Here is a 72089-nt window from a genome sequence, read left to right on the forward strand (position 1 = left end):
GTTATTAGTTTTTAATAAAACTGTTATGATATATGTTCATAAATTACTTTCATATTCATATATATATATATATATATATATATATATATATATATTCTTTAAAAATATATATTTTTAAATTTAAAAATGTTTTAACTAGCATTTGCACCAGATGTTGCAAAGGAAACACCGTAAGGCATAAATTGAGGAATAATCTTGACATGTAAATGATCATTTAAAATAAGAATTAATAAAGAAAATTGCATGCAAAAGTGGAAGATAAAGCTAAATTATTTACATTATGTGAAGTTTATAGATAATATAATGGTTGTAACAAAAATTGGCTCTTGATCTTCTAAGATGTGAAAAACATGATGGTTATATTTCCACATTTGAAATTGCATCACAACTTTATGAATGATTCTTTATACATAGATTGGACACTTGCATCTATATCCCATGAGTTCGTGTGAGCATTCTATATATGGTGAGTTCTAGGAAGAGTAGTCCATTAAAATTGACCAATATAGGCCAATCAATACTCATAATACATAATACTCATAAAAAAAACACATATCCCTCTATTATGTATACTTATTTACTATGTGGTTTTGAGTAACGTTGTTGAAAAATATAATCATTAAATTAAACGATATATTCATCTGTTATGTATATTTATTTACACTAAAAGGTGATTAACATTTACCATTATCTATTACTTCCATCTCTTTCTTTAAAAATGCAAGCAACATAATATCAAATCAATGCCATGTGATTGAAACTCAAAATCTTTCATTAGTGGCTAGCCATGGGATTGAAACTCAAAACCTTTCATTTGAATTCTCGTAATTTTTTGTTTGAGCTTTAACTAGAACAACAATTCAAAGTGTTTGACAATTTGAATATGATTATTCATTAATTTTTCAGTTGAAGATGAGTACATTTAGCATTGGCCAGATTTCATGAAGAACAAAATGATAATACAGGATATAATACAAATGTCACAAAAAGCAATGGCAGAATTTTCTGCATCATGAAGAACAAACAAAATGTTGATATAGGATATAATACAAATGTCACAAATGATACAGGATATAATACAAATGTCACAAAAACATCCACAACGATATGCTAATAATCTGCAATTTAGCGAGTTGCGTAATAAAATCTAAAAAATTAACAACTGCATTTATTCTTGCTTAAAAGATGAATTAAAATTGACTATGTTTGGTTAGAAGAGAAGTTAAATTATAACTTTATTTTAAATTATTATTATTAATTTTAAAAAGAAACACACACACACACACATATATAAAAAGTAACAAAATTCTTAATCATGAAAATTCATCACCATTTTACCATGGAGATTCTTAATGTAATGATAGGCTTTGTTACAGTAAGATTTAATCACTCTCCTCTTTGGTTTCCTCTTGTTGAACAAACAAATGGTATAAAAAACACCAACAAAACTACCCAAATTTTGTAAGCAAGAATAAATGGAAAGTTCAAAGTAGTCAAAGCAGTGCCAAGGCCAAGTCTCAAGGAAAATTATAATTATATATTTTATAACCAAAAATTGAACTCTTTCTCTTCAACTGCAAGGGCAAGAGTGGTAGAGGTAGGAGTACCACCACTAGCAGAAGGAAAATGTAGAGGCACCACCACCTCCTGCATCGCAACCATCAAAATTCATGTTTACTAAAATAAACTACCAACTAATGTACATCCATACATGCATCAAACTGTGCATTAAATTATACTGGGAATTGATGTAGAGATAGGCATACCAGAGCCCACACTCATAAGGACATCTTCAATGTTTCTCTTTTCTAAAATCTTGGGCAAAATACGAGGTCGGTAGGATTCTATTCGCCCCCCCATGTCTTCCCACATAATTACTAGATGTCACTGGATACCGAGGAGGTCAATTTAGATCTGGCCTTAGTGGAAGATGGCATTGTCTACCAGTTTATATAGGAGGTAGTCTAACATCATATTGTGGAGGATGTTGTGAATTTTCTGTCTCTTGCTCATTTCGACATGTTTCCTCAGTTGTTGTCGTTTCCTCTTTGTTCGAAAATCATGTGATGGATCATACCTCGGTAAGTTGCAACATAAAAATAAGTCATCAAAAAATCAATGTTTTCTTTCTATCTTATGGGGTGAAATATTTAGCTGTCCACTAAAATAAACTACCCACTAATGTACATCCATACATGCATGAAACTATGCATTCAATTATAGCGGGAATTGATGTAGAGCTAGGCATACCAGAGCCCACACTCATAAAGACATCTTCAATGTTTCTCTTTTCTAAAAGCTTGGGAAAAATACGAGGTCGGTAGGATTCTATTCGCCCCCCCATGTCTTCCCACAAAATTACTAGGTGTCACTGGATACCAAGGAGGCTGATTTAGATCTGGCCTTAGTGGAAGATGGCATTGTCTACCAGTTTATATAGGAGGTAGTCTAACATCTTATTGTTGAGGATGTTGTGAATTTTTTGTCTCTTGCTCATTTCAACATGTTTCCTCAGTTGTTGTCTTTTCCTCTTTGTTCGAAAATCATGTGATGGATCATACCTCAGTAAGTTGCAACATAAAAATAAGGCATCAAAAAATCAATATTTGCTTTCTATCTTATGGGGCGAAATATTTGGCCGTCCAAAACTAGAATTAAACTTGAATGGAAATTTAATTCTAACAGAACAACTATTAATGCATATATACTTAAATAAAACCAACCTACTAGATGCAAGGGACAAGATCTATCCAAAATTATTTAACATCAAGTAGATCCTTTGCACTTATTCTCTATGAATTATAAGACCAATCAGAACATTCCAACACCAAACAATGATATTTTAGGGGAAAAACATGAAAAAAACATATGATCGAAAGTTCCATGGATGCATCTTTCATAAACCGGAATAAATACAAAATAAAATATTCACACTGCACAAAGATTTCTTCATGCTTGAATTAAAACTTCTACATTGTGAAAAATGGAACAGATACCACCAAATATGGAATGAAGTTCAACAAAAGAAGTAATGCTGTATTTGTTGATGATTTAGGAAAAGAATGAGTAGGTAAATGGAAGTGACAATATATTTGACTAGGGTCTAAAGTGGGCATTTTTTCCAAAATATCCATAGCATACCCAATAGAGAACTTTGTAAACTTTTCCTTGTTATAATGTCATACCAGCTTAGCAACTCCCAATATGTGTCCTTCCATTGCTTCAAGAAGCTTTTCTTTTGTCGCCTGCAATGTATTTTCATTGCAGATATTAATTATGTTTAATATTTTATAGGCCTTTCAAGCCTTGGATATTATTATTTGCAGTTGTTCCTCATGAATGTATAAGCATGAATAGTCACATGAGAGCTGATAGTATAATTCATTATATTGAGACCAAGTTTTGAGTACCATATTAATGTATAAGAAGGAATAGTCACATGACAGCTTATAGTTTAATTCATTATATTGAGACCAAGTTTTGAGTACCAACCTTATTTACAATATTTATGAAATCATCCAGCAGATAAAGAGTAGTGAATTCATAGTGAATTCATATCGATGATCCCCCACAGGTGGATTGGGTTATTGTAACCCTCTTTAATCAATGAATACTTACTATCTTCACCAACGTCTTTAGGAGAGAGAAATTTAAAGTAAGACTTGGAAATCCAAATTATATTAAACATCATGAATGAATGAATGAGAGACTAACTTGGAATTTTTCAAAAAACCCATATACATCCCAAACAACTCTCAAAAAAGAGTAAAATTTCCAGTAAGACTTGGAAAACCAAATTATATTAAACATCATGAATGAATGGATGAGAGACTAACTTGTAATTTTTCCAAAAACCCACATACATCCCAAACAACTCTAAAAAAAAGAGTAACTATATTAAACATCATGAATGAATGAATGAGAGACTAATTTGGAATTTTTCAAAAAACCCATAGACATCCCAAACAACTCTAAAAAAAGAGTAAAATTTCCAATAAGACTTGGAAAGAAAAATTATATTAAACATCATGAATGAATGGATGAAAGAATAACTTGGAATTTTTCAAAAAATCCATATACATCCCAAACAACTCTAAAAAAAGAGTTTATATATTATATTGGAAAGAAAAATTATATTAAACATCATGACTGAATGGATGAAAGACTAACTTGGAATTTTTCAAAAAACCCATATACATCCCAAACAACTCTTAAAAAAGAGTATATATATTATATATACAAACCAAGTTAAGATCAATGACAATGTACATACACAATGGTTGAATGTAGCTAATTAACCCTATACATGCACAATGGCTAAAATAGCTAATTAACTCTCAAGAAAGATTTACAACTACACTAACTCACCAAGCAACCCATCACAAAAAGAGGGTGTAAAATCTTGTATGTACACAATCGCTAAAGGTATCTAACTAACTCTGATGTGAGATTTAAAATTAAATTAAATTCAACAAAAAGATTTACAACTAAACTAAATTCAACAAACAACCTCATATCCAGCGTTAAAGTAGATTTCATAGAAGAGAATAAAAAAAAAAAAACTTACAAAAATACGCTATCAGCTCTAGGTTTCATAGGAGAGAATAAAATAAAAACTTAAAAAAATAAGCTATCCGCTCTTGAAGATTTAACCAGAGGTCTTTGATCCATGAGTTCATCCACTGAAAAAATGGTGAGACTATTCATCCACTACATGGTTTTTATTCAACCAACTTTCCTTAAAACCAACTATAAATTAACGAAAATTCCAACCATTTGTCCATTCTACATAAATGGAGATAGGAATGAAACCAAATTAATAACGAACATTCTAACCATTTTTCCATTGGTCCATTCAGCATGAATGGAGCTTCGAATGAAACCCAATTCTCAACTCTCCTTCGGGCTTGGAAAAACACCTCTCGTTACATTGTTGTCCTATTGTTTTATGCATTAGGGTAATAAAAGATTGCAGTGAAGTAAGGTTAAGGGTTGCTTTTCATGGACTACATGTTTTTAGTTTTCATAATGAACTTGCTCCATAAGTTAATATTTCTTTTTTTTTTATTTCAAACTAATTCATAACTATTTTTGTTTTCACCCATTTCGTTAACCTTGGCAAAAAAAAAATCTTTTACATACTCCCCTAATGTGGGTATTGAAGCAACTAAATTGATAGAAAGTAAATTTATTTATGACCCTAATAATATGGTTATTGAAAGAACTAAATTGAGGGAAAATAAATTTATTTATGACCCCAATAACGTGGATATTGAAGGGACTAAATTGAGGGAAAATAAATTTATAAGTTAATATTCCTTTTTTTTAATTTCAAACTAGTTCATAACTGTTTTTGTTTTCACCCATTTCGTTAACCCTCGCAAAAAAAAATTATTTTACATACTCCCCTAATGTGGGTGTTGAAGCAACTAAAATGATAGAAAGTAAATTGATTTATGACCCTAATAATATGGTTATTGAAAAAACTAAATTGAGGGAAAATAAATTTATATATGACCCTAATAACGTGGGTATTGAAGGGACTAAATTGAGGGAAAATAAATTTATCTCTGCCCCCAATAACGTGGGTATTGAAGGGACTAAATTGAAGGCAAATTGATCTCTTCTCCCAATAATGTGGGTATTTAAGGGACTAAATTGAAGGTAAATTGATCTCTGCTCCCAATAATGTGAGTATTGAAGAGACTAAATTAAGAGAAAGAGAAAGGTAAATAAATATTAATAAATTTACTATTTTAAAGATTTTTTGGTTCTATATTAAATACTTCAATTTTATTTTACACATATATAAAAAACTAATAAAATTTATGTCACAACAAATGTATACTATTTATTATAAAACAAAAAAAACAAAAAAAAAATAAACATTACTAATTATTTCGAAGACTTCATAATTCTAACACTGAAATTCCAGAGCAATAGATATCAGAATTTTAAGTAAATAACTTTTTTTCTTTTAGCTACCTTCAAACAAGCTATGAAAATCTACATAAGGTCTCATGAACATAAATAATTTTCATTTTAATAAATAAATAAATATACCCTACATATCTTTGATTTGCAGGCATAAATGACATATTTGTGCAATTTTACAACCATTGTCTTCCTACTCACTAATATTCCTTTTGTAATTACCCTATTTTGGTTTCAAGCTTCTATGCAAGGCCTTTTTTAACATTCCTCTTAATTGTGTATAGTATTTTGATTTTTTTAATTGAAAAAATTGTTTTTTAACTGTAAACTTTGTGCTAGGCTACAAAATAAATGTGTTTTTCACTTCTTATACTAAAAACAAGAAATTATGTTTTATATTAAAGAATATTAGTAAATTCACTATTAAAAAAAATGTTTTGTATTAAATATTTCAATTTTATTTTACACATCTAAAAAATAAAATTGAATAAAATTTATATATGACAACAAATGTACACTATTTTTTATAAAAAAAAACTGGAAAAAATCATTATTAATTATTTAAAAAACATAAGAGTTCTCAGACTCAAATTCCAATAGATATCCGAACTTTAAGTAGATAACTTTTTTTTCCTCCACTATAAACTTTGTTTCGAGTTTTGAAGTTGATCTTTGAATTTAGAAAACTCCCTCTAGTTTCTGGATTAAGTATTTTTGAATTGGAACTTAGAAAAAGAAGATTTCTACCATCTGAATTTCGAAAAGTCATTCATGCGTTAAATAATAATTAGAATTTTGAGCTACTTTGGAATGAGCTTTGAAAATCTGCATAAATTCTAAGGAACATCAATTAAGGAAGTTTTAAATTACAAACTTCTTACTTCTGAATTTAGAACTTAGCGACACATTCTAATTTCAATCGAATTTTAGATTTATAATATAGAAACCACAGGAAATTCATCTCCTCCATAAACTTCGATTTTTCAACTCAAGTTGAAGTAAAAGTAGTCAAACTGCTGTAACTCTGCATGCTATCATTCAACTCTGGAAAATGCTTAAATTATACTAGAGACAACTAATAGAAAAGCATAGTAAATGCTTAAATTATACTCTAGACAACTAGTAGAACAACATAGTAAAGTGATTTCTGGTATTATTTTTCATTGTAAGACCCGCCTGTGGCACCCTGCAATATTTAGCTTCATTGTAAGACCCACCTGTGGCACCATGCAATATTTAGCTGTTGTATTTGAGTTTGTATGTTAGCATAAAGGTTATAAAGAACAATATTTAACTGTTGTATTCTAGCTTGTATGTGCCCATTATGTTTTTGAAGAACTAAATATTTATAGAAAAAATAATAACGAAGAGTTTTTGGACAGATTCTGCTGTGAAAAAAATGGCTAAAGTTATGTCTAAAATTCCAATAGAGAAAGACACGGAACAATTGAAAAGGAACAATTGAAAAGGCCACTCCATATTACTTTGATCTTATGCTCAAAACAACCAATAAACTCTATTGCGCTTAAAATGACAAACAAAAAGAAGGTGACAGATTAACCAAGGAGCGAATTCTAGTACATCACCCGCTTCATCAAAACCTTTTCAGATCACTGGATTCTCATACCAAGATGCTCATCAAGAAGGTGGGAAACTCTATAACTTCCAAACCAGTTTGCATGAATTGGTTGTTGGTGTAATTTTAGTTATGATTCATTGAACCACTTCCTTTCGTCTTTCCATCAAGCTGCGTAAATCAAGGAGGCGGGATGATTCATTCAACCACTTTTTTTGATCTCTCCTTCAGTGGTGCGAATCAAGGAAGCAATTACTAGGGGTAATCAATCTCTCCTTCAGCAGCGCAAATCAAGGAAGCAATTACTAGCAGTAAGTGGTGAGATCTATGGTCTAAAACCTTTCTATCGTCTAACAATCAATCTAATTGTGCGAAACCATCGAGAGTGGCAGCTGGGAAAGTCTTTCCCAAAAGGAAATGCCTTACGGTGTAAATATTTTTTATTAATTTAAAATGTGGGAACACATTCTCTTATACATGGATAGATATGTAGTTGTGTAGTAATTAAATTTAAATGATTATTTCATTCTTGTACATTTTAATTTTTTTTAGTTTAGTTTGAACTAATTTATTATTATAATAATTGAAAATGTTATAAACACAAACTCTTTTTGTGGTATTTATGATCTAATTTATCAATGTTGTCTCTAGCATGACTAACAACAATAATATGATCGAAATCGATAAACATGGTTGTATTTCCTTATCAAAGCCATCAACAAAGCTTTAATAATCCCTCCACAAGCATGAAAACAAGGTTTTGCACACCATTACAATTAAATACTTGAAACTCTGAAATCAAAATATAAAACCCTCTTCACACAAAGGAGCTATTCCTATCTCCATAGCTAATATCAACGTCCACTAAGGGAAACCTTCGAGGTCCTAGGAAAAAAAATTACCCATTACTTGATAACTATGATCTTGTTTAATGCTGACACGCAATTATGTTAGCTCTCTGTGTTGGGTGAGTTATGTTCTCATGTATATAGAGTCTCTCTAGCACTCGGTCCAACGCAAATCCCCTATAAGTTTACAAACCGTGCACTACAATACATGAATATATAATGAGTATGATGCTCCCTAGAGCTACCCCTCCTGAGCTTATCGAGGCTGCAGTAAGTGAATGTCAACTAGCCTATAATTGTGTGTAAATCCCTCAGTGGTAGTAATGGAAGATTGGATAAATCCTCCAATAGTATTCATTAAGGTGATTCAAGCCAAAATTCAAACATAGGAAAGGAATACTAAATCATCTATTCCTCATATGTGACGTGGAAACCCAAAATTCCTACCTTTATAGAAAATAACCAATTCTAGGAATCTAAAATAACATTTACATAGCACACCACGCATCCATTTAGCAAACTATGGCACACAAGGAATAAGTCCCACTCATTAGGGCATATGAAGAGTTCATTAATAAGAAATCATATAAAATCTACATGCACACAAAGTTACATGAGCATTTATCTAATAATTTAGAATCCTAGAAACTAAGATGGGGACTCTAACTCTCTACCCAACTTTAGACGAATTGCAGCCAAACTTTCTTGCAATTGTCACCTGTGACCTAGATTTCAACGCTTGAGGAAGGGTGCTTCAAAGAGGATTTTCACACTTCAATACCACCAGGAGTCTTGAGACCCCTTTATCCACCCAAAAAATACATAAATAAGTGCTTCGGTGCCTCCAACCTTTGAACATTTCTATGTTCCTTATGATATGTTAAAACAAGCTTTTCCTCTCCTCCTCTTTTGTGTGTTTTATCTAGAAGATTTCTCCTTTCCCCTATGATTTTTCCTGCTCTCTTTTGCAGGCTCTTCAATACCCCATGATGGTTCTCATTTGTCCTCTTTCCCACAGCTCCCTTTTCCTTTCTCTCATGTGTGGGGATTCTTCGTCCTCTCCCCTAATCCTCCCATTATTTATATTGCAATTGTATTTGGTTTGCATGGGAATACACCACTTACTGCACCTATTGATATCATTCATGGTAGTCCTCATTTCATGTGGTCATTAGGATATTGCTAAGCCAACCATAGAAACTTTTAGCGGGGAATCTTAGCCCAAGGGTGAAATTTAAGGGGTTTTATATTTTGGAGGGTATTTTTTTATATTACACCCATTTTCTATAGTTAGCCCAAAATTTATTTAAAAAATAAATATTTATTACATTTTAGCCATAAAAAAAAAAGGATAAATAAACAATATAAAACCCAATTCTCCTTGTTTGGGGGGTTGGATTTTCTTGCAATCAACCAATTTCCTAGATTGGATGTTGGATTTGGTTGCAATTTCCTTGATTTGATGGTTTTCAAATTGAGGGCAGGGTTGAATTGAGGGGATTTTGCTGTATAAATTATACAGTCTCCATTCATGAGTTTTACATAGTTCGTGACTTATTTTCAAGCAATAGACTTAGTCTCCATTCGTGCATGTCATGACTCGTTTACGACCAAGAGACTCAGTCTCCATTCGTGTAGGTCGTGACTCATTTTCGAGCAAGAGACTCAGTCTCCATTCATGCAGGTCGTGATTTATTTTAGAGCAAGAGACGCAATCTCCATTCGTTCAGGTCGTGACTCATTTTCGAGCAAAAGAATTTGGTTCATAGACAATATATCAGAGTAGAGTAGCACATTCATGAGTTTTACACAAGTCGTGACTCGTTTTCAAGCAATAGACTTTGCTTTATAGACAATATATCAGAGAAGAGCAACACCAAGGATAACCTACAAGAAATCCATTCAAGTTGTGTATTTAGTGAGTAGTAAGTTCCATAAAGTAATATCCAGATCTTAGAGTAGAGAGAGGGTAGTTTGTTTCATTCATATCACTAGATCTCTCGGTATATTGTGAAGGGATTAAGAAGGGACAACTGATAAGTCTTTGTATCTTGATGAGATTTTCAGAATATCTACTTTAACCTATTAACATTGTTGACACCTGGAAATAGATTCTGATATATCCTTCTTCATCAATAGAAAAACATAATGCTTTATGGCTACTGTGACAATACTCAAAGCAGAGAAGCACTGAGCAGAGAATCGGTATTTTGTACCTAGGAATATTCAAATTTTTCACCTCAATTCAGGTGGTGGAATATTACAAGTCAGACTGTGGAACAACACAAGTTGTTTTCAAGGAGAGATAAGGATGAATGCTATCTTCTTTGAGGCAAGGTGGTTACTACTACTGGAATTATATTTCCAAGCCCTTGTATTGGGTTAATTTTTTGTGGAAGGCCTTCATTTTGTTAAGTAATTACTATTTAGGTATGACATATTCTAGCGGAATTTTGGTGATGGCAGTTCTCAGTTTTTACCATAAATGATTCGAATTCCAACCACCTTCCACTATGAACCCCTCTCTTAATCACAAAGTGATCAACTCCCACCTTTGCATCGAATTGACTAATAAGGTTAGGAGATGAGCAGGAGTACCCCCGATCAGGGAAGTTGTAATTATTATTTTTAATTCAAGAAAAAATTTATATTTTTCAATAAATAACCCTGCAATTGTAAGCCTATATTATCAGGTGGGCGTATGTTTGTAGTAGAGAACATAAAAGCGTCCCTTGTTCTCTGTAATTTATTCACAAAAATCGATAGGATTTTTCATTTTGTGCTGCCTCACCCATGGTCCTAATCACTTGTTGGCCTTTGATGTTGATGCTAGAACTTGGGATTTCGTTGAGGTTACCATGGCCCCTGTGGTTTTTCCGCATATACTAGAGCATGAGGGGTCCTTGATTCTTTTTGGGATCAAGGAGCTTGGATTTTCGAAGCTTAGAAAGAACTCAGAAAATTAGGTTCCTAAAGATATTAATTCAGGAACTATGGCAGGCATCAATCAATCTATTTTCTGTAGCTGCTTTCTTTGCAAAGATAGAATGGTTCGTTTGGTGGATCACTTTCTTTGGCCAAATGTGAAGCATAATTCAAACCCAAGAAAACCATCCCTTTCCATGGGGAGTCACTTTCTTTGGAAGATCAGTATATGGGAGCTCGATGAGTCTGTCAAGCAATTGAAGAAAGTGTGTAGTATGCCTGACCATCTCTTTAGTAAATTTAGTCATGGTAATCTTTATCACTTTTTCACTGTTGGTCTTTGGGACAAGATTTTATTTTACAGAAACTACTCTTCAGTCATTTTCATGTATGAACTTTTGGATAATATATGATATGGATTTCCACACTGTCCTCTTTACAATCGCTTGTGTAAGCCAAGTTGGCTTTTCCTTACATTGGACCCTCACCTTGACATGATGGTATATTGCAAGTATCTTAGCTAACCTATTCACAATAATGGAATCTCGTAAATTTCATTCAAACTATGGGCTTTCTTACCTTCATTTGTGTCTCTGTGTAATTATGTGACAAAGGTAGGGAATGTTTCTCATTTAGATGGATTTTTGTTGACTGGCCCATGTAGAAGGACATTTCTCCATGGATAGGCTTGAATTTATATTTGATTTTGCAAACTTTCATATCTATAGAAATATCTACAAAAATAGTCAAATAGGAAAACTCAAATAGTTTTTCTAACAAGAATCAAATTTTTTTATTGATAAGCATTGCAGGTGGGATGGGGAAGCCATCAACACTTCCTATTTGTAACAAATGAATTAGTTGGTCCAATTTCATTAAGATTTTCTCCTATCTCTTTGATTCGAATCTCATACAATATTTCCTAGCTATGTAATTGACTAACTAATTCTACTGTTTGATTCACAAATGAACTAAGATACAATATGGAACATTTGGCTCCACAACCACTATAGGATACTAAACAACTAGCTTTGGAACATATGTTTCCACCCTTAATTTTGTAGGTTGTTCTAGACCCATGATGGTTACTTATGTTGTTGGTCCTTATGATATAGGTGTTTCTTACTTTGAATATGGTGCCAGACTGACATTTTCATATTTGTAGTCAAATACATCTTAGAATCACTCTTTCTGGGGTGAATTAAACCTTCTCTCCCATCAATTTCGTGGGGATTTCAGGCATGCCATGTTGCATTCCATATTATCCAAATGTTTTGGATGGTCCTGAATAAATCCATCTCTTCACAAAGCTCTTCGAAGGACAAAGAATATAAGGAAGGGTAAGAAAGGAAGATGAATTAGTTATTTCTGAACTATAACTTACTCTTTCAGGGAAACAAATATGGGGTCCTGGAAAGGCATAGATTTTCGAAGAAAGTAAGGTAAGTATTGAGAGGAAGAAATATAGTTTGTCATGCTCTACTCAAGAGAAAACTTCGGTAGGCTAATTTGTTTGAGGTTTCTTTGATATGTTACTTGATTTGAACCTCAAAGGATTGAGTCAACAACAACGAAAATTTAAACTAACCTATAGCCAGACGTTGAAAAGACCTTCCTACGAAATGGCAATCTTGTTCAAAATACATTGTAAAAGAAAACGGTCTAACCAAAATCCACGATAAAACAAAATCGTCTAACCAGAAAACGAAAACCGCATTCGAAAAGGTATTAAATGTATGTTCTTCATATTAAGGTATTCAGTGAGTGTATGTTCTTGATATTAAGATATTGAGTGTATGTTCTTGAGCACCATATCAGAAAAGGTATTGAATGTATGTTCATATTACCCAAGTCTATTAACCTAAAACCTATGGGAACCCACTCTTAACTGACCCCCTGCCCTAGTCACCTAAATGGCTCCACTTCTAGCTCATTTCTCTCTGGGGTATATCTAGAGATGTTCTACTTGAGCCTTGTGCACCGAATCAGGTGTATTTTACAATACTAGAGCTTGACTACATGCAAGGAAGGACATTGACTACAATGCACAAGGATAATATAGATACTACACAAAGAGAACAAGGAGAATATGGAGAAATTTTTGGATATAATAATAGTAATAATGACCTTGTAATAATATTGCAAATATTGATTATTTAAATATAAAAGGTGTCATCTAAACATTCATAAAATATAATGTTTAATGTAGCCAAGATGTTAAAAGTGATTAAAATTGATACACCCTATACTTATTATTTAAATAAAAAAGGTTTCATCCAATCATTCCAAAAATCTATTGTTTAATGTACTCAAGTTGTTAAAAGTGGTTAAAATTGATACATACAATTTAGTCATGGTGGTAGAAATGCAATGGGATTTCTCATTAAAACAAGCACCAAGAGCATCCATTTCCATATTGTCAACTTGTGTGACATGGTTATGTATGGTTAAAAAAATATTTTCCTTTCATATCTACAGAAATAGTCAAAGAGGAAAACTCAAATAGTCTTGCTCACAAGAATCACAAAATTTTATTAATAAGCATTCAAGATGGGATGGGGAAGCCATCAAAACTTGGAATTCTACAAACATTTCTAAAGAACAAGGAGGATGGAGCCTTAAAAATATCATATGGTTGGAAAAAATTTAGTCAAAAGTGGAATCTAGAAGCTTTACGCGAGTGTGAAGCTTGCACTGCTTGGCGTTGGGATTTTCATTTATTTGATGATGCGAAAATTTGGTATTTGGCTAGGGAGTGACCTTAAAATTAGAGGATTATATTTCAAATTAATAGTGTAAATATAGAAACTAAAATTATGAGGGAGAATTTCTTAAGACTCTAGTAATTTATTTTATTTATACAATAGAAAACATCGAACAATGTGAAGTAGCTAGGTAGGAGTTGCCTTGGAGTTTAGTTCTCTGGAGTTTGAGTTCCCCCAGAAACCTCTAGTCTACACAACAAATAATTTAGGAACAATTTTCACACAACCTTTGATAATGACCAGAACTTAGACTCTGAAAACCTAAGTATTGGTGTTATATTTACTATTCTTATGCATAGAATTTGGTGGTCTATAGCAAACCATTTCATCAATTAGGTTGGATTTTCTCATCTCTTTGTTGTATGATGTATCTTGTTGGAGGAAGACCTTTTCCATAGTTTGGTTGACATTACTCAATGCTTGTTTGTATATTGTTGTAGGAATATATATCTACATTGAATATCAATTTCACTGTGGAAGTAGTTGGAGTGCCACGACTCATAAATTTTTGAGGGAGGATGTGGTGAGGAGTCCATGATTGAATGTTGAGCCAGTTCAAACCTCATTCAAATCCATCAACTTAGATGAGCATATACTTATTGGTATGGTCAAGGATGTTCGAATGAAGTTGGGGGAATGGATCAGAAGGAAAAGTGTCGCCATTATTCTATTGGATGACTTTTAGGTGGTGTTTGGATAAGATTTCATGCAAACAAAGAAGACAGTTCCCTTATGCACTTAAATAGCATGTGGATGCAAATTTTAAATCCTAATGATGGCACATGGTAGCCTTATTTCAAATGTGAACACAGAGTATTGTTATGGTTTAAGAAATTTCATGTTCATGGTATACAACAGAGTGTAAGGGTTATGTTGTGCTATTATATATTCTAAAAATAAGTGTGATTGTTGTGCTGATGTATCATTTGTTTTTAATGAGTTAGTAATAGTTTTCCCACATCATCTACCACATTTGCTTCACCAAATTGTTGAATACTCCTAAGCTACTAATGTCAGAAGTGAACACTTATAGGATGTAATAGGATAGTAATCCATTTATAATTGATTTCATAAGACTTTTCTTATACCAAAAAAATTAGAAGCATACAAGAGAAATTTAGTTTTCAAACCATTGTCCCAACTCATAATTCTACAAAATAAAAAAACATTGCCACTTATTGATACTATAAAAATGAAGGAGAATAACTTCACTGATTGGAATCTCAGAGAATGGCATATTAGAGTGTGTCTCCACTTTTCACAGCTATCCCAACTCATAATTCTATAAAACAAAGAAAAGTGTGACATATTTCTAGTATTGAAAGGAAGGAGAGTAACTTCAATAACTTGAATTTTAGATAATAGCATATTGGCCTACGTAATTCATAGTCTATAAGTGAGGATGTTGATAAGGAATGTTGGTTGTAGTTCAATATGTCCATGCATCAAGAGTCAAATTTACTAAAAAATAGAATTATTCTAAAAAATCATCTGAATATACCTTACAAATTCAAGTGAAAGAGGATCTAAAATACCCATAAGAGAGCTTTGATGCCTAAGATAAACTCTTAAGACAAAAACCATTTTGATTTCAAGCATGCAATGTGCAAGCTTTCTGAACTGTGCAAATCCACCAAGGACTATCTTTCATGTACAAATCTGTCTTGGATTTTCCAAGGACTAAAAATACATCATGTACCTGAATTATCATTTTGATAACTTGAAATTTTATGATAAGACAAACATCTAATATGGTGCATATTGGTTTGGAAATAGTTAGGGATTTTATTTCCTATAGGTTATAGCAATTTTATTCTAATTCCATTACACAAAAAAATCCCTTTGAGGTAGCCAATGATTTTGTTTTGTGAAATGTAAGAGTGATTGGCCTAGTTTCCAATGATGGTCCCTCATCCTTACTCTTTATTGATACATTTGAAATTTCAGTGGTGGCCTTTCTTTAATAGAAACAAAAAGTGACTTTGGAGAACTGATAATTCAATATTTTTATAATTTTCATGTTGTATAATAACAAATTAAGTACTTAGTTACCTCTATTATTTTGGTAAAATTATATAGAGAGTAGTAGTAGTATTTTCTAAGGGGTTATGTTGACCTAAACACCTTTATGATTGGCACATGTAGACTGGTTCTAAGTTAGGGGAAAAGTAACTTCTGGTCTCAAATCCTGATTTATCTCGACCACCACCTCAACGGATACCACCTCCACTTGTAGTCAATACACCTATATAAATATATATAGGTCTGGTTGTGTTTAACTCATTGCAAGGAACTTAACGTGGTATTCTTCTTAAAAATTTTCTTTAGATGGATGAAGCTTGTGTATCTAAAATGATACTTCAATTATTTTTCTTATTTTATAAATGTTTAGATATTTGACATTTTTTATGCTTGTTTGAAATTACCTTGATAAGAAATGGCCCACAAAATATTCAAATGATATTCTCTTCGGGGATTTATGATATTTGTTTGTAAGATTCTTCTTGTTGGTCATTTCTTGTAGAACTTGGGATTACTGGTAGAAATTCAAAGGCAGTATATGGAAGAGGTGGCCATCAAGGCATAATAATTGTAAAATTCTCTCCCTCTTATGCTGGTTTACAAGAAGCAGAGCAACTAGTCAAATATTTTGAAAGTAATAATCATGGGTGGAAATATTGGCTACGAGTTCAATCTTCAATTGGGAATCAAGACAATGGCGAAGATATCAAACCTAGTAAACATTGATGAAAAAACTAAGTTGAAAAGGAGGGTATTGTATGGCTACCTTGAAATAGCTGGGGACTTGGATAAACTTGAGGTTGGTACTAGAAAAAGGGTTTTCGTAAAAAACAGGAAAGATATAGATACTACAACAGATAGTCTGGTCTAAGATGGAATTTCTTTGATTTTAACATAAATTATATAATTACCTTCACAATGGTTTACTTATATTTCAATATTAGGTAGAATTTATCATCATGTATGGAATCTTTATCGGTTATGGTTTATAAGGTTTAGTGATTCAAAGTGATAGTCTTGTAGCACAGTGGTGTTTATCTATTTCAAGCTATGGATGTGGCTGAGAACTTATGAATGTTGATTATACAGTTTAGAGCATGAATTCTCTTGATTAGATTGGTATATTTTCAAAATGAGGTTAATCATTTTATGTACTATGAGATATAGTTTTCTTTCTAATGGTCAACATCAGTGATGGTATAATGAGGATTAAATAAAAGATTTATATTCTTAATTTACCTGAAACTAGTCTTCTAATTATTACTATAGTAGATTATGACACCATATTTAACAGACAATGATTACAATTAGTTTGTCCTTGGTAGGTAAAAGGAAGCCTTGATTAAAATTGAAAACATTTGTGAGTGAATTTCATTAGGAGGAGTTATTTCTCTAGAAATAATGTGACCCTATCTGTTTGTCCAGTTTGTACTATTGATATGTGCACTAAGAATATGTTATATCACAACACTTGGATTTTGTAATTATTCATTTAATACTTCACAATTTTGTAGGTTTTTACTTGAAATTTTTTTTTAAAGACAATATTATAATCATATAACAGTGTTGATTGATAAAAATGAATCTTTATTTCCCTAAATTTATTTCTTTTATCTTGCAAGAAAGTGTGTTGGATTCAACTACCCTACTGAAGGATCAAGGCTTATTTATGCAATAATTACATGTTATTAAACTCAGTATAGTGTTCTATATTAAAAAATTCTAGAGTTTTTATTTCTCTTAGAAAGACATGTGAGGAGGTGGACATAAATAGTAGATGTGGCTCAATAGTTTGGCCACATCATATGTTGTGATTTCCTAGCATTTCTTATGATCCACACCAACTTTAGGACTTTCACACACATCTAGTCCACTACCACTCCCTAGTCCCCTTTTGATTTGAAACATGTAGACTATGGAAGAGTCTATAGCCTTCATCATGCATCCTCTCTTCCATAGTTGTCAGGCATCACAAGTAAAATTGATTTAGAACCCAAAATTCATGGAAGATTAGTTTAGGAAATGTATTCATCTTTGAATAGGAAAAAGGATAAACTTTAAAAGGAAAATTCTATTTTCTCCATATTATCTCTGAATGTAAGGTGGATACAAGTAGTTGTAGGGTTTTTATTTCTTTTCCTTTTTTTAAGTGTTGCTTATTTAGGAGTGAGTCATATTCTTACAAAACAAGCTTTCAAAGAGGAGTCATGAAGAAATATTTAACAATAAAATGAATTGGTAGATAAAACATCCATGTTTACAAGATGGCTACTGACAAACATAGCATTTTTCTAAATGTTATACACATCAAGCTGGACATCATCAAAATAGTAGGAAGATTACAAGGAAATATATTTCTGGAACATAGATTGAGTTGGTTGGTGACTCTGACTGGGTAGAATGCCAAGCACTAGCTGAATCCACTGTTAAGGCATTTTTAGGGTCACCTTCATTTGTAGCTACAAATTGTTAGAAATACCCTTGTGCCTTTAAAATCATCATCCATCACCAGATGGGAGTTTTTATGCACTCTCTGGATTCATTTTTTCTACAAATTTTACAATCTTTCTTTTGTTACAACCTATAATGAGATATTAGAGAAAGGTGAGAATTTTTGTTCAAATCCATGGAATTATGCTTAGAAATGTGGCATTCCATAGCCATTAGTAGAAGTGTATTGTTTTCGGGCAGCATATGTAGTGTTTGGATGGGGTACCCCAGGTCTGTTCTGTGGTTAAGATAACCCAAGTTTTGATACATTTTTGTAATTAATGTAAAGTCTCTACGATTTATGGATGCAGAGCGCGTAGATGAGTAGGAGTCAAAGAGGGGTTTTCCCCCATGTCTCATGTAAATATTGAGTCAGTTTTGAGATCCACCCACGGTCCACAAACCGTGGCATTGTATGATAAAGGCTATAAATAGGTGTGTCTTAGAGAGTCTAAGGCATGTTCTGATAGTAATTGATGATGGACGAGTTGTGATAGTGAGAAGAAGTGGGTTAGATAGAAGAGAAGAGGCTCTACAGCTGAGTGTGCAGAGGCCTAGGTAGAGTCGCAACTGAGTGCACGGACCCCTGTAATTGATTGTGCAGGGTAGTTTTGAGTTTGTAACCTTGAATTGAAGATCAGTAAAGATAGTTTCTGAAGAATTCTTATGTATTTATATTTACTACTATTTATGATATATGTTATCAATGAATGATGTGTTTTATGGAATATTGATTGAATAATGTGCAATTCTCTTGAATAACTGTTAATGATGTACGAAATGCATGTTTAAGTAATTTCACGAAGACTTTGATCAATGTTATGATGTTTACTAATAACTTAAGTAAATATGTGTGAACCCTAATTTAGGACTACTCTTTGATGCGCGTAAGTGGACAGGTTGACTTTTAAAGGTCTGTAAAGACTAATCGTAGACCTTCATGAAGGTCTAAAGTCCATTCTGACAGAGTTGCAGCAAGGTGCACTAAGGGTGTAATTATTTGTGCGAAGACAGATCTAGGGCACTAAAAGACATCACACTAGTATAGGGATGTAGAAAATTGGTTCTTGCATCTCCTCATACTACTTCGGGTGAGACTACAGCCTGCACTATGTAGGTTGTTGCTGAAAGGGCTAGTAGTGTAGGGATTTGCTGGTTGGCACAACTAACTCTGAACCTGGGTCAAGATCCCCTACGCCAACAAATGGTTCCACTACCAGGACCAAGATCTTCTTGAAAGAGATGTGTGATGTCGCATCATTGGAATCCGACCAAGAAAGAAATTGAAAAGTGGTCAGATCGGAAGATTCACGAGTCTGCGGCACTTAGTTGCTACCTTGGGGGTACAACAGATCCACTCCCAGTTACAGAGCCTACACCTAGAATTACAGAGTTTGAAGAAAGACAAGGAGACAAAACCAAAAGTGCACACGGAAATCTGGTGTTTGAAGTGCGAGGGCGAAGGGCACAATAAAGATCACTGCCTAGTGTATGTGAACTATATTACAGGAGGGGGACCAATTCCCCTGAAGCTGGAAGGCCCAGCAGGGCTGAGCGTGGGGATTGTAGTATGGTGTTCTATTTGTTAGGTTGTTGGACAACATGTGACGAATAATTGTCATTTACTTCAAAATTTCGTCCAGACATCTCAATAGTGGTTCTATAACTTCTGCAAAGCGGTGGGCCACGATGAGTACCACTATCACAGCTATGAGCTGATGTTGGAAAGAAAACCTACATACCGAATGCAAGCCGAAACTCGGCATCCAGAGCAAGGCGCCGAAGGAGCACGGAGAGGTTGTTAGGGTCGCAGAAGGGGACAAGGAGGAGGAGGGCCTCGTAGGGGCTACGGTCATATCATATACTACAAGTGTGGTACGCCAAGACACTATGCGTGAGAATGTTAGAATTAGACGCACCCGTCATGTCAATACTACAACTAGTTTGAACATACCATAGAAGAGTGCCCAATGCTGATAGCTAAAATGCAAGAGAAGAAAGCGCAACCTCAATGGCCTACACAAAACTTACAGATGATGAGAGATGAGCCCCTTCAGGAGGATCAAAGCGTGAATATAGTGTTGAGAAGTGGAATAACAACTGGTGACGATAAAGGTAAACAACCTGAAGAGGACGGATGGGTCCACAAGGCCCCAGAGAAGGAAGTTGGTTTTGATCTGGAGCGTGTTAAGGAAACTTTTATGGAAGCCAAGAAGAGCTTTGCTGAGGCTTCCACCTTAGGAAGTTAGAACAAGGTGCAAGAAACCAGTGTGCCTGTAGAGGTTGATCCCTTTATCCCTAATACATTTTTGGAAACCTGCATAAAACTGTTGCATAATAGAAAAGTTGTGGAAGGCCTGCAGGAGTTAATAAATCAATGTGCCAGCAAATAAAAGGTCCTTGATACGCGTAGTCAAAAAAATTGGCAAACATAAGGCATGAACAGGACGCGAGATCAGGCTCACTGCACAGATAGGTGATTATGAGATGGATTAGGTCATCTTGGATCTAGGATCTTATGTGAACATTTTTCTAAAGCAAAGAGTGGAAAGGATGGGGAGACCGACACTGCAGTGGTCTCTAATTAATCTCATAATGGAAAACCAACAAAAAAGCATTCCCATGGGACGATTATATGGAGAAACAATCGATATATAAGGTGCGAGCACGATGGTCGTCTTTAAGGGTATAGAGATCGTTGAAAATAGTAATCCATACCCTATGCTCCTAGGAATTTACTGGGCCATTAATATGAATGGTGTCATCAATTTGAAGAAGAGGACAATGTGGTTTGAAAGGAAATCACTTCGGGTTGTAGTACCATTGGACCCTATAGAATGGGTGCGCTATACTGAACAAGTTTGCGATTATGAATAAAGTGAGGATGAACTGGACCAAATTTTCAAAATAACAACACAAGACTAGGACTGGATCAATCCAACAATAGATGGATGGATTGCATGGGACTGGGAGAGTTCTTGCACCTTGGACTCAAACAAAGAGTTGGAGCATTGGCATAATCGCTTGCATGAAGTATCCACACTGTAACGCAATGTGATGACAAAGTCATTGCACTGTGTTTCGTCGAAGGTAAGGAAAATACCCTATTATGATGGTTTAACTAACCTCGATCTAGTTTTAGATGAAGTTGAGTGCAAAGTCCCTTAGGATCACTGCTTCTAAGATTTATAATTGGCACTGCGCGCTACACATAAGGATAGTTTTGATGGGTGGCAAAATTATAGAAGAATGATGAAGCTACGGTTTGGATGTGCTAACACCATAATGATTGAGAAATATAATGGAAGGGGCGATCCACACGATCACCTAGTGAAATGGACTAAAGAAAGAGGAATATAACCGCATCCACAGTGGGTACACATACTCTTCCATACTTTGGACACCATTCCCATGAATTGGTATCTGGAAACAGAGCTCTTCCATGGCATCGTGGGATGGGATATATTGAGGGAAGGGTTCTTATTGACCTTCATCTTTGAAGATGGCTTCTCCAGCATCGATGAAGTGCTGCAAGAAATTAAGGCGATTATCTTCAAAATGCTCATGAAACCTATGGAATGGACCCAACCAGATTGGAGCACCCAGTTGTGCCATGCGCTAGAATGCTATAGTGTGACCACTGAAGAGGAAGATGAAGATCCGAGAATCATTAATATTATAGAGGTAGAAGGGCATCGCGATGTTGATGGCCCACAAATAGACAACCCAGACATCACCGCCCCATTGAAGACAAAGCAAGTAAATATTGGTACTCAAGCAGAACCGAAGTTTTCCAAGATTGGAGATTACTCAGACGATGCTACCGTGGATAAAGTTGTTGAGTTACTCCGTGAATACCAATACCTCTTTCCTACTAAATTTTTTGGATTTGAAGGGCATAATTGGTGATTTGGGCATTATGAAGATCACTCTAAAGCTGGACGCAAAGCCTATCAAACAGAGGTCGTATCGTCTTAATCCTAAATATAAGGAAAAGGTTCACCTAGAGGTGGATAAGATGCTGGAGGTAGGCATCATAGAACCAGTTGAGGAATATGATTTGGTGAGCCTAATGGTGGTTCATAAAAAGAAACAAAAGGGTGAAATAAGGATTTGCGTAGATCTATAGAAGCTTAATCATGTGTGTGTCCATGACCCATTCCCAACACCGTTCACTGATGAAGTGTTAGACAATGCTGGAGGGCAGGAGGCCTATTCCTTCACTAATGGGTTTTCTGGGTATCATCAGATTAAGATCACGCCCAAGGATAGGAGGAAAATGACCTTCATGATAGAATGGGGTTGTTTTCTATACACTGTGATTTCGTTTGTACTCGAGAATGCACTTGCGATATTTTCTCATGTAGTCATTGTAGTGTTCAAGGAGTTCATTCACAAGTTCCTTGAACTGTACTTTGATGTTTGGATGGTGTTCAGATTACTAAAGAACCATGTAGAAAGCATGTACCTAATGTTAGATACCTCTCACAGATACTAGATTGCGCTGAACTTGAAGAAATGTATATTCCATGTTCCCTTTGGAATCTTCCTAGGTCATGTGGTGTGCAAACAAGAGTTGATGGTGGACCCTACAAATATTTCAGTGATAGTAAATGTGGAGGCCCCACGGAATGCTAAACAGTTGTGAGAAACGCTGGGACATATGGGATATTATAGATATTTTATCAAAGCATACGCTCAAATTACTGCGCCCATGGAGAAACTGTTGAAGAAGGAGGCAACATTCTGTTGGGATGAAGAATGTCAGCACAACTTTGATGTATTGAAAGAAAAGATGGTCATCGCACCAATCTTGGTATTCCTTGTCTGGAAAAATGAGTTTCATGTACATGTGGATGCCTCTTGCATTGTGTTGGGTGCAGTGCTAACACAGGCTGGTGAAGGAGAAATGGACCATCCTATAGCCTTCGCGAAAAGAAATTTATCTAAGCCTCAAAAGAATTGTTCAACGACTGAATGAAATGCTAAGATATATGAGTCAAAAGAAATATAGATGATGAAAAATAAATAGATAAATAAATATGAGCTGAAAATTCTTTCTGCAATCTCTAGGGAATTAATATGTAGCTCTAAAGGTGATTTTCACATATTGAACTTGTTTTTCTAATGATACCCTAACACCAATTGCTTCACTTGACCCCTTATTTAAATTGATCGTTAATTTATTCTCTACTGGCAAGCATCCATTTTCCTATGAAACTATGAGAATTACACCCTAGAATCACTTCAACTCTAGTCTCTTCTTTAAACCTTAGTGGAAACATTGAAAGATTACCACAGATTGCTCCCCAGGGGACCCAACAACCTCGGTCGTTCTTAAAGAGACATTTGGAGATAATCTCTCAAAGCGAACATTGCATTTTTTGGCTTCAAGGACAAAAGTGATTTTTCCTTTTACTTACAATCAATTCCTACTTTGAGAATGTACTTATAATTAGCAACCTACAATAATTAGGGTTTTTCTTATGGCTCCTCTATGTCTAGATTTTCTTTTGTACTCTTGGGGGATGAAATTTTATACTTTGTACTCATAAATGGTGCACCCAACTTTTCTCCCATAGTGGTAAATAGATATCTGCATCACCTTATCTCAAGAATTTCCTCAAGATCCAGATCTAGTCAAGATTCCTAGTTATGAACAAATTTGGGGTTTTTAAACAACATTCAATAAAATTCTAATCCAAACTGTAGATGGAATTACAAATGCTCACATAGAATTCCCATTTAACACATGAAAATTCCATTGGCTCACTGTTACACTAAAAAATGTCACGATGACTACTTACAGTTAGTATGGCTCAAATCAACAGTCATGCTACCCTCTTAGGCAAGTCTTATGCCTCTGCTATCCATCTCAAACTCAAAGAAGAGAGAAAGTCTTGTAAAAAATATGTTTATCTCTGGGGTCGCAGGTTCTCTCTAGCCTTAACTGCGGGGACGCTCACCATGTTCACAAAAGCTGCGTCCATGGACGCTCTGTATGTTAAGGGATAGGTGCGTCCTTCTGTAAAAGGAAAAATGCGCGAGTTTCATCTTAAAAAAGTTACTTGTGGTTACTTCTAAAACCTTCTAGAGGTCGGTTTGATGAAATGGATGCGCCTCCAGTTGGTTCATGTATCTCTATTAAGGGGGAACTTATCCCATCAATAAGGGAGCTATCCCACCCAAAGAGGGGGATTATCCCATTGATGGTGGACCTGAATAACCTCTTTACAGCACTATAAATAAAGACATTGAGCCAGAGGGAGGAGAGGCTAGAGCTATACATTTTCTTTGGGTAAACGATGCAGGAATTAGGACTCCCATTTAGAACCTTGTGAGGAGAGATTGTCTTTGCTTGATTCTACTTGGAAGTGGGTGAGCTTTGTCAAAGTAGAGGAAAACCCTTGATGGACCCTGGGAGGAACTTGCACAACACCAAGGCCAGGTTGTAAGAGTTTCTTTGTTTCGTTATTAATACAAACTGGTTTATTTTTCTCAATAGCTTGTGTTAATGAGTTATTTCATGTGTTCCTTGGTCTGCATGTTGAATATATGTTTTATTATATGAAATACAAGTGCTTGGTAATTGTTTGATTGTTTGTGGTTGCAGGAATTGACATGAAGGAGGAGCTCATCCGGATCGCCAAGAACGGACTACAACAACAGCGTTTTGGAATAAGGTAAGCCTAAACACTTGTAGTTTTCATGTTTTAAAAGGTATATTTAGAGAAAGATCACTCCATTTTGTCTTGTTTGTCGCTAGAGAGTCTAGACTCCTAGGGAGGTCAGTTGTGTCCACACAAACGACTTTTTCCTCCACGACAAATTGGCGACTCCACTGGGGAATCCATTAATGAGAGAGTCTTTTCCTTTGTGTGAACTTTGCTCTGAGAAAATCATTTTTATTTTCTGGTTTTTGACTGTGAGAATTAGTATTTGGGTGGCTTAGCTTTAGATTTAGTTAGATTTGGTTTTTCTTCATTTTTCCAGAAGGACGCACCCTCTGAGTACTGCACAGTGCGTCTTTGGACGCACTGTTGCCGTTTGCACAGAGCGGGCCCGCACCTGTTATAACGGGTTGCCTACGTCTTCCTGTAAAATTTAGGAAAATTCCATTTTTGCTTTAATTTCTTTTAGATTTTGATTTTTCTTAGTGTTTTCTGCCCAGATCCTTTAGTACCCTGTCAAAAATTTTCACCTGAACTTGTTTTGTGAGCTTTGAGTGTTTTAGTGGATTTCAACGAAGTTTAGACCTAGGGTTTGATTTTTGGATAGGTTCTGTAGTGACTTTGACAGTAGAAAGTTGTCCAGCCTTAGATCTCTCTGGTTAGTCAGCCTTCTTAGAAGTCGGGCCTGTCGTAAAGTCTCCTTGTGTGAGCAGCTTGCCATTTAAGTTGTTTTGGGTCAAATTTCGAATTACTTGTTCATAAAGTGTTGATTTCCATTTTACAAAAGAACAAAAAGATTAGAGTTTTGTTTTGGCTAGTTTTTGGTTCTGCAATAAGCTAGTCCTTGATTTGATTGTGATCAAGTAAAACACCTTAGAATAATCATTGTTAGTTTTGGCCTCGTTAAGATTGCTTAGAGTAAATTTACTTTTTAGTTTGCTTATGAGTGGATTTTCGTAGATTTTAATAGTCGTTAAGATTGATTTTTGGTTATATTAGATTTATTTGCTTTATTAAAAGAAAAATACAAAAACATCTTCTTTAAAAAGTCTTGTTTCAAGTAGCTTTTTGTTTTTAAAAGAGGAAAAGAGTTTTTTTGTGCATGTAAAGAGCGGTCATGTTTTTATGCTTGGAAAAGACAAACGAATTGTTTCTTTGATTGTCTTCAATTAAGAAGTTGCTTTTATAAAGATTGCATTCTCTCAAATTTTTAGTTAAAGCAATTCATCGAAAAAGTAAAGTAGTGGGTAAATCATCCTAGGTGCATTTTGTAGTGGTTTCGAGTCGAGTCAACACACCACTGGTTTCACTTCCATCACCTTTTGACTTAAGAAACAACCTTAAAAGTAACGCTTAAATTAAAATCAATCTAGTAATTTTTATTTTCTAAGGCTCTAAAGCACCAACATAGCTTAGGCTAGTGTCTTGGAATAGGTGAGTACTTAACTCTCCAAGGCAGTAAAACAAACAAGTAGTCGATCTTGTGATAGAATCAAATCCAATTGTTACATTTACACTCTGGGAAAGCTCCTCTTAAAGGAGAAGCACGAGCTCGTGTCCGAACCAGTGAGGGGATCATTCCTCCCTCGTTGGGAACGCCGCCAGACAGTACGTATTACAAACGGTAAACCTCGGATTAACCATTGTCGAGGAGCCAGGGGTCACTTATCGGTAAACCTTGGATTACTGTCAAGGAGCCGGTAAGGGGATTGAGCTTGTTACTCTGCCCTTGCGTGCTGTCGGAGTTTAGACTGTTCCCCCAGGTGTACTTGTGGCCGTTGGTAACCTTAGTGACCATAATCTCTAGGATTCTACCCAAGGTGACGGTGGAGGGAAGGTCCCACTGTACCTGGAGCAGACGTCGGCTATACTCACTTGGATTTTCTGGGGGGTTCGCTTCACTTCGAGACAGTTAAAGTGGAGGAACTTGGTCCAGTCTATTCATTAAGCAGGTTGTCGGCGTAACTGTTCCACCCACCATTTCTGTACTGAATCCTGCGAGGTTGGACCTAATCACCAACTAGCGCTTTTGGTCCGGAAGATACTGTTTGTGTTTGGTTTGACGCTCTAGATTCTTTAGGCGTGTGCTTCAAATTTGTTTGCTTCTTTAGAAGACTTTAGGTGGTTTGATTTGAAATTTTTACTTTGTTTTCGTGTGTTGTAGTTAAAAATCATTAATTGTGGCGGAATTACCGAGACAGTCCCGTCGACTTCGGGGCAAGTCTCCTGAGATTGTTACCGGAATAGATTTGTTAAGAAAACTCCGTAAATCGCGGGGTGAATCTCCTGAAGACATTCCGGGTCAGTACGAAGGGTTAAAGGTCCTTGTAACTCCTCCTAGTGACAGTAGAGTAGGTTCACCTGAAGAAGGAGAATCTTCCTTGGTAGTCCATCCAGATTACCAAAGTTTAGAAACAGGTTACAATCCCGAAACTGTTACAGTTTCCGAGCTTGCTGGTAGTTTTTCATCTGCCAGTGAAACAGGCGAAGAACCTGAAATTTCCGAACCTGTTACTCCAACTCCTAGTGTTCCTGATTCACCAAGAATAGAAAGAATTATCACCGAAAATCTTCCTATTGGTTTAATTGCTATAGAAGAACTTGTTCCAGAGGAAGAAATAGGCGTCTTTGATCCTGAAGATCAAATTACCCTTGATCTAAGGGAGCGTGAATCCATCTTTTACAGTCCTCCTAGAAGTACTTCTTGGTACCTTGCGTTAACCAATTTTTTAGACAACTCAGTAGGTTTTTCTACACCTCGTACTCCTTTTCCACCTAGAGGAATTCATACTCCTGTAAATATGTCTGGTCAGTCATCTGTGTTTACGCAAAGTCCTGAATCTTTTTTACATGGCGGTCCTTCTGTTCCTACTGGGTATCAATCTCTTTCTGGTACCTTTGCGGGAGCATCTCCTCAACCCATTGATCATGGGTTATTAGTTGGAAACAGTGGTAATGTACCATTGAGTATAGGTGACATTTACATGATGTCAGGTTCAGTTCCCGTTACCCAACCTCAAGGTGGCCAATTACCGCCTGGGGGGCAACCTTCGTTAATGCCTGGGGGGCAACCTCAAGGTACTTCATTCGTGTCTGGGGGGCAACCTCAAGGTCAGTACGCTCCTATGGGGCAATACATACCTCAAGGTCAACCCCAGCCTCAATATGTACCCCAAAGTCAACCTCAGTATCAATATCAACCTCAAGGATGGCAACCTCAAGGATGGCAACCCAAGGGTATCAACCCCAAGGGTATCAACCTCAAGGATACCAACCTCAAGGTCAAGGTCAACCCCAGTACCCGTATTTACCTCAAGGTTATCAACCTACGGGTCAATACTCTGGTCAAAGTTATCAACCACCTCAAGGGCAATCATATGGGACTGCACCTTACAATTATCAACCCTATCCTCAATCCGGCTATGGATCTCAGTATCCTCAACCTGTTACGGGTCAATACCCTGGAATGTTAGTGTGGGATCCGTCACAGGGTCAACAGATGTCGCAACCAAGTATACAGTCGGTACCTCAAGCAGGACAACCTGTAGTTCCTGGTCCACCCCAGCAACCGCAACCTGTCCAGTCAAGTGTTCAGACCCCTGTAACTTCGGTAGTTACTCAGCCGCCAGTTGCACCTGGTACTCCATCTCAAACGGCTGCAGCAACTACCGCCACATCTACCATACTTACTTCTGGAGTATCGGCAGCTCCGGTTTCTACTGTCCCTGTAACCACTCCTCAGACATCTGTACCGTTGTCTGGATCTACGATTCAAACCACAGTCCAGATGCCTGTAGGCCAACCTGGTACAAGTACGGTTGTTACTACTCAACCTCAATTTGTTCAACCTCCGTACCAGGGACAGTATCAACCTGGGCAAGCTGCCCAACAACCGGTTTACCAGTATCAACCGTATCCTGGGTACACTTATCAACAACCTCAGCAACCCCAGTACGGTCCGGTTAATCCTGGTTTTCCAGGAGGATATAATATCCCAAATGCGACTCCTGTTCCTAGTTATCCTGGATATCCTCCTCCTGGGGCTGGTATTGTGACCCAGAGTTTTAGAGATCCTAACCGGCAGTTACCGTTTATTGCAACTTTGGATTTACCCGACTTGACGCGCCTAACGAACGATCCAATTCAATATCTTCAGTTCTGGCCGCCAATGCCAAATAAGTTGCCCAGCGATATACCCAAGTTCGAAGGTAAGTCTGGAGAGGATCCGTCCAATCACGTGATGACTTACCACCTCTGGTGTGCTTCAAATTCCATCTCGATGATTCGATCCGTTTACGTCTTTTTCAGCGTACACTCATTGGTCTCGCGGCCAAGTGGTACATTGAGTTACCACGGGCCTCTTTTTACAACTTTAGCCAGTTAGCTACCTCGTTCTTAACTCATTTTCAGTTACCAGTCAGATACGATAACGGTACAGAGTTATTAACTTCACTAAAACAATCACCTCCACGTATATTTCAGATCACATCCATGAGTGGAGACGTCGAAGAAGATTAGTGAAAGTTTTTATCCCGGACCAAATCTTAGCTGAATGGTTTGTTAAATCACTATTACCAAGAATTACTGAAGATGTAGCTAAGGCCGGAGTAGTTACTGAGGAGCAAGTCATTGCTCAGGCACAATACCTTGACTTAGTTTACACTCAGTCGGGTACATTACACGAGAAGATTCCGGATCTTCCAAAGTCGAACCAAATCGCTGCTGCTCCTTCGGGATCTCATGCTGCTGATGGTATGATTGGTATCGTGACTACAAAGAGCAAGAAGAAGTCTTCCAAGACTTCGACTACTCCAATTATCACTTTGCCCGATTCCCCGACAGGAGAGTCTTCTCCTGAACTTACCGCCGATATTCACGCTGTAGAGTCATCTACGGCCAAATCAAAAAACGGTGGAAGAAGAAAGGAAAGAAGAAGGCTAAAGCAGACAAGGCTCCGAAGGAGAAAACTGAAAAGTCGGAAACCAATGACGAAAAACGCAAACCTCGATATCCTTGTCTCATTTGTGAAGAGGATCATTTTACGAGAGACTGCCCTCATCGGGCCGAGGTAGTGAAAATAGTCAAAGGTTCTCCACACCTGCTGTGTTAAAAAATCCATTTCCGGAGCAGGAAAATAAGATGATAGGTTCTTCTTCGAATGCCAGTGAAGAACCCATTTTGATGATGTCTCATGTGAGGATTGCGACTCGATCGCAAGATTATGGTAGTAAGGCTCCTGTTGATGGCAAGGAAGCAGAATCTTCTCACTCTAACCCATCAACCTCAGCTCCTGGTTCCGATCCACTACAGATCGAAAAACCTAACCCAGACTTAGTGATTAAGCCGCCCGCCAAGGGTGTACTTCGAAGGTCTGCTTTCAATCCACATGCGAGAGCAGCCCAGAATTACAACATTGTTGAGGACTTAGCTGTTTCACCTTCAGCAATGTCGGCACTCGAAGTGCTGCAATCATGTCCAGCACAACGAAAATTGCTTTTGTCGGCTATCGGAGCTGTCGATGTTCAGGACCCGAACCTAATGATCTTTGATCTAGAAAATAGTACGCCACGTCTCCCCCATCAAATGGCTTTCCAAATTCCAGTGATAGTCAAAAACAGGCCTATTCATCGGACTGTGATTGATGAGGGAGCTTCTACGTGTATTATGTCGATTCAATGTTGGAGATCGCTTGGTTCTCCTTCGTTGAACCAATCCCCCACCATCCTTAAGGCCTTTGATGGCCGTGGGTTCCGTCCGTTTGGTATTCTACAAGAATTGCCTATAGGGGTTGAAGGTAAAACCGTTAGTCTGGATGTGGAAGTGGTTGATGCCCCTCTAGACTACAACCTTCTTTTGGGTCGAAGTTGGTCATATGCTATGACAGCGGTCGTTTCATCGGTCTTCAGAGTAATTAAGTTTCCACATAACGGTAAGATCGTGACTATTGATCAGCTGACATACTTTTCATCCGACCCAGCCTCTTCAGAGAGTATCCAACATGTTGGTAAAACGACAATCCCTTATAGGGACGTTGGTGTAGGTTTAGTTAAGGATTCCGGTTTACTGGGAACTTTTCCTCTCCCTCCACTCAGCGTAGACCTTCGTTTGCAACGATTCATATGATCACGTCAGAAAACATTATTTATGATGATCCTTGGTATGTTCCATCTGACTCTGAGATAGACTCATTCGGTGATGTTATGCCGTTGAGTCCGTATGAAATTGCTTATGAAGCTCTTATGTCTTTTACCGACTTTCATTCAACCGAAGTCGACCAAATGAATGTGGTCAGTGAAGAATCACTTTTCACCTCACCCTTAGAACGGATAGCGTTTCCCGAAGTCGTGTCATCTGACGAACAACTTCGCGAAATCCTAAGTGTAGACAATCTACCATGGGAGGATCTCCATCACAGATCTTCGTTTTTACCTAAGGATGATGCATTTGAAAATGATTTTTCATCTATCTTTACCGCTGAATATGTCAAAGACGCTCAGGATCCAACGAAACATTCTGATTCAGAGTTGAATTTAGGGAATATTTCTCGTACTATTCCCATTGATATTTCAGTGAAGCCCGGAATCGAGGAAAACATTCATATAGGTGCCGCATGTACTGAAGAAGAAATCAAAACTTACAAGGCCCTATTCCAAGAATTCCGCGACGTGTTTGCCTGGTCTTACGAGGAAATGCCAGGAATCGATCCTGCCATTGTTGTTCATGAAATCAAAACCTACCCGGATGCTAAACCCATTCGGCAACGGTTGCGTCAGATTCACCCTCGAAAAGCGGCTGCAATTAAAGCAGAAGTCGAAAAGCTGTTGAAAGCAGGTTTCATTTATCCGATCCCGTTAACGGATTGGGTATCAAATATTGTTCCCGTCAATAAAAAACAAGGAACAATAAGAATCTGTATCGACTATAGGGATATCAATCGAGCTTGTCCAAAAGACAACTATCCTACGCCTTATATCGATCAAATTATTGATGATTGTGCCGGAAGTGAAATGTTTTCCTTCATGGATGGTTTCTCGGCTATAATCAAATCAATATTCTACCTGCCGACCAACCAAAAACGGCATTCATTTGTCCATGGGGGACATTTGCTTATTGCAAATTACCTTTTGGGCTTAAGAATGCCGGCGCTACTTTTCAACGGGCAATGTCTTATGCATTTCATGACATCAAGCACATTGTGCAACCCTATCTCGATGATTTGCCTGCTCATTCTTTACATCGAGCTGATCACCTTGTCCACCTACGAGCAATCTTTATGAGGTGTAGGCATTATCGAATTCGGTTGAATCCCCACAAGTGTGTTTTCTGTATAAAAACAGGTCGATTGCTGGGATTTGTTGTTTCAAAAGCCGGCATTCGCGTCGATCCCTCGAAAGTCGAGGCTATCATCAAATTGCCTCCTCCTTCGAGTTTGCGCCAACTCCAAAGTTTGCAAGGGAAAGCAAACTTTTTACGCCGATTCATCCCAAACTACGCCGAGGTCACTAAAGGTTTTACACGGTTGTTGAAACAGAACACACAATTCTTTTGGGACGAGATTGCCCAACAATCTTTTGATGCACTTAAACACGCGTTGACCCATGCACCGTTATTGCATCCTCCCAACTACAACCAGGACTACTTCTTATACCTCGCAGCTTCGCATTCCACCATTGGAATGGTGTTAGTTCAAGAAGATGAATTCGGAGCGGAGCATGTGATATATTATCTTAGTAGAACCTTGAATCCCACTGAGCTAAAATATTCGCATGTGGAGAAATTGGCCCTGGCAGCCGTTCAAGCTGTCCAGCGTTTCCGTCACTACATTCTTCTCCGTAAGACTACAGTTATTTCGGATTGCAACCCTATGATTTATATTTTGACAAAACAACTGCTAGGGGGCAAGTACTCTAAATGGATTGTCATCCTGCAAGAGTTCGACTTGGAGTTCGAGAAGTCCAAGTCTAAGAAATCCTTAGTCTTTGCGGAATTGATGTGTGATTTCCCGAGTGCTGACACAGAGACTGTGGCAGAGAATCCATTGCGGACGAATCTTTGTTTCTTATCAGTACTGTAGATCCGTGGTACGGGGATATAATCATTTATCTCCAAACCCAAACCTTTCGGCCTGAAGCTTCCAAAGCAGAACGTCGAAAAATTCGGTTTCAATCCCAGCCATACAAAATTATTGGAGATACACTTTATCGCCGGGGGCAGACTTAGTTTTTCGACGTTGTTTAACTCACGAAGAGGCTGAGAGGGTTTTGAATGATTTCACTCTGGAGCATGTGGCGGTCATATGTCTGGGTATGCCACAGCTCAGAAGGTGTTGCGCGCTGGCTATTTCTGGCCGTCTATGTTTAAGGATTGTATCATTGCAGTCAGGAAGTGCCACAACTGTCAAGTGTTTGATCGCAAGATGCGCGCTCCACCTGCTCCTCTCCACCCTATAATTGTCGTTGGTGCATTCGCCAAATGGGGTATCGACTTTATTACTTGGAACCCTCACTCGGCCGGGGGGCATGCGTATATCATCCTTGTGGTTGATTATTTTACTAAGTGGGCCGAGGCGATGCCTACATTCGACGCAAGCGGCAAAACAGCTGCAGTTTTCGTATTCAATCATATCATAACTAGGTTTGGTGTCCCACAAGCAATCATTACTGACCATGGGAGCCATTTTCGAAACGTCATGATGACTGAGCTTACAAGCCAGCTTGGTTTGCGCCACGATAGCTCTACTCCTTATTATCCGCAAGCCAACGGTTTGGTTGAGTCTATCAACAAAGTTCTAGTTATCATGATCCGACGAACCATTGGTGTTCATCGGTCGAACTGGCACAACATGTTATTTTCAGCGCTATGGGCATACCGAACCTCAGTGAAAAATTCAACAGGGTTCACTACTTTCAGCTAGTTTATGGCTTAGAAGCTGTGTTACCCATTAAATGCGAAATCCCATCACTTCAAATGGCTGTCGAATTACTTCCAGCTACTTCCAAAGAGGAGAAACGTTTATTATACTTAGCTAAATTAGATGAGACTCGACGTGACGCTACATTGGCAATCGAGACTCACGCAAACGAATGAAAGCTCAGTATGATAGAAATGTAACCCCTCGAAGTTTTTCGGAAGGAGACCTAGTACTATTATATGATCAAGCTAACGATAAGCTAGGTGCCGGAAAGTTCGTTCCCATGTGGCATGGGCCCTACATTGTAAAGCGAAAGCTAGCAAAAGGGGCTTATGAGCTAGTTGATTTTGATGGGGACTCTTTGGGTAAACCCAGAAATGGACTTTACCTAAAGAGGTATTATGCTTAAAATGATGGGTATGGAGAAATTTTTAGATAGGTTAGATTTTCTAGCTAGCAAGTGTGTTAGTTTAGTCAGTGTGCTTAGCTTAGAGAGTGTGGTTTTTCGTCGTTATTCTGGCTTATCTTGGTTTTACTCTTGATATTGTAGATGTCGACGCCTCTCCAAACATACATTGGATTTGCTGATGGTGCTTGTCGTAGTACATGGAATATCTCTTCCGCAGCTTGGGTTATCTATTCGCCCTCTGACGAGTTAGTTTCTATGCATGGGGTAAGCCTCGGTCAAACAACAAATAACATTGCAGAATACAGTGCAGTGGTTGAATTATTATCCGAATCTATTTCATTTGGAATTCGACGTTTGATAGTGAGGTTAGATTCTGAACTTGTTGTATTACAGCTTAATAGAGTTTATGCCATTAGAAATCCTGTGTTATTAAGGTTGTTTTTGAGAGTGCGTCTCTTGGAACGTGAATTTGATTACATTGAATATCAACATATTCCAAGGTCCTTAAATACATTAGCAGATGCAATTGCTTCTCGAGTGTTGGACAGACATTTACGATAATCATGCAAGTAAATTTAAAAACATTTCATCATACATGTTAAACAGATAAGCCGGTAATAATGATATATAGATAGAAGTGTGTCAAAAATATATACATCGTCTTCGATCATAGGTTGAAAACACCTTATGATCGGCAAAATGATAGTACAAAAAGTCAAAAATGTCACATGTGACTACAAAAGTGACTAGTCAATCACTGGTGGTGCTCTCTGTATGACACCACTGCACGGGCTACCTTACGCAAAAATCTCCTAAACGGTCCAGGGACCGCGACTACGAAACGCTGAAGCCTGATAGGAATGTCGTCCATAGTAGTCTCAGGTATATCTGCCGTGAGACGCTCTAGATCATGCTCCAACTCAGCTAGTACTTCTGCTGCCGCATCCTGTGGGGCCGGTACCGGTGCAGCTGGATGTAGTCTATCAAAAGGCCCGAGGTTGGCTGGACGCTGTGGACCAACATCTGCATTTTGAAAGTTTTACTGTTAGTTTTGAGACGATATATATGAAAAATAAAAAATACATAATTAGAAAACTTGTGAAAATAAAAGTACCTCTGTCGTCCCATTGTTCTCCCTGTGGAAGAACCATGTCCGGATCACCTCTGAAATCCATTCCGGCATACGGAAAGTCCTGTATCGAAAAAACCTGGTCCTCTAACCAGTGAAAGTAACTATCTGAGAATTGAACCACTGCCACACCCTCGTCAGGATGCCGGGCCATCACCGCAACCCATCGTATCAGCTTTGGCTCCCGAGGACCCAAGATATCAACAGTGAGTTGCTGAGGGATCAGCATTGGAACTCTCTCCAAGGCAAAGCTCACGACTATAGGCCCATATCCAAAAGTCTTTAGTCGTCCGTTCTTTGCCTTGGTCAGTTGGCTCTTCATATGAGCCGACACAGCTTCACACCAGTTGAAAATGGTGCCTTGGTAACAGTCAATTGCCATCCGCATTTGGGATCCGGAAGCAATGTGTAAAGCGGCCGCGCCGCAAATTCTGGTAACCGTGAACGCTATGACTTTGAGTTCAGGCAGAGTGATGTGTTTTATCTCTATGCCTTTTGAATGGTGAGCCCCACGTGTGCACCAATCCTTGCGGAGACTATCAAGGGGTTGGCCACCCGGCCTAGTCCCCGCAAGATTGAGTTGCTCACCTCTGTTTGGCAAGCCAGTGAGAAAGTATACATCCGAGGGCTCTATCTCGAGCTGGTGCCCTCCTATGTAAAAGCATTGTTCTTGAACGTTCCATCGCTCAACCAGCCATTCCAAGAATCTTACCTGGCCCCTCATGCCCAGTATGGTCCAATATTTGTATAATCCGCATGCTCTTAGGGCATCCAGGGAAGGTTGATGATTTATTGCAGCTTCATCTTCCTCTACATGCTCTCTTTCTCTCCAGTCTAACATGATTAATGCCCTGCACATCAAAAATAGCAATTAGAAATTGATTTGGGAATTTTTGGTAGGTTTTTGAGGGAGTTGGGGTTTTGAAATGCGCACTTCTCGGAAGACGCACCCCGGCTTTGTAGCACAGGGCGCCCGGACGCGGCTGGCCTGAAGGCGGGCCGCATCTTCCGACCATTTTCCCGTATGAGAAAAAGTCGGGGGACGCAGGTCACCCGAAGGGCACCTGCGTCCGCCGAGAGGCGCATTCCAAAACCAAAACCCCCCCAAAAAATGAAACTAAGACCTAAAAATTAATTCTAAACAGATAGAAATGCAGAGTAGGATGTGTAAAATACCTGGATGAGACGGCGTTCGATTCCGACGGTCAGATTTTCCGCAGCGACCACGGGAAGTTTCTTGTCAAAAGCTCCTTTTTCAACCTCCAAAGTCAAACGGTAAAAATGACATGGTAAAAGGTCTTTTTATAGGTTTTTTGGATGAATTAGTTCATTCTTTACCATGAAAAGATGTTTTTCGATGTATTTTTGCCTATTTTAAACAGGTATGAGTAATGTGTTGCTTTTGTGCAGGACAAAGGGATTTCGAGGGAAATTGTCATTTTTCACAAATAAAAATATCAGAGTCATCTTTTAAGCCCTTTTCTGACTCCTAAAACATGAAAAGATCGCCGAGCGTTTCTTTTACACTCGTTAAAACGGAATTAAAAGACGGTCCCCTTTTAGCTCTTTTCTGACCGTAAAATCAGGAAAAGATTGCCGGGTTTTTGTCGTTTCAAACTCGATAAGGAAATAAAACGACGTGTCCTTGATCGCTTTTTACTTTTCAGGTCAACGACACTATTATGAAAGTACTCCTTGGTCGCAAGATCAAGCGGTTCCCCCAGGTATTATTTTATACTTTTTCGGGCTTGAGGGACACAAATTTACGAAAAAGTTCAACGTGGAGTTTCCTTAAGTTTTTCAGACTCTCTAAAATTGAAAAACGCCGAGTTTCTCCTATACTGGGCTCGTTAAACTTTTACAGTAAAGGACCTGTTCAATTACAAACAGGAACGAACCACTCCTTCCTAGGGTTCGAATTTAAACTAGGTTGGACTCGTCTGAAGGATGAGCTTATAATCAAGCATATGTTATCCTCCTCAAGCTTGTTAAAAAATAAAGAGGTACTTGCCAGAAATGGTGGGGGAAAAGAGAGAAGAATGAGCCTATTTGTTACCTTTTATCTCAAAAGAAACTTTATTACCGCTCTTGAACACGACATTTTTCATTCACCTGGGTTGGGAAATCTTTTACCTCACAGTTGACCAAACCACTTTGAAAGTCTTTAACCGGGTTCTAGGGATTAACTTTGAGTTATTCGTCACCAAGCCATCTGTCGTTTCGTTATGTGTTCAAGAGGTCTGCAAGCAAAACTTTCATCTGCAAAATACTTGACATCCATTTGACCATCCCTGAGCCAGTCCTTACAGCAACATTTCTTCAACTTGAACAATGATTTCGTGTTGCAGGCTTGCCTGCAACGTGTCGCTTTCTATCGACATCGACACATTATCTAGAAAGATGACTTAGGAATCGACAGTACCTTGAAGTCTGCATGCATCAATGGCAGGTTTCTCGCCTTTGACGTCAGTTTACATCATTGACTTTCGATCAAAGGATTCCGTGAAGTGTTCGACATCAAAACATCTATTCACATTTCACAGGTTGTGCTCGGTACTTTGAGAACCATTGACATTACTGGTGGTCTCTCTCACGCTTGTTAACAGTTTACATCATCGACTGGTAATCAAGTGGTTTCTAACATGTTCGACATCAAATCATTTAATCACATGGTTAGAATCGTACCAATTCGGGAAGTAGAAGTGAAGACCCTGGATCTAGTTTCTACCATCCAGGCTGCAAGGAGTTTTGTATTCATTATCTATGTAGACTAATCATAAATAGATGGCTGCGTCCATACTGTGTCTACGAAAGTCTATAAAAAATGATGTACTGCAAGATCATTCCTGTATCAGAATAGTTAGTCCATTAGTTAAAGTTTTGAATCTGAGTATGGGAATGCCTACCTCAGTGATGATATAATCTTATACATGTATTTTGTGTTGAAAATTGCAGGTTCCAACCAGGTCATCCACAAGACAATCCTTGAAATGATAAAGCGCTTCACCCTTCCTAGAATTACAAAACCCTAATCAATTCCAGGCTTCGCACTTTAGGGGGCAATCTGTTACACTAAAAAATGTCACCATGACTACTTACAGTTAGTATGGCTCAAATCAACAGTCATGCTACCCTCTTAGGCAATTCTTATGCCTCTGCTATCCATCTCAAACTCAAAGAAGAGAGAAAGTCTTGTAAAAAATATGTTTATCTCTGGGGTCGCAGGTTCTCTCTAGCCTTGACTGCGGGGACGCTCACCATGTTCACAAAAGCTGCGTCCATGGACGCTCTGTATGTTAAGGGACAGGTGCGTCCTTCTGTAAAAGGAAAAATGCGCAAGTTTCATCTTAAAAAAGTTACTTGTGGTTACTTCTAGAAACTTCTAGAGGTCGGTTTGATGAAATGGATGCGCCTCCAGTTGGTTCATGTATCTCTATTAAGGGGGAACTTATCCCATCAATAAGGGAGCTATCCCACCCAAAGAGGGGGATTATCCCATTGATGGTGGACCTGAATAACCTCTTTACAGCACTATAAATAAAGACATTGAGCCAGAGGGAGGAGAGGCTAGAGCTATACATTTTCTTTGGGTAAACGCTGCAGGAATTAGGACTCCCATTTAGAACCTTGTGAGGAGAGATTGTCTTTGCTTGATTCTACTTGGAAGTGGGTGAGCTTTGTCAAAGTAGAGGAAAACCCTTGATGGACCCTGGGAGGAACTTGCACAACACCAAGGCCAGGTTGTAAGAGTTTCTTTGTTTCGTTATTAATACAAACTGGTTTATTTTTCTCAATAGCTTGTGTTAATGAGTTATTTCATGTGTTCCTTGGTCTGCATGTTGAATATATTTTTTATTATATGAAATACAAGTGCTTGGTAATTGTTTGATTGTTTGTGGTTGCAGGAATTGACATGAAGGAGGAGCTCATCCGGATCACCAAGAACGGACTACAACAACAGCGTTTTGGAATAAGGTAAGCCTAAACACTTGTAGTTTTCATGTTTTAAAAGGTATATTTAGAGAAAGATCACTCCATTTTGTCTTGTTTGTCGCTAGAGAGTCTAGACTCCTAGGGAGGTCAGTTGTGTCCGCACAAACGACTTTTTCCGCCACGACACTCACCCACTTATTAGCATGCTAGATGGATACAAAAATGTAAAACAACAAGGGAATTCTACAACAAATCCATATGAAATTTACCCATTTAACAATGGATTTCATGATATATCATGGATTAATATTCTATTTTCTGCATAGAATTCAAAGAGTCATTAATCTTTCTAATAGAGTTTGTCCAAAAAAATGATTACATGCGAATGGAAATGATTCAAATCCCTTCCAAACATGAAAAAGTGAATTTATATGAAGGATATATCATTGAAGAAATTTCGGTAAAAATGGGTACACATAATTATGAAAGGAAAATGTAGATATTTTTTTCTAAAATATTTGAGATAGTAAAAACTTGTTGTACCCTAAGTGAGATCATGACAAAGAAGAGAAAAGGGCATATAATGTATATTTCATCTTTAATTGATGTTTATTTTTGTTGGGTATGATGAAATCTTTTTTTATTCATATTTACTTTTGAACTATTCCATATAGTATACTTTGAATACTACCCAAAAATCTAGTAATTCTCAACTCTTGGAAACTATTGATGCAAGTTTGTAGATAGGTTTGAAATTTTACTTGTGGAATATTAAGTGACATGTCAAATGATAATCGTAGGAGCAAACCATCAAGGAAAATGGATGTATTATCATACTTTCAAAATACACATTTTCTTCATGGTTCAATCTCCTTTGAACAATCTATTACTAAGAGAGATGATAAATCTTGTGGAAATGAAATTGATATCCATATGATCGATGAAAGAATAGGCTTATCAAGTGATTACGTTGAGATAATTGCAGTTTCAACGGAAATTGGTGATGAAAATGTTAAATATTTTTTCTTGGAAGGTGACACAATCCATTCATAGAAAAGGAAAAAAGGCCAATGGACCATACGAAGATGATTCCAAGAATTCGGTTGCCAGTTTTCCATTTACTGAAGCAATACCTCCTACAAATGAGAATGATGTTTCCCAAGAAGTTAGATGCAATGCATGTAGTTCGAAAACTTGAAAGGCAGTGAAATTTCAGATGAAGCTAGATACAATACAAAAGCATGCAGGAAAGGTGTATGAAAAGAGAATTGTAAATGGTAAAGATAAATCTACTATCAGATGGAAATATTTTGAGGAATGCTGACATATCAAATATGAATAATAATTCAAAAAATATTTAATAAGTAAGAGGAAACTTGAGGCAAGTGGAGGAACCATCATATCTCTATTTGAAAAGACGATGGAAAGAAGTTTCTTATCCAAGGCGATATAATTAAGCACTGTATTTCACGTCTTATCTAAAGTTAATCCTATGACATATTATTCAAATAACATGAAATTTCTATCTTTTCATCAACTGTCAAAATTTCCATCTTCTCACTGGTCTGTAACTAGTGGTTGGGAATGGGAGAATTCTAACTTTTTGGCATTGTCTTTAGATTAGGTTACAACTATAGATAATACTTCGTGGATCTGCATGAGAATTTATATGGTTAATGACCATATTAGGCATTCCTATCTACTTGGCTTTAAAAATATGGGAGATAATTCTACAACTAAAAATATTTATGAACATGTTCTTAATAGTTTGAAGGAAAGTGGTCTGGATAATTTAATGATTACAAAAAATTTGGTATGTGTTGGATCAGATCGGGAATTGATAATGCAAGGATAGAGGAATGGCCTTTGTGCTAGACTAAAACTATCAACTTCACCGTGTATGCTTAGCATTCAATGTATGGCTCATAGGATGAATCTTGCATATAAAATAATATGCAAGTTTTCATTAGTTTCAAAGTTGAAAATCTTGTACGTGAGACTGATGCATACTTTTCTCATAGTCCTAAATGATATTTAGAGTTGCAACAATTTGTAGATGGTGTTACAGATGGAAAAAAACTACTAAAAGATGTTGATACAGCATTAATCTCATTAAATGGTCAAACTTTAAGGCTATTTAGTGAATTCAATTATTTGGTAGGGTTGATGTATGAAAATCACTACAATGTAGACAATGCTCAAAAACTTGTTTTTTGACTAACTGATATAGAGACATTATTGACATTGGCTAGAATTCTTCTAATGATACAAGAATTGCATAATGTATATTGCAGAATACACAAATGTGATAAAGTCAGCATGCCTTTCATTGGATAATTTGTCTATGATGCCAAACCCTTTTACTGCTGTAAAGTTTACAAGTTCGACTAATATCATCAATGTGGAAAATATTGAATGTATTTTTAATCCTGATGAAAAAGGGATACTATGTATTACAGTGCATGGGTATATGGTTCCTTTTCATTATATTAGTAAGACAGGATGAATCACCAAATATTTCCTCATGTCAAGAGAACAATTTGATAATATTGTGATTTCGGTGAGATAAAATTTGATAGAAATTGCAAGATCACTATCATCAAAGATAAGAGAATTATTTCCTAGAAATGAATTGTTGGATTCCGTTTGTGTGGGATACCCTCAATATTGGAACCATTATCAATGTCCACAAACTTTGAAATTCGATTTCCAAAAGAGATTAAAATTTTTACTAGACCACTTTTGCAAGAAAGTCTCGATACATGGAGAACAAATTGAAGGTATTTTATATTCATCAAAATTGTATCAACAAGGTGATTTCTTTGGTGAAAAAATGTGGAACAAATATCATTTTTTGGAAATTCCTAATGAAAATTGTGCTATAACAAGATTATGGACTACTTTAAGTGCTAGCCAATACCTGCAATAAAACATATCAAAATATTTCAAATTAGCATATTTTTGTCAAACCAAAATTTTAGGATCAGTGGATGATGAGAGAATGTTTAGTGCATTATCATTCTTGAAGTCATAGTTGAAGAAAAATCTTGATAAACATGTTGATACATGTTTAAGATTATATGTAACAAAGTATGGCATTAACACTTTTCCATATGAAAGAGAACTAACTCTTTGGTGATTAGATTGTGATAGATGGGGAGAAAACAATATCACAAATTTCTCTATTGAACTTGATAAAAAACATAATATTTTGGAGGCTTATAACGATAGTTCATTTGGAGAATATCATGTTCACAATGTAGAAAATGACGACAAAGATGAGAACTGGGAAATTGAAATGCCCTAGGACTCTTATTTTGCTATCCATGTTCTGTTGATCATGCAAGATTACTATATGTCAAATTGAGGTAAAAATAGGTTCTATATTTTGTATTTTTCATTGTAACATTGCAAATACATTTCTTTGATGCATGTTATTTTAATATTGATGTTTCATATTAAATCATTAGATTTTTTGTTTCTTATTTGTGATAGGAAATGGAGCCAGATTTGATGAGGTTGAGACCTATTTTTGTTCACATAGATAGTGTCCAACTAGTATTAAATGATAAATAACTAATATAACAAGACTAATGCAAAGCATCAATGTGCACATTCAAGTACATGAAACTACCTTGGTGTCTAGTTCTGATATCCTGGAAAATTTTAATGGTTTATATGTTTCTTTTGTTTGGGCCATTTTGTTGAGTTTTGAGTTTTGTTTTGGTCAAAGATTATGGTAGTCCCTTAAATTATTTTAGTTCTTAATTCATGCTTAGAGTCATAGATCTAGATTTATAATTATTATTGTTTCTTTTAATATATTTGGTGGTTTGAAGAAAGTTGTTTTTATTTCCTTTCACTTTGTGGGATGACTTTAGCATCTTCACTTTTAGAATCTAGTAGACTACAATGTTTATTTTATATTTTCTTGGAAAATAATTATTGATATTTGGAAAGGGAAATGATCCATGGGTAGCTAATCAAAGAGAAAAATGGTTTATGTAGTATGTTCATATGCATTTGTCATAGAAGACCTATTGACATGAGACCGACATTATTTTTTATAGTCTTGTCAGTCATTTGTTAGCCATGTTTTCAAGTCTTTCAGGTACTAAGTTGTTCGGGTCCCCACATGTCCTTAGGACCATTAAGAGATGAGATCACATGATTTAGTCCAACTCATGCCCCGAATCTACTTTCTAGCTATTGACGTAAGTATTTTGTTACCCCTTATTATCACTAACAAAATTCTACCATAACATAACCCAACTTGAGGACAACACTTCTCATCTTTTTTTTACATAAATTCTCTATGAATCTCCCTACTATACTTTTCCAAGACCAACGTCCCTTCTTAGTAGGTATCTCCACCATACCACTAATCTCACAAGAGACACACACTAGTAACTACCACATTCTATAAATCTCTTTAGTCTTAGTTATTGGAGTCCCTGTCACACTCAACCAATACAGTCTTGGAATTTTATTTATTTTTATTGTGTGTCTTTAACATTAGCACCACCATGTATTTCAACATTTGTAGGTAGTGAGAAATGGTTACTTTGACACAACACTAACAACTCAAATGGTATTGATTACAATAATTTGGCATTAAATACCCCAGAAGGAGTTATTGATTTTTCTTCCTTGTGTGAAGGTTGATTAAATTGACATTGAATTGCTTCCTATCGAGTAGTTTTCATATTTAGTATTTAGTGTCTTTCATGATCATGTTATATTTTTTAAAAGTTCAATTTTTGTCCGAGATATATTTTTGTTGGGATATGAAAAGGATTATATTAGGGGTCTAAGTGGTTAGCTGTTAATATTTATAAAGGTTGTGATTTTATATTGGTATTGGAAATGAAGTTGATCTGTGACTTGAGATGAAGTCGGATTTGATGAAGCTAGTACCTATTTATATTCACATAGATAGTGTCCTAGTATTAAATGATAAATAAATAATTTAGGAAGTGTAATGCTAATAAACAATGGGCTTATTCAAGTACATGAAATTGCGTTAATGTCTAGCTTTGATATCTTAGAAAATTTTAGTGGTTTATTTGCTACTTGTTTAGAGTATTTTGTTGGTTTTGAAATTTTTCGTTTGTTTTGGTTTAAGATTTTTTTAGTCCACTGAATGCTTATAGTCTTCATTTCATGCATAGATCGATAGATCGAGTTTTATTTTTATAATTATTATCGTTTTCTTTATATTTTTGGTGGTTTGAGGAAAGATATTTTATTAACTTTCACTTTGTGGCATGCTTTCAACATCTCCACCTATTAGAATGTAGTAAAATATTATTATTATTTTATATTTTCTTGGAAAATAATTACTGATATTTGGAAAGGTAAATAATCCATAGGTAGCTAAGTGAAGATAAAAATGGTCTATGTACTAGGTTCCTGGGCATTCATCATAGGATACCTATTGGAATGAGACCGAAATTCTTTTTATGAAATTGTACTTTTGATGCCAAGGTGGAGATGATTTTGTTGACCTAGAAAGAGTAGTGACAGTTGATCATAATGCTAAGGAGATTAAAATGTTGGTTTCAAAAGAAGGATTGTGAATTTTTTTTAAACTAGTGCTTATTTCAGTCATATTAACTACCAAATTTGTGTCTTGTTGATTTTTTATATTTGTCATTACCTTGTGTAGAGTTGGTTTGAAGAGCCTGATGTTAGAGCGAGAAGACTCTCTACAAACAACAAGGACTAGTTTGGCTCTGATGACCAATGCTTGGAGGGCACTAGATTTTCTTTGTGTTGCAGAGTCTCTTCTCTTGAAGCATCAACATATATAGTGGTATGGCCATAACATCACTTAATTTGATCCTCATTACTCTTTCATAATTTTTCCATGTGTATGAGTGGTTGCATGCTAGTACGAAGGTTCAAGAAAATCTTCTAGTAGTGGTGCACTCAGTATCTAGAGAATCTACTAAAATTTATGGTCATGAGATTGGCCTTGCATAGCTTAGGGTGCAAACTAAACCTAGACTTGATAAAATTGTGTACAATGAATATGTATTGATGGTTTCCATAGAAACTCTTCTGAATTGGGAAGAGAACAATATTCATTTTTATGCACATAGAAAGGTTCCTGTTTTTCTTCTTGCTACAGCTGGCGTCTCCAAACTACCAATTTCTGATGCAAAGGGGATTTTGGACAAGGCATGAGCAATATAGGTGTTATACCCATTTGTGTTAGAGGAGTTGGGTGATGGTTATTAGTGGGTTATAATAGGCCTATTATGTATCACTGACTATTAATTTCAACATGGATAAGAAAGGTAATATACATGGGCACAAAAAAATTGGCATACTCAACTTAGGTGCTTCCTCAATGGAAGTTACTTTTGAGCCTGAGGAAGAGACAAAAGGTGAATATGATGTGAAGTTAAACATTGGGTAAGTGGAGCACCGAATTTATGCATATTCACTTCTAGCTTATGGTTTGAATAATTCCTTTGAGAAGTCAGTGATACTCCTACACAAGAAGCTTTGAGAGAGGAGCCATGAAGAACTGCACTATTTCAAGAATCAAATGAATTGGAATATTAAACAACTTTGTTTGCAAGCTTGTTACAGACAATCGTATCATTTTTGTAAATGTTATCCACATCAATATGGAAGTTTTCTAAATAGTAGGAGGATTACAAGGAAATAAATTTTTGGAACAAAGATTGAGTTGGTTGGTGACTTTAACTAGCCATACTACCAAGCACTAGCTAAATCCACCATTAATGCCTCTTTATGGTCACATTCATTTGTAGCTAGAAATTGTGAGCAGTAACCTTGTTCGCTTAAAAAGAATCATCCACTAGATGGGAGTTTTTATGCACTGTCTGGATTCTTTTTTGTCTACAAATTTTATAATATGTCTTTTGTTGCCACCTATCATGACATATTACAGAAATGTGAGCATTTTTGTTCAAAAACATGGAACTATTCTCAAGCAAGTGTAGTTCCACAAACATTTTGAGAAGAGTATTGTTTTTGTGTAGTATATGTAGTAGCACTCCTTACATATGGTTTGCAACTTGTATTTAAATGATGAGAAAACAATTGTTGGATCTAGGAGCATAACATTGACATTAGGTGTGGCTCTAATAGAAGTTACATAACCTTTGTCAACCGATGAGATTTTGATAATCCAACACCGGCTTATTCCTGACATAAGATATATTGGGAATCTTCTATGATTTTGATGAAAATGCAAAATATAGTTGAAGGTTTCCAGCGTTGTGATGTGAAAAATGTGGGTCTCTCTATGCCTAGCTATTTTAACGCTTCCCAGAGGAGGGCTACAAAATATGTGACAAATTTTGTTGGTCTTAGTGTAATGAAAATTATTAATGAACCCACCACTATAACTATAGGCAATGGATTTCACATAGATGTTTATTCTTCTAATAAAAATAAGAGAAACCTAGCTTTTAACTTAGGTGGAGGAAACTTCAACAACTCCATTATTAAATGTTCATGGTGGTAAATTTGAGATGAATGAAAATATATTCTTCAGTGATTGTGTTCAAAACTTAGAAATAAAAATCAAGAAGTAGTTGAGCATGAGTTCCATAACACTTCAGATACTTCATTCAAAATGTGAGAAGGAAAATACAATTCTATCCTTCGCAGTGGAGAATGATAGATATTGATTGTCTCTACAAAGGATTATATTTTAACATCAATATCACAATGCCCATGTTCGAAGAGATCAACACTAATTTGTTTGGAAATTCCATGCAAATAGTGAAGATATGTCTAGAAGGCGCTAAGATAAACATAGAGAAAATTGACAACGTTGTATTGGAACAGTGAGATATTCTTTTTGGATCTTCTTTGGGCTACCTTCTGTGGTTTTTTCGATAAGGTGGTCATGTTGTGATAGGAAATATAGCTGATGGAAGTGTCCTTACTCTAACATTCGATCCAAACTTACGATCTAGCAGTTCTGTGCTGAGATCTACTTCATTGCTTAATTTGGCATAGGTGAATACTCTACTTTTCCTGTTCTTGTTTCTTGAGTTAATGTATTTTCCAAAGGGATTCGAAATTATTTCACAGACTTATTCATTACAAATATGGAGTGGGAGAATTTGGAAGTGTTGCCCACACTGGTGTGGTGGTGACAAACATTTGCTAGAATGTATTCTGCAGACCATGGCTTCAAGAAGAGTCCCGCTCTTTCCTAAAACCAAGATCTTTTGCTAAGAATTTGTCTCTCTCCTTTGAAGTTTTGAGATAAAATAGAAAGAAATCATCTAGCACATAAATTAATGTAATAATTCTAGCCCACTGTTTGGCTATTTTTTTATTACAATATATCCATTTTTCTATATTTTGTTGACTTTGTAGATGTATATGCATTCTATGTAATGATGGAGCTTGTTTCTAGCTTTGTTCTAAGGTGATCATAATTATTTTTATTTTCCAATTTATCTATACTATATAGTGAGGCATAAATAATGATCACAAAAATGTAGTACACCAACCTCAGATGAAAAATGACATACTTGATATTATTGTAATCTTGCATAGGCAATCTAGACCAAAAGCCGCGGTTTCAGAAATTGGTGCAATCAATGATCTGTGTAGGAATTTAAGGAAAAGTATTTAGGCCGCAATGAAGGTTGTGGGTCCACTGGAGGTTGGTTGGAACATGTCTCTCCAAAATTCCTTAAGGCATGTTGGGCCTTTGGCCTTGAAAAGGGAACATCGTACTCATGCATAATAATGTGGTAGCATGAAAGAATTGAAATTATTTTTAGTGATGATAAGGGAAACAAAACCACTCCTTTCATGTTTTCATTCACGAAATTAGAAATATTAGTTGGAGCTCCCACCAAAAATTAGGTGTCAACTAATCCCCAAAACTCCATCTTCATTACCAAGGGACTCGCCTAAGGGTGATACAATGAACCTAGGGTACAAAGTGACACAATACACTGCCCCTTCACTATTGTTGTAGGAAACAATGGTCAGCCCATCATCCAAGTGAATTAAAAATGTGAGACAAAATAGTTTGTAGTTGAGGAGATATCTTCTAAGATTTTAATGAAAATGAAAAAGATAGTTAAAGGTTTCCTGGGTTGTGACGTGAAAAATTTGGGTCTCACTATGCCTACCTATTTTAACATTTCCCAGAGGATGGCTACCAAATATTCGACAAATATTGTTATTCTTAGTGTAATGAAAATTATTAACGAACCTACCAATACAACTATAGCCTATGGATTTGACACATAAGTTTATTCTTCTAAAAAAAATAAAACAATCCTAGTTTTTAACTTAGGTGGAGGCACCTTCCAGATCTCCATTCTTAAATGTTCATGGTGGTAAATTTGAGGTTAAGGTAAATATATTTTTGAGTCAATGTGTTTGACACTTCGAAAGAAAAATCAATAAACAGCTTAGAAAGATTGCTACAACTCTTCTAAAATTTCATTCCGAATGTGAGAAGGAAAAGATAATTCTATCTTTCACAGTGGAGATTGATATATATTCATTATCTCTACAAAGGACTAGATTTTAACATGAAGATAAAAAAACCCAACTTTGAAGAGCTCAACATTGATTTTTTTGGAAATTCCATGAAAATAGGAAACAATTGTCTAGAAGGCACCACGACAAACATAGAGAAAATTGACAAAGTTCTATTAGAACAGGGGGGTATTCCTTTTGGCTCTTTTTTGGGTTACCTTTTGTAGTTGTCTTCCATACGGTGGTTGTGTGGTGATAGTCACTACAACTGTTGGAAGTGTCCTTACCCCAACATCTGATCTAAAATAATTGGTTGGTAGTTCTTTGCTGAGATGTAGTTCAGTGCTTAATTTGGCATAGGTGAATACTCTAGTTTTCTTGTTCTTGCTGCTCGAGTTAATATATTTTGCAAAGGGATTCACAATTATTTCACTTACTTGTTCTTTTCAAAGATGAAGTGGAAGCTTTTCGAAGCCTCGCCCACACTGGTGTTGTCATGACAAACATTTGCTGGAATGGATTCTGGAGACCATGGCTTCAAGAAGAATCTTTCTCTTTCCCAAAACCAAGGTCTACCAGTTAAGACTCTAACTCTCTCCTTTGAAATTTTTAGATAAAACAAAAAGAAAAAATCTGGCATAAAAATTAATGTAATAATTCTAACCCAACTTTTGGCTTCTTTTTTTATTACAATTTCTCCATTTGCGCAGGTTTTGTTTAATTTGTAGATGTATACGCATTCTATATAATGATGGAGTTTTTTTTTAGCTTTGTTCGAGGGTAATTATAAGGATTGTTATTTTCCAATTTAATTATACTATACAATGAGGCTAAGATATTATAGAGAGTGTTTACTTTCTTTGATGTCTAGTACATGTGTTCTTGCTTTAACTGCTTATAAGGGAAGAAGGGGGTAGTTTCCCATGGAGGCTTGATCCTTCCATGCTTAAAGGATGAATTTATTCACTTTGTTGTTTTCTAGGCATTACTTGAGGTTTGTTGGACAAAATTTGAAGGGTGGAGTGTTTTTCTGTTGGGACCTGGCCTTTGATTAAACAAACAGTATTAGGTGATGTCCTAAATACTTTGACGTGAGAATGTTCCTTTGGTTTCTATCCCTTCAATATATTATGACTTCTAGATTAGTTATACAATGAATGTTTTAGGGGGTAAATTATTAATTTACTTTTAGGTGAAAAATATAGTTCCATCCATGAAAAAAATTTAATTCCTTTTTTCTATGCTTGCTTCTTTATTTCTTCTTGTATGTGTTAAATCTTGCATAAGAATGTAAACACTTATGCAAATGCAGATATACCAATCTGAATGTGAGTTGTCTACTTATTACATTGTCATTGTTCATGCAACATTGAGTACACTAGATATCAATAATGTAAAATTAGTTTTCATTCCTCTGTTTTCTCTTTCAAGGCATATATTTTAGCACTAACTTCCATTTGTATTGGAACATAGTGTGTGCAGGGAAGACATGGGAAAAGTTGAAAGACATTTTGAAGGGCCTAGCTCTATGGTAGCCTTTTCTTCTCTCTATATATATCAATTCCTTTTTTAGCAAATTTTTGAGCCAACTTGATACCTGGAAACTTCTGAAATACATATCATTTTGGAATAAATTCACCATAATTCTTTTTTATAAAAAGAATTAAGAGGACGAGGGAATTTATTTTTTGGTCTAGGTGAAGAACAAGAGTTGCACATACTTGAGTTGAATGCCCTCAATTATACGTTGAGGTTTTCTGTGCCAGGACTAAATTTACATTCCCATATATTTACCAAATTGAATTCCATAGTTTCTACTACTGAGTTCCTCTATGAAGGAATTGGATTGGAGAATTATCACTTTTTAGAGCGAGTTAAGAAGAAACTTTATGATGAAAATCCAAATATATCATGTATCTTAAAACCTGTTCATGAATTACATAAACACTTTTTCCTTGAACCCATACCTCTCATTGAAGAACTTAAAGCAGTCAGAAAAGTTTTTCTTTTTCCATAAAATAGTTATGAGCATCCTCTTAACTTTGTAATAGGAATGCCTATTGGAATTACCTTCAACGTCTCTTTGCACAATGTAAAAGCTGAACACAAAATTTGGTTGTTGATGGTTTTGCAAGACTTTGTACAGTATAACCTAATAAATGTCAATGAATTTGAAGGAAATGGTGGAGTAAAATATGGTTCAGTTACTGTGCTATTTTATGCTGTGAAAAAAGTTGCATCATGTTCTTAGAATTTCTGTTATGATGGAATGCCCCATTGAATTTGGGAGAGTTCTATAAAATTGATTTCGGGATGGTCCAAAAGGGGAACTTGTTTCACTATCCAATGTGGAAAAATTGATCTAGTTGCATGTATCAGGAAGAGATCAAACACATGAATTGGAAATTTTTCCTATCAATGTCATTGTTCTCTCCCTTGTGCAAAGGGAAATCACCTTTATGCTTCACTTATAAGATGCCTTCTCTTTTTTTTTTGTATTACTTGCTTTTATTGGTATATATTTATATTTTTCTGTAACATTTCTCCTATTCCTTTTCAGTTTTCATGAAATTGTAGAGTGCATGTTTTAAAAACCATTCAATATGTAGGATTATAACCCCACACCTTGCTAGAGGTTTGTGAAATCAAGTGATTTCATAGCTTTGCAATTTCTTATGAACCTAATTTCTTCAGAGTAATAAATGTAAAGTCTTCTTTAAAATATCTACTAATCTTCTATACATTTGATCAAATTTCCCTTTAAAGCATCCCAAATACATTGTGTCCAGACAAATCTATTAGTGGAATGATTTTCCTCATACTTGCCATGATCTATGTGCCAATCTAGGGCCATCTAAAAAATGGTCTTGATATTGGTAGTTTTGGTGTCATATACAATTGATACATATTTTGGGACCTTCCCACTCACTCTTTTAGGTTTTGATGCCCAATGATTGAGCATCTCGTTGAATGTGAAATTCCTCTTTCCAACGAGTTAAAGAAGACTTGACATGGAGCAAGAAGAGAAAAGTTACAACCTTGTATTTTTCTTGGATACTTTAGTCACTATTGTGCAAAATATCTTTGTTTTTTCTTCTATAGTTTAGTCACTAGTGTGAAAATCTATCTCAAGATACTTAGTGAAAACAACATATAGAGAACGTGGAAATAAAAGGACATTGGAAAATGTTGCGACACCAATAAAATCCATTACCATAACAATGAAAAAGTTATGCTCAAACATCGTTATTAGATGATCTTAAATCCTCAAACTTGATTTAGTGTGAAGGCTACCATATCCCATGGATGGGGAAATAAAATGGATCATCAACATATAATCCAATAGCACAATCACTATTGCAAACGTAAGTAGAGGATCTTGGGGAATTTTCCTGCCTCTTCCACTTACATATGTAGTCGAAGGCGACATCACTTCATGTCATTATTGGTAGCAATGGTCAAGATAATTTGATCTTAGTTGAGGTTCTGAGAAGATTCCTTCTTTAGTTACATCATGTATTAGCTTAAAGTTCTTATTAGTCCTACCTAAATCATTTTGAGGTGCCTGGGATTTACTTTTTCCATTATATGAATATTCTTGACTCTCTTCAAATTTTCTTCCAACTGAATCACCATTGTTTCTCATGTATTTCTGTCAAATTTATTCCACTTCAGGGTTACTAGGATTTAGTACCCCTCTTATTCTAACAAACCATGATTAGATTTGTAGCAACCTAGATTTATTTTCAATATAGATAATATGGTCAGAGTCGCCTCAATCTCCAACCCATGACTTCAACCCATATGAATCTTCTAGAACTCTTTCTGGAACTAGGAATATGGCCAGTCATTTTGACACTCCATCTAGTCCACTTCTGAAATTTCTCAAAATTGGAACTATCTCATTAGTTTAAGTATTACACAGAATGAGGTCTTCAAACAATTGGATGAGATAACCAGTTAGGGGATCCTGATTCTTGCCTAGCTTCTTCTCCCCAAGTCCCCCCTCCTTTCATTCGAAAGTTAAATTCAAGTCCCAATAGTATATTATGCTCTTTGATCATTTCAATTTTTTTAAATGTTTTACTACCATTATATGGACAATACAAAGCAAATATAAAGAACTCGTCCCCACCTTATATAGAGTTGAGATCTATTCTAGCACCTACAAGAAACAAAGATGCATTAATGAGATCAACTGTATCTTTCTAGCAAGTAATATTATAGATTGATCTTTCCTCATAGTATACTAAACTAAAAGACCAAAATTTAGAATTTTTGATACTAAATCCTTTGCGTTCTTCCCCTTCACACATAGTTTCATGAAGAAAAATGACATCTAGATTGCATTTGGAAAAACATATTTTAAGGGCTAATTTTTTGTGGGTACCGCCCACCCCTCTCAAACTAAATGATATAATTATCATGGTTTCATCCTCTATGAGACCTTTCGTACTCTAAGAGTCTTTTCATCATCATCTACATCCCTTCCTTAATCTCCTTAATGGAATTCTTCTTTACTAGGCTAAGGTAGCATCATTTAGAATTGTTGATAGTAAAGCCTTTGCATTATTCCCTTCCTAGACGTATTCCTAAAATCAAAATGATATTGGATTGTATTTGGAAAATGACATTTATAATGCTAATTTAATGATAGAATTATCATGCTTCAACCTTCTCTGAGATTTCCCCTACTTTGAGGACCCCTTTATGGTCATATTCATTTCTTCTTTAATGAATTTCTTCTTTGCTAGGATAAGATTGGGTTTCCAATCCACTAATGATCCCTAATCAACAGAAATGACATGGTTTAGAAATATCCTAGACGTTGGAAATGTATATGAGGTAAGATATAATGTTTGAGTATGTATGTGTTTATATGTTTATATTTGACAGTGACATTGGAGTGGAATATTGTTAGTATTTTCCCTCTCCTTTTCTTACTAGATCTTACTACAATCTATTGACATTTCTAGTGTATATGGAATGTTATGAAGGGAAATATCATGCAAATATTTGTGCTTCTCTTTTTCAGTTTGTTTTCTGGGGCCAAAGGTGACATGGAGGGAAATTTTGTGATTTCTTTCTTAGAAACCCTTGATTTTATGGTAAAAAAATATCATTGGATAATTTGTATATGATGCCAAACCCTTTTACTACTCTAAAGTTTACAAGTTCGACTAATATCATCAATATGGAAAATATTGAATGTATTTTTAATCTTGATGAAAAAGGGATACTATGTATTGCAGTGCATGGGTATATGGTTCATTTTCATTATATTAGTAAGACAGGATGAATCACCAAATATTTCCTCATGTCAAGAGAACAATTTGATAATATTGTGATTTCGGTGAGATAAAATTTGATAGAAATTGCAAGATCACTATCATCAAAGATAAGAGAATTATTTCCTAGAGATGAATTGTTGGATTCCGTGTGTGTGGGATACCCTCAATATTGGAACCATTCTCAATGTCCACAAACTTTAAAATTCGATTTCCAAAAGATATTAAAATTTTTACTAGACCACTTTTGCAAGAAAGTCTCGATACATGGAGAACAAATTGAAGGTATTTAATATTCATCAAAATTGTATCAATAAGGTGATTTCTTTGGTGAAAAAATGTGGAACAAATATCATTTTTTGGAAATTCCTAATGAAAATTGTGCTATAACAAGATTATGGACTACTTTAAGTGTTAGCCAATACCTGCGATAAAACATACCAAAATATTTCAAATTAGCATATTTTTGTCAAACCACAATTTTAGGATCAGTGGACGATGAGAGAATGTTTAGTGCATTATCATTCTTGAAGTCATAATTGAAGAAAAATCTTGATAAACATGTTCATACATGTTTAAGATTATATGTAACAAAGTATGGCATTAACACTTTTCCATATGAAAGAGAACTAACTCTTTGGTGATTAGATTGTGATAGATGGGGAGAAAACAATATAACAAATTTCTCTATTGAACTTGATAAAAAACATAATATTTTGGAGGCTTATAATGATAGTTCATTTGGAGAATATCATGTTCACAATGTAGAAAATGACGACAAAGATGAGAACTGGGAAATTGAAATTCCCTACGACTCTTATTTTGGTATACATGTTCTGTTGATCATGCAAGATTACTATATGTCAAATTGAGGTAAAAATAGGTTCTATATTTTGTATTTTTCAATGTAACATTGCAAATACATTTCTTTGATGCATGTTATTTTAATATTGATGTTTCATATTAAATCATTAGATTTTTTGTTCCTTATATGATAGGAAATGGAGCCAGATTTGATGAGGTTGAGACCTATTTTTGTTCACATAGATAGTGTCCAACTAGTATTAAATGATAAATAACTAATTCAAGGTGCGTACTATTACATGCTTCCAAGCGGCGCACTTCCTTTTCCCTTTGTGTGTTGGAACCTTCATGCATCACACATGATCCTCCGCAGGGTTACATACTTGCTCTTACCCAAAATTATCATATTCCCCTATGTACATTTCCACAGTCAAGGCATAAAATTAACACCCACTATTGGGACTCCTACTCCAAACGGTGTGAGGTCTAATAGGGAATTCATATTAGGGAGATTCCCTGAATGTTGGCGTCGAACACCATCAACATTTATGGTGCTAGAAGGAGGGCTGGATGATAAGTTGAGCCATTGAAGTCTATTTTGAATTTATTTACGCATTTAATGACTTCTAATCAAATCATTACACCGATTTTACAGACACGTAAATCTAAAAGTTTCGATGATAATTATTGATCACTTTTCTAATCTAAAATTTAATGGCGAGGGTGAAACAACCATATTTGACCACACCACACAGTTTCTTGACTTCTGCACAAACCACAACATCCAATATGAGGATGTTTGATGTAGGTTGTTCATTCTCATGTTCGAAGGGTTTTTGTGAGAATGGTTTAACACATTGCCTAACGACTCCATTCACTCTTTCGAATAAATTTCATATAGTCATGCAATGCTTTTGATCTCTATGATTTTAAAGCTCTTAATAGCAAAATTTTAAATTTACAAAAAAGCCCCTTTTGAGTTTGTTCGGGATTTTCATGGTCGTTTCATCCTTTACTTATTTTAACTTCATGAAGATGACGTTGACTAGGCTTTCGTGGTAGACAAATTTCTATATCTTGTTCAAATTTTAGAAAATCCACATGAGTTATAATCTTCTGAAACTCTTCCATCATACCTAGGTGTTAGAGCTTCTAAATCTATGATGGAAAAGGTTTTTGTTCCAAACCACCTTTCATCTCCCTATGATGAAACATCTCTAGTTTGATAGGTCCACGCGGGAGAAGTTGAGCATTCATCTGTTGAGCTACCACCACCTTCTCCTACCCCACTTACTTGTAATTTCAGTGCATACTTGGACTATGACTCTGACGGTCGTGATGAAGTATTGTATCCACGTCCTCCATCATTTGGTTCTTCTGTTCCTCCATATTTTGATGTGTTATTTTCACCTATTTCAAATTTCTCTTTTGATGTTCATGAGGATCAAGCTTTGAATGCAATCGGTGTTGAACAATGAACCTGCGGTATCATTTTTTATCAGTATGCATGGGATTCTGAAGAATAATCTGCCATGAAGGATGACCTCCTTTTGTCTACACCTCTTCCACATTATCCTGACATTTACCATGATTTTTTCATTCCTATTCAATCTTGTGAAAATTCAATTTTTGATGATACTACTTTCGATCATTCGTAGACCACATGGAATGCCAATTTTTCATTTGAATGTTCAGAGGACAAATATTTTCTACTTGATCCTCCCAATCTCTCATATTACCTTTCCATGAACATATAGGGTTAAATTTCTTGTTTTCCATCATCCCCTCTTTATGATTCATTAGATCATGAGGATGCCTTTGTTCGTAATCTCACAGTTTCTTATAATGGCTATCGTGATCTCTTCATTGATTCATTTGATCATGATTGATATTCTTCCATTATTGATCTTCCTAACCCACTGATCTTTGATGATCCATCTTTTGATGAATTGGAAACTCCCCAAGTTGTTGAGCCACTTTATCCCAATATGATGGTTATGTCAAGTTATTGTAGACTTGAGGTCAATTCCACTTCTAATCAGAAAAATGTTAAATCTATCTAGGCTCCTCATCACTTAGTTGTAAATGTTGAAAATCAATCTATCTTATAATCTTTGTATGCTCCATCTATATCACACTATCCTATTGCTCAGTAATTAGAGGAGTCATATGTAGCAAGCATTATTGCAAAATGGAAATCTTCCTCTTTCCTCATGTTTTCTCATTTTTCAAGTTTGAAAGTGTGCAACTGCATGTCTTTGACTCTAAATGGGTTTGAACACCATGGTACATCCGCACAGTGCCTTTCATGTGCTTTGCATTTTTACTTTTCTTCGGGTGCATTGAAGCTTCAAACTTTATGGTTTGTATTGGATTACCTTTATTTCTTGTTGGTATGCTTGTACATATTTCTTGACATGCAGTCCCTCACCAACATAGGCCATCTAATGCATCAGTGGTTTCATTGGAAGTATCACTTTACGTAAGTCCAGCCTATACTCTGTTTAGCTTAGGAGTAGGAGTGGTGTTCCCTTTGTTTTTTATTTATTTTATTTTATTCACTTTTCTTCATTTTGTTTGCTTCATTTATTTCCTTAAGTCTTTTTTCTTTTTAGTTGTAAGTTAGCTTCTGCATGAGACCATGTTTGGCTTCTTAGAGAGGAAGGGTGAAGTCCAAGAGTAAGTTGTACTACTTTCAATGATTGGTTATCTATCTGTTTCCTCTCCTTATGTGAATCATGCATTTATTTTAGTTGATGATACTCCGATGGAAAATATGTCGAGTAAGTAAGCACACATATGGAACCTTTCTCACTCACCCTTGGGTGGATTCTAAGTTTGTGCTAGATGGGCCTTCAATAGTTGAACCAATAGATATGATTAGTTGAACAACCTCCCATCATTCATCAATTGGTCCAATAAGACTTCTCACCCTGTAGGAAATGTTTTCGCGCTCTCTTGAGCATGAATTCTAAATGAAAAGATAACCAAGAGATGGTAAGATTTCCTGAGGGACTTTGTCTTGTACACATGGGTGGGTGTCTTTAAAAACTTTGATCAATCTTTGACCCAACGTTTGGAAATGTCCCTTGTGTTAACATAATTGTGGGTGGCATAGAAGAGTGAGTCCATGTGCTCTACTAGTTTGGCAAGTGATACATTTTTTAAAGTCTTTTTCTCAGAAGGTGGCAATATTTTTCTCGCTGGCACTGCTCAATGTCATGGTCTTCTTGTCAACGTTTGAGACAATCTAGTTGTTGATATATGCACACATGAAGGTTAGATACCTACATGCAACCTTCTATAACCTTGACCATTAGATGTTAATATACACACGTCAGTCATCTAAGTTTGCGTCAAATTCCTTTGCAAAATAATCTTTAATATTGTTCCATGACAATGATGATCCCTTTTCTATTAAAACAACTAATTATTCACATACGATAGAAAATCATATGAAATTTTCTCAATTGCTTCCCCAATGCTGCTCTAAGTGGTTTCCTTTGAAGCATCTCTCTTAGATGTCATGTTAACAGTGACTGTTGGAGAGGTTCTCAACAACTGTTGTACATGTAGGACAAAAAGGACACTCATGCAAGGAAAATATCGGTCATCAGTAAATTTACTTACAAGGAAAGTTCACACAACAAACATGGCATCAAATGAGGAGTATTGTACAATTTTCTCTAGAAAGAGGGACTGGCCACCTATGGTAACTATGCACTATGCAGTCCCAGCAACCAAGGTGGAAGCTTAGGGCTTGAAACAGTGTAATGTTCAATTCGCATGGGCAGAGGCCTATGATAGATTGTGAATTACACAGTCTTAGTGGCTAAGAAGACAAACTTAGTCTTGGAACTGTACAATGCATAGTTGGAGCCAGCTTGTACTATGCATTGTGCAATTCCAAAGGAAAATATTGTAGATTGAGCCTAAGGATTGTGTAGTGCCAGTCAGGGAAAGTGAAAACATACAAGATAAAGGAGAATCTTCCCAAAGGAAGTGTGGAAAACAAGAAGATCTAAGAGATAGTGTGAAGCTGAGTGAAAATCTGAAATGTGAATAAATGCATGTGAATCAAGCTAAGCAATTAATCAAATGGAAGGAAAATGAATTAAGTGAGGAGATTCATCGCAATGATGACCATTAGTGCAAAAACATGAGAACTAATGCGACCCTTGGGAAGGAAATATAAAACTTACAAACATACTTCTACAAGTTAAAACAAGTGAAAATTCTAGCAACAATGAAGAGAAACAAGTGAAACAACAGTCACATAACCTAGATGAGAAAAGGCGATAGAAGAAGCAGCAAAAGACGACAAAAGAAAAAATCACCCAGAAAGCGACAATGATCACACCGAAGGTTCGCTAGTAATGATAGAGCTCCAAGATTGAGTGTTAGAGTGAGCTCTAGAAGAATTGATTAAATATATTTTTATAAATTAGAGTTTATGTTGTGCATGCCTAAAATCAAGGAAAAAGTGACAATTGGGCATAGGTTTCTAAAAAATAACGAAAGTTCCTCCTTTGAGATACTAAAAATAGGTCCCTATTTTTTACGACTACTTATTTATTTTTCTTTTTTTTCTTTTTTGGGAAACTTTCCATGCACACTGTCGGGAAAGACTGTGTAGTTCTAAGGAACCAGGCAACTTTCTAGCTCAATACACTGCATAGTTTCTAAGCTCAATGAGGGTTGCATAATTTCTAGGCTCATTGTTGGGCTTCCTCCCATGACTACATATTTCCTCATCTCAACGCTCATGGGAAATTGGGACTACGCAATTCTTATCGTCAAGGTTGCTTGCCCTCAAGGATTGTGCAGTTTCTAGAGCTGAGCCGAGAACTGCTGTGAGACAAAGTTGGGAGATCGGCTTGTGACTTAGAAGTGATCAGCTAAGTGAAAAAACAAAAGAAAAAATGAAAAGGTAAGCCTCATGCAAAGCATGAATACCTAGATCAATGCGAGATGAGTTGTTGTGGATAAGAAGGAAGCTCGAAAATTGAAGCATAGGAGAAAAATTGGAGGGTGGTTGTAGCCACTACAACACTGGCGACACACTGATAGAACTCCAGCTCTCTGTATGGATCTTGTCTCATGCAAAACAGGTCTAACCCTTGCAAAAGTATTTTTCAGCTCTTTGATTATCATATCTTCTTCACTTAGCTTGAGTTAAAGATATAGTCCCTACCATTCTCTTCATCGGCAGCACACATACCAAGCCATGTCAAACTGAGTTGTTTTGATTAGGGATGAGGAGTATATAGTTGCAATAAAAGAAATTGTCAAAGTCTTAGTTTTCATCTTTGGTGTTGCTCCACTACCAGTAGGCCTGAACATTACCTTGACATAGTAACTTCAAGAAAAAAACCATTGCTTCCCTACTAACGAGCCTGGACAGTACCCTAATAGAGTTACAAGATTCACCTCTTTCCACAAAAATCCTTTCTCTTCTTTCACCCTTTATTTCATTTTTCATTTTTTTCATTTTTATTTTTTCAAAGAACTGTGCATAGAAAATTGTTTTTTTCATGGGGCGAAAGAGGGATCTTGAATTATTAAGAGCAGAAGAGGTTGTCCCTTTAGAGAAGGATATTTATATATACCTCTGACATACTTGCTAAGTTTTCCCCCTGTTAGCGCTTGAAATTTCACCTCAGGCTGAAAAAGGTAAACTCCAAGGCAACATCAAACCACTTAGCCTCGTAGCTAGCCCTACGGGGCAGGAGAGGGCTCTCTCCGGTTTATCTTGGTAAAGATCTTCAATGGGCGATATAACCAATAGGGAAACACTGATTTTAGGCTAGAAAATTGATCAAGAGGTTTGATTTGGGATTTTTAGAGTTTTGGTGGAAAATTGGGGAATGGCAATTTTGGGTGCGGGGATTGGACACAGTTTTTGCAGGGGGTTCTTTGGGGCGAGGTAGGAGACTGTATTGATGCCTTTGATAGAGGTGGATGGATGAGAATGACCGGTGAGGAGTTAAGGAGAGAAAGCAATAACCTTGAATTCCCCTTAAACAGTTGAAAACATTGATATTAAGCAAACTTAAAAGCAGAGCATGACAGTCATGAATTCTACTTTAACACTTCATTTGCCTAATTTGCAGAAGGAAAAGTAAGGAAATGATTCACATAACACACTTACAAGTACAAAGAGAAACACACCATCAATACATGTAACCACAAAAATCCCAAAAAGGACTGCAAAACCCTGGTCTTCCTTTGCCAAAAATTGCAGAGATATAGTGAGTAATACAATAAGAGCTTCTCCCTCAAGAGTCCAACCCTCCAACCATGAAAATGACTAAGAAAATACATAATATAGGCAAGCTAACACCTTTCCTTACCTCTAGGGGTCGAGCTCACTATCCTAGGAGCTGTTTCAACCAATTCTAAACTAAGCACTGAAAACTAGGCAATCAAAACAACTTGCCTCTATAAGCTAGGAAACCAATTCATTCATTAAATTTTACCTATCTTATGAATGAATCTTCTAGAAGAGATAAATAAGTGTCTAAACATCATAAAATTACATCATTTACAACAAGCAGGATGAAAATCAACTCCAAAAAGTCAAATCCAGTCAAAACTGCGTTGTGCTGAGCTGTAGGTTGAATTCCTGTGCAAACTGCCTGATGGGTCACGCGCAATTCCTGGATGGGTCGCGCGCCTTTGGAGGCACTTTTGAGGCACGTCCAGGTGTCCAAATGAGAAAAAAGTGGGCTTGTTGGAAAGGTCTAGAGGTCTACTTTCCAACCCAAGTATAATTTCTAAATTTGGTGGTCATTTACCCCTCCAAAATTGCAATCTCCCAAGACTACTTCCTGTGTGACAAAAATGTGGCAGAAAGTCATTTTTTGCTTGTTTTTTGACTTTTTGGAGGCCCAAAACTTGATGAAATCTCTTGGTAATGGCTGAGAAAGTGTAACTTTTCACGACAAATCCAGAAATGCTGAGATTTTCCAAAATGGAGTTGCCAAACGAAAGGGTCACGCGCGGCGCGCGACCCATCCGTGAAGAAAACCTATTTTTTGCTAGAAAAAACACAAATGACCCAAAATGCTCAAAATTTTTTGAAAATTGTGCTGGAGTTGAGTTATTTAGTATCATGCTCCTTCAAAGAAGCCTGAGCCAAGATGTGGAGGGGGTCGGGCCTTTTCCTTTGTTTTTGTGCTTTGGCAAACTGTCTTTGGAGCACTTTCATTCTTTCCTTGCATATGTGCATCCGCGCCCAATAATGATTTTTCATGTTTCTGAGCAAGTCTTTATCTTGGTTGGCCTTGGCCAGCAACCTCTCCAAATGAGCATTGACCTGGAGAAGCATAGCCTCTCGCTCAACGGGTACCAAATCGCTGGGTCTCTTTCGAGCTATGTTGCGGTCCTCATGAATCCTCCGCAACTCATCAAGAGTGTGCTCATCCTCCAACTGCTTGTTGCACTGCTCTAAATATGTGATCGTCCATTGTGCCCCTTCCAATCTTCGCTGCAATGAATCATTTTCAGCTCTTAGGTGCTGAATGATCTCCTTTGACTCTAGGCTAGGAGAACTGATATCAAGATCAACAATCTCTATATCTGGAACACCTAATGGCCCCTCATCAATCCTGGGTTGTTTGCCCCTCTCTGATACCTGTGCTGCTGTCGGAGATGAGGTCCCTTCCACTTGGTGTGTTGATGACGCTCGTGGTGCTGATGAAGAAGGCGAGACCCCTTCCACCTGATGTGGAGAAAATACTCGTCGAGCTGCTGCAAATAAGGCCCTCTGGCCTCTCTGATAAGTGACCAATGGAGGAGAGCTGACATGTCTAGTCTCAGATATATCATGCTATTGTGATGGTCCTCCCTCCTCATGAACAATCTCAGGATGTGGTAGTAGTGCTGTGAAAAACTCACGAGAGATAAACTCCTCCCATGGTATGCCATGCTGAGCCAACTGATGTATGACCACAAGCTGAATCAAACCATAATGATAGAGGCTCCTATATTGTTGTGCTGGGCTCTTCCTCTGCATCAAGGGCACCATCCTCTCAATATTCTGGCATAAGAAAACGGGATTTTCATCATCCGAACCCGTGTGAAATGCATCAACAAGCGAATATGGTATGAATACACACGTGAAAATCTGCCCTCACAGGTGAAATAGCGCATGATAAGCCTCATCAAAGGAGCATACTCATTCCTCAAAAATCTAAAAGGAAATACACCCGTCACTTGTCTCATAAATGCAGGTTTAATGTAAGGCTCATACTGAAAACTGTCCAATATTTTGTGCTTGTTCCACACTTCTCCAATATTTGGTATCCTTGTTGCTTGAGCAATCATCTCAGGTGTCAATGTAAAATCCACCCCTGCAAGGTTCACATGCCCATCATGCAAATGCAAAACAAAAAAGCGAGCCAACTCCCTGTGATGCTCGATTTGAGAGATCCTCTCACAAAATTCATAACATGACAGATAACGGAAACATGTGACTGCAATTGGACAAGCCTGCAAATCGGTCAAAGAGGTGGGCTCCTCTATCTTATGGTGACCGCTCTCACCACCCCTGTGAGGCCTCCTATGTACCTAAAACTTTGAAGCTGACTCATGGTCATCACTTTTCTCATAATCGGTTTGGGTTTCTGACATGGTTTCAGGAGCAAAGTGGTTGAAATGTACTACTGCTTCTGCTTTGAAATCTGCTGTTTTAACTGTTTTGAAATGTTGTTTCAAGGGGAAAAGTAGCACAAGGGAAATTTTAGGGAAGGGAGACTTGGAAGGGAAATTGGGAAAAATATATGAAACAGGGAGTTTAGGGGAATAATTATGACATATACATCATCATACAATTTCATGTGCAAGGATGTTATGGGAGGTAGGGTTTAGGGTTTGATTTTTTATTTCTTAATATTTTTGGTAGGGAAATTAAATAACAGTGATAAGGGAGTAAGAAATGGGAGGTGGGAAAATGTAGGAACAATAGGAATGAAAAGGAATACCTTAAAACAGCAAAACAAACCCTAGCAACTTTGATATTTTCAAGCAAAAGCACATGGAGCCTTTACTTGCAAATGAAGGCTTTTAAAAATATTATCATGATCTTCTGAAGCTTTAGCAAACCCTAATTTATATGATTGAAGGCCTACCTGACAAGCTTGAACAATTTGTGGTCGCTTGGCAGCTTGCTGGTAATTTTCTGTGGAGGAAACCCTGATGGGTCGCGTGCACTGCCCAACAGGTCGCGCGCACTCAACGGGTCGTGCCCGTATAAAATTTACACTGGTGGAGGTGCCCTGATGGGTCGCGCGCACTCAACGGGTCGCGCGCCTTCACACTTCACCAAATTCACCCAAATGCTCTTGAAAACGATTTTCTCTATTGCTTGAAGGCATAATGAAGCTTAATGGAGGGAGAGAGACTTTATAGCCTTGTTTTGAATTAATTTCATGTCAAAACCCTCTTTCTAATGTTTTTCATGACACTTTTTAAACTTTGAATGCTGCTGACTTTTTGGTTTCCTTTTTTCCTGAAATTGGTTGAATTGATGTTTTTCCTTGATAATTTTTGCAGGGATAGCTTCTGAAGAGTCTTGTCAAAGGGGACCAGAGTTCTGTGTTGCCTTTCGAAGAATTTTGAATTTTTACAATTTTTACAAAATTTTGAGAAATGACCTTGGCTTTAAAAACATGGTTTTTAAATCCAAGGTAAAAATTAACTGTACAAGATGAAATCTTTTAAAGAAACACTTTGATAATCATCCCTCTGGCTTGCTGGGCATTTATTGACTTTTAGAGACATGACCTTGAAGACAAACTGGACCTAAACCCTAGACCTAAGACTTTTGACCTCAAGACAAGACAAGCAACTTTGAAATAGTTTATTGACTGAATCAACGTGATCCAGCAGTGCCAAGAGGGGAATAAAGACACCAGCTCCTCCATTAGGGTTATGGCATGCCTAATGGAATGCAATAAGATGACACTGATGAGACACCTACTTATGAAAATGCAAAGAGCTTTGATCGCTGATGGAGGGCTACTAGACCGACTCGAACATTGGCTCCAATGGGGATGGTAGCTCCTTGGAGGTACCAAGAACCTTAGACCTCTGGGAGAGCAGACCAGTGCTTTATAATCATTGGGAAATGGATTAATTATTTACACATGTGACCCAAATTTGGACAACTTTATTGACTTTGACAATTGACTGAAAATCGAACTAACTTTGACACAAACTAACTCAACTTTGTGCAGAAAATGGACTGATTACAACAACCTGAAAAACTCACACCAACTAATCTCCACCTTTAGAATTATAGCCTTCACCACGGGCCCCAGACTAAAGATGAAAGATCAGCTCACACTTGCAGCAGAATGAAAGTAAAACGGTGATTACAATGATAATGACTAGAGCAGAAAATGCTCAAACATGATACCTTTTGAGCAACCGGCCATTTACCGACCCACCGAGACAATCATCACTGTTCATTTCTTTAAGAAGAAAGGCATTTGGACCACGGTATGCTGCAATTTTGTAATGAACTTTCCACAAGTTGTTGAATTTTCCATGTTTCCCTTTGTCTTCATTTCGGGCATCCCATCTCAAAACAACATCATCTATCTAAAAATCATCCGGTTTAGCTTTTCTGTCATAGATTTTCTTTATGCGCTCTTGCAACTTAAGGGAATTTTGAAGAACTTCCTCTCGTGTCTGCTGTAAATGAATCATTTGACTAATCCGCCGTTGCATAGGATCCTCCTCACCATCAGCTTCTTGAAGCAACTTTGCTACCGGAATACTAAGTGAAGTAGGAAACACTGCATCTGTCCCGTAAACCAGTTCAAAGGGTGACATACCAATTGACTTCTTTTGACTTACCCGATCAGCCCATAATGCATTTAATAACTTTTTGTGCCAGCTCTTTGTTATAGACATTTTTGTGCCTTACAGATATAAGCATGAAATTTCCATAATCCAAGGGATCCGAAGTCCCTAAACATGTTGTTCCTACCCCTAGAGGAACAAGGCTAACAAACCAGAACAATTCACAGAAGTTCTCCACGAGAAACTGCTCAAAAAACAAGTCAATTCAGGATCAATTCAGAAGCTCCACTAGCTGCCTGCATTGAAATGCAGAGGCTACACTGGCTAGTTGCATTGCAACACAGGTGGAAGCACTACTAGGGTGCGCTGAGCGGGAAATGACAAATGTCAGGGTCTCTTGTGAGAGGTGTCAAGACTGTGGAAGCTTCCAGAATCTTCCTCCATGACACTTGCCTTGCTGAGTTCGACTAAGTGATGAGTAAGAGGCTCTTAGTCTCCAAGTGGAAGTAACAACTGACAGAGAGAGAGGACACTAGTCAGATCACAAGCTGACTCATCCTCGCTCCAAACATCTATATATGGATCTCTTCTCCATGAGATCTAGAGGCTGGAATTTGGTTCTTGCAAAGAATTGTTGCTGGTTTGAGACTAAGATCATTGGGTGCTTAATGCTTTGAAGGGAGGTGAAGATAGGAATTTCATTTGCTGGGAGGTAGATGCTGGATTGGAACTCTCTTGGTTGTATCTCCTCCTGAACCTTCTTATTTCATCAATAAAGCTATCTTGGTTTCTCCTATATGCTGATGTGTCTTTGATGTATGATTGCATTAGTATATTTGGTTTACTTCTAATCCTGAACTAGTTATGAATATGAATCTATGTCTTTGTGTAGTGTTCCCTTCTTGTGATCTTGCAGGAACCTGTTGAAGTTGGGCGAGTGAGAAGGCAAGTAGCTAGGAACTCCCAAAGAGAAGAGAAACTGGATCGAGGGACAAACAGAAGACACCGGTTAGTCCATCTATCTCTCTTCATTCTCAATTCATAAAGGAAGAATACTAGAATAGTTGTTTCTTTTTGTTGCTAAGGCACTGTCACACCTTAGGTGGATAGGATCGTCCTGCATAGGCATTTTTCCCCACAACAAATTGGCGACCATACTAGGGAGATCTGTTTAGTCATTTTATTTGTGTTTTTATCATTGTTTGTTTCATAGACTCAATAGCAAAAATCGAACTGCATCTGCTATTCTCAGATGCAAAGTAGACAACTGCTGCTTTGATCCAATCACTGGATTTGTCTATGATCTGAACAATGGACTCACAAATGATTTGATGATCCTTTGTGATAGATCTTAGCCCTCCTTCAAAGCATCCCTTTGATTGTACCTTGCTTGTTGCTTTGATTTGGCCTGAAACTGTAGATTAAATAGCAAACTGTGACCCAAAACCAGTGAGGAGCTCTCGTTTCTCCTTCAGCGCAGGCTCTGTGAAGAGACTCTACATTTCAATGCAGTTCCCGTGAAGGCTACCTGCATTGAAATTCAGTTTCCCTATTATACAGGTGCGCTGATCGAGTTAGGCCTTGTGCAGCTGGGGTTCTCTGCTCTGTTTTGCCTTGTTTTGATCTCTGATTTTTGCAGCCTGTAACCAGCATAGGTACCTGTCTGATACCCCTTTTCTCTGCTTAAATTCCACCTCCTTTTGTACAAAAGACTGTGAGTGTTTTTATGTGTTTGTGGCATCATTTACAGTTTCCCTTTGCAAGAGTGAAATAGTCATCCTGTAGCCCTTGATTCAGATCTGTTGATTGTGATCTCAGGAGAGAGTTCATTGGCTGTTTACAGTTGGTTATACATTCATTTTTTCTTTTGGTTTGATTTTGTCTCTTTTGAGTGTCAAAACAAGTATTCATTTCGAAAATCGTTAAGTGTTGTAATCTCTTCTACCCTTTCTGATTTCGAAAAAGTAAACTTGTTTGTATTTGTCATTTAAAAGCAAATTCAAAGTTGTGCAAAAAGCATTCTTTTTAGGCATCAATATTAAGAAAGAGGAAAACAAACACTTGCATTGTGCATTTGCATCTTGATAGTTTGCATGATTGATTTAAGGAAAGTGCATTTAGAGTGTGCTGATTGCTCTCTGAGAAAAGATGGTGTCTTTATTTTCCCTTTGTAGCTAGGATTTTCATTGTTGAAAAATAGATAAAATTTGCTTATCATCTTTTAGATTGCATTTAGGAAGTTGTCTATACATCTCGTGGTGAACCTCAAAAAGAAACCTTCTAAGAAAGATCAACATAAAATAAACTGAATGAACTTAATAATGCTTTGTAACATAACGCACAACATAGAGGTCTAGGCTAGAGACGTGTTCCGGCATCGTAAAGCCTGGTGACTGTCGATCTCGCTGATGGTGGGTGATTCCTCCTGAGGGACGATAGCGCCAGTATGGATTGTGCTCCCACGTACCGTTGAGTATATATTGGGATACCCCTATAGGCATAAAACCTTTATCGTTAGGAAGGCGTGTCGGCCGCCCTACTAATCGCAATACACTGAACACAGCATTCAGGAAGATTGACCGCTCGTACCTTAAAAAGTATTCTGCGGTTTTGCGAAAAGTTTGGCACACCCTCTACCTAGAACTCCAGAGCAGTTCCTTTTGGCCTTTTTCAGACTCTATAACGAAAAATTCCATCCGAGCATTTGTCACTTCGGGCTCATTAAAACATCGAAGGAGACTAGAGTCATCTTTAGCTTTTTCTCGACTCTTTAAAATTGAAAAAGCAAGTTGTGTCTAAAAGCGTCTAAAATTCATTCAATTCGGAAACATACTTCCCCAGTTTATTTTAGTTGATCGAGTAATCCACAATCGTGGAAGAAATTCAATTGAAACCCCGTCGTTCGCGGAGACTTACGAGTCAACCGTCTTTGTCTCTGGAATCGAAGCCAGTACGGACAAAGCGAACTCGTTTAACCGGTTCCAAATCTCCTCTTAAAGTTAGAACAAGTGTTCCAACAACATCTGAGATTCTGGTTACTCCAAGAATTTCTGGAAACCCTGCCTCTACAAAAGAAGTTCAATAGCCACAGAGGGACAGTGATACTGATCCTAGTCTGAGAACAAACACTTGTGTTACTGAACCAGTTCCATCTGTAACCGGTTCAGAGAGTCTTGTTCTTCAAACATCTGTCGCCGTTGATTCAACCCCTTCTTCAGCACCAGAAATATTTTACGGACCTGACGGTCTTTCCCTTCCACCTGGTTTGATTGTGATAGAGGAAATTGTAGAAGATCCGCAAGCAAGTACTCCAACACATTTTGGAGTCGGGGTCACTCTATTTCCTTCGACATCAGAAGTTAGTTTACCACCAGTGGAACTTCCTATAGAATCGCTAGGTAATCTCTTGGATAGACTCAAAATGTCTGAACAACTATCGACATCTAGGACTGTGTCGAATGACACAGTGACAGCAGAACTCCTTGCCGTCACTCCGACAATGTTTGCCGGCATACAATTTCTCCTGACTAGCTCACAACCGCTAGAAGGATTCCATCCAGGGACTATTTCGACAGTGTGGTCCGTTTCTGTTTGTTCCTCCGGAATAATATCCGACAACTCTTATGTTGAGACTCGCCAAATTGATCCATTTGGAGGTCAATTTGGGCAATCCAGTCCCCAAGGACAGACAATCCCCTTGAGTTCCGGATTGCCACCGTATGGGGGGCAGTATGCCCTTTGATTACCCCCTCCGGGAGGATATCCATACGGGAGTTCACAACAGTATTCAGGTTATACTGGAGTTACATCAAGTGGTTGGGTACCTGTGCTACCTCAACAACCAAGGGTTGTGTATTCTATGCAAAAATGTGTACCTATGTCGAACATCCCTACAACACCAACTATTGTAACAGTGTCACAAGTTCAAACGTTGCCTGTTGTATGTCAACCTCAGATTTCTCAAGTTGTAATGCAACAGGCCCTTAACCCTGTGACTCAACCACAATCACCAACTGGTGGGGCGACATAGGTCCAAACGGGTACAATTACCTCACACCTTGGTCCAACGGTTAGTATAGCGCAACAGAACATGGCTTCGCAACCATGGATGGTGCAATATCAACAACCACAATTCCAACAAGTATACCAAGGTTCTGAGCAGCAGATCTTTGCGAACAGTGGACAACCGTACATCCAAAACGGTCAAAATCAACCACTTTACGGTGGTCATGTCCACCAACCGTATCAATCATACCAGCATCAATTACATTATGCTGGTATGAAAAGGCCAACTGCTCAGGCAATTCCATCATATCCTGGGTATGCTTCACCTAACCTGAATCAACAGTTACCATTCGTGGCAACTTTAGAGTTACCTGATTTACACCGGTTAACAAACGATCCAATTGCTTACGCCCCTTGGTGGCCAGCGATTCCTCACAAACTTCCTTCAGAAATTCCTAAATTTAATGGAAATCCAGGTGAGGACCCATCGAATCACGTGATGACATTTCATCTATGGTGTTCATCAAACACCCTAAACGATGATTCGATAAGGCTTCGCCTTTTTCAGAGGACGTTAACGGGTCCAGCGGCAAAATGGTATATTGAATTCCCTAGAGCTTCGTTTGACAACTTCAGTACCTTAGCCACGACTTTCTTAACCCATTTTCAGTTACCGATAAGGTATGAAATGGGAACAGAACTCCTAACCAACTTCAAACAGACAACGGCCACTAACATATCTGATCATATACATGAGTGGCGACGTCGTCGTAGGATGGTAAAAACATACGTTCCCGATCAGCTATTAGCTGAATGGTTTATCAAGTCCTTACTTCCTGCCATAACGGAAGATGTGGCAAAGGGGGGAGTCGTAACGGAAGAGCAAGTTATCGCTCGTGCGCAATATCTAGACTTGGTCTATACTCAGTCTGGCACGCTCTACGACAAAATACCTGATGCCCCTAGACTGGAATTCTCAATTCCTCCTCCTCCTAAATCAAACAATGACTCTCACGCCGGAAATGGCGTGATTGGCACGACAAACGCGAAATCGACAAAGGCTACGTCCAAGAAAGCTCGTAAGGTTTCAGATCAAAATGCAAGAGACGAACTTCTTGCCTTAGAAGTCAATGCCATGTCGACCGACAAGGGCAAAAAACTGAAGCAACCAGGGGGCAAGAAGAAAAAGAAAGGGAGGAAAAAGAAGCAAGATGAGTCATCTCCTGAAAAAGCTTCTACAAACCCTTCTAGGCAAAGGAAACCCCCTTTCGGGTGTCAAATATGCGATGAGGATCATTGGATGAATGAATTTCCATACAAAGCTGAGCTTAAAATATTCTTTAAGAGTTCGAAAACCTCAGAAGTATTAACTGATCCGTTTCCAAACCTGGGAACCAAACTGGTTGCTAATCAAAATGCTTCTCGATCCCAAGTTCTTATGTTGTCTGTCTCAAAGCAGCAAAATGATGCTTTGACAAGGAATAAAGATTACGGGAATCCACGGCTGTCGAATAACAAGGCTAATGAACAACCTAGTAGTTCGATGACAACTTTGACCGAAGTTGTGCCACCCATCATTCCTGAACAAATGATAAAGTCGCCAAAGGGAAGAGTACACAAATCGACATTTAATCCTCATGCAAAAATAGCACAGAATTATAATATAATAGAGGACCTGGCCCAATCGTCATCCACTATGTCGACACTTGAGGTACCACAAAATTGCCCCTCCCAAGAGCAAGCTTTATTATCAGCAATAGATGGGATTGGCCCAAGGGATTCCAATCTTGTGGCCTTTGATCATAAAGGATATGACCCTCAGTTACCAGCTCAACTAGCTTTCCTTATTCAAGTGAAAGCCCTCAACAAAACTATTCATCGAACAATTATTGATGAGGGGGCATCTACGTGTATTATGTCGATGAGTTGCTGGAAGAATTTAGGCTCACCACCCTTGTCGAGATTGTCAATGATGTTAAAAGCATCTGATGGATGATCATACACTCCATACAGGATTTTAAGTAACTTTCTAGTTGAACTAGGGGGAAAAACAGTAGGAATTGATGTTGAAGTAA

The sequence above is a fragment of the Pinus tabuliformis genome, chromosome J (genome assembly GCF_031772625.1).
Source record: "Pinus tabuliformis cultivar Carrire ecotype Pingquan chromosome J, CPIR1, whole genome shotgun sequence".
NCBI lineage: Eukaryota > Viridiplantae > Streptophyta > Pinopsida > Pinales > Pinaceae > Pinus > Pinus tabuliformis.